Raw genomic sequence first — 72,089 nt, forward strand, 5'->3', positions numbered from 1 at the left:
ATTTCAAACTATTGATATGATGTTTGTGATTCTGTATTGAATCAAACCCTACGTCCGGAAAAGAAATAATTTTCTTTGCCCTAATTTACCAATCCAATGATGGCCGATTCATCTACTGGTAGTGGGAGTACCATTACTCACTCCGGCGACGGCGGTGGGAGTGGTGTTAATAGCCCTTCCAGCCGAAGAAGTTTGCCTTCTCCGTGGGCGCAAGTTGTTCGAGGAATGATCGAGCCGGATTCGGTGCCTTCGTCGTTTCCTTCGCCGGGGGTTTCGGAACAGAATCCTGTTGTTACTGATCCGGTGACGGTGGTGGAGGTTTCGGCGGAGACTCCATCGGAAAGCTCTAATGATATTAATACTTGCAATGCTGGTGGTGTAAAGAAGTCGGCATGGAACAAGCCCTCGGTTAATGGCGTTGTGGAAGGAACTACTACTCCTGTTATGGGCGCCGCTTCTTGGCCGGCTTTATCCGAGTCGACTCGTCCCGGAATGAGATCATTCTCTGCTTCTTCTTCTTCAGAGTCTTCGTCTACACCGACCTCCGATGGATCGCTCGCTGTTTCTCAGGTTAGTTATCACGGCTGCGATCAATATACACGATAATAATAACAAAAAATGTGGCGTCAATATTTTGGCGTATTAGGTTTTCGTTTCTTATTACTAAATTCGTACAATTTTGCCATCTTCTCAGGCACCTGTAGCTTCGCAACCGCGCCCAAATCAAGTTAAACCTAACGCCAACAATGTGCATCCCGTCCGACAGCGACAAATTAGACGTGGCGGCGGTGCATCTACAGGCTACAACGGACGGCAGCCACTTCCACCGCCGTTCCCTCTTTATGACGTGTTTGGTAATTTAGTACCGGCGGTTCCTAACTCCACTCCGGCGAGAGAACAACCTCTTTTCAAGGAGAATAACTGGTCCCCTAGGACAGTTGGTGGTGCTGGTCAGCAGAACCGGAGGAATAATAACTTTGGTCCTAGACCCCGTGGTGGTGGAGGACCTTACGTTAACAATGGCTATGGTGGCAGACGTGATCACCATGATCGTGATTGGCGTGGTCCTCGAAATCATGGACCTAGAGATGTTCGTATGCAACATCAAATCGCTCCTCCGCCGCCTCTCCCCAGGGGATATATCCCACCACCACATCCCGCTCTTTCTCCGTTTATTCCACCTCCATATGGAGCTCCCATGGCTTATGGTAAGTGACATTATGTTTCCTCTTTCTCCCATAAATTCTCTGTGACTGAATACTTCATACTTTCTACAGATATGGCTGCATCATATGTATATCTCCCTACACTACCTTCTGAACCATACAGGGGCCCACCTGTTCTTCCTCCTCAGGCACCTCCTCCAGTTCCCATGTTTGTGCCAGTTATAAACCCTCCTTTGAATGTTAAGATAGTTAAGCAGATTGAATATTATTTCAGGTGAGTTTTTACTTTCTTTTTTTTTATTTTAAAATTATACTATATTTGTGGGTGACACAATTGTTTTTGTGAAATCACAGTGATGATAATTTGGTGAAAGATGACTTTTTGAGGTCAAACATGGATGATGAGGGATGGGTTCCTATCACATTAATAGCTGGTTTTCCTCGAGTAAGTAAACTCTTTCTCCATGTGTCTGTTTCAAATTTCAAGATCTTTATTTGACTTTTTATGGTATCTTTTTTTCAGGTTCAAAGCTTAACAAATGACATCCACATGATTTTGAATTCCTTGAGAGATTCAAGTATTGTTGAAATTCAGGTATATATATATATATATATATATATAAAAAGTTTATAGCTTGTAATGTAGTAATATATTAATTTTTAATTATTGTTTTTATGTAAAAGGGCGAGAAGATAAGGAGTAGGGATTGGAGAAGATGGATGAATGTTCCAAACAGGTTTCAATCAACAATGGAGAATTTGATTGAAGAAGGTATTTCAATACAGAATCTGACAATGGAAGATGACAGGAGTATTAGTGCTTCAAGTTCTTGAAGTCAAACGGTTGACTATGCAGTCAAAGGTCAACATCATCTTTGAGAGTGTAGGAAGATTTTGCAGTGTTGGGAGTAAATAGGTAATGAGGTTACTTGGATGTTTGATTAATGTTACTTTGTATAGTTATGCCATATATACATATATATGCTACTCTGTAACATATATATATGTATGGCTAGTTTTCTGTTGAAGGTGTGAATGATGGGTGAAAGTTGAAACCTGAAAGTGGTTTTGGGAGTTTGTTCTGCTGACTGAGGATTGAGGATTGAGGAAGATGATTAAGATTAACTATTATTTTGGAGGGTATAAATCTTTATGGAATGGATTTTTACTTTTTTATTTTTATTTTAAGGTATTAGGTTTTTAACCATGATCCCATAAAGGGTACATACATTTTATGGTACTTTAACTTGTTTAACTGATCGTATCTACCTTTTTCTTAAGAATGGTTATGCGATAAATTTGGGTTTGTTTTAGTATTTTGTAGATATAACTTAATGGTTTGAGGACACTTTTGGGTGTAGTAACAAATAGGAAAAACTAATGTCCCCTAACAACCTCAAAATTTAGATAGTAGCCATGCCTCCATTTGGTGGGACCATATAAAGAGGCAAGATCACATGGAGAAGAAGCCCACGATCACTACTTGCTACACGATGAAGACGCTAGAAGCTCTCCTTAAATTTCTGCTTGTAAAATTAGGTCCGATTATCATGAAATGTTAAAACGTAACCTATTGTTGGAAGAATACATCTATTAGTTTGAGTGCCTCTGTAGAGGTGACGCCATGAGGAAGACGAACAAGTTATTGAACGTTTGCTCGGTGGCCTTTGAACCTTCAATAGCCTACATTGATGTGTGTCAATTTGCCTTGACAATCGAAAAACAATAAAAAAGAAAAAAAAAACTTAAAGAAAAAGTCTTGGGGCTCGATCTGCAACTAACCTAATCACATAATAATGGGGTGTCTCGACTTTGGTAAAAAATTATGAGGGTGTATAAGGGTTTGTTTGGTGTCATCTTGATCTTCATTGATAACCCTAATAGTCAGTCCTCTCTTCAGCCTCGCATCAGAGACACGGAAATCACTATCTTCTTTTTTATGTGTCTTGGCTATTGAAGGTCTACACGTCACTCTGGTGACCTGGGTGTTTCTCCCTTCTTCTATGTGGATGATGTGTTATTTTTGGCTAATTGGCCCAATGGTGACTTGTTCTCACTTCTTCTACGTGGATGATGTGTTATTCTTGGCTGATTGGCCTCAGAATAATGTCGATAATAGCATGAGTGTGATTTGGTGTTTCTTGTGTGGCTTCGTGTTTAAATATGAAAAAAAATCCATTTTCTATAGGATTGGAGTAAACTAGGGTGAGGTGGAGACTCTAGCCATAGATTCAGGTTGCTCTATCGGAAAGCTTCCTTTCAATATCTTCCATTGCAGCTTCCTTTCAATATCTTCGTCTTCCAATGGATTTGAACATGGCTAGAATTGATAGTTGGAGAAGTATTGTAGACATATTCACGAATAAGAAAAAAAAAAGTTTTGAAATGGAAGGTAAAATGTTGTCTATGAGGGGTGGGGTGTCTTACTTTTTTAAAATCAGTGTGGAAAGCCTTGGTATTTTCATATCGTTTTTTATTGCATCGAGAAAACTATTAAAACTTTTAATCACTTTAGCCGTTTTTTATGCCTTTAATAAGCTCTAATATAGAAAGGGAGATGGAAGTTTGTCAATGATCATACTGCGTTATGGGTTCATCTTGTTAAAGTTATACATAGGAGTATGATGGTGGCCTAAATCATGTCGAATATGGTTGTAAGGTGAAACGGGCGTGATCTAGAATTGCTGGATCAATTAACATTCATGAAAACGATGTTATACATTGTTTTGGTATGATAATTGGATTGGTGATATGGCTTTAAAAGAAAATTTTAATAGGCCATTTCAGTTAGAGATGGAAACAAACTATGTTCTTGTAGATTCATGGCAACTAGGTGCAACATTGGAGGATGGAAATAAGTGGAGGGGAGAATGAGGTGCAACTCACAAATTTGGTCACTCTTGTAGCACATCCGGATAGGTGGTGGTGGTCATCGTTGGATACTTCAAGTGAGTTTTTAAGGTGAGTTTTTATGTTAGTATTATCATAAGTCATATCGATGATGTGTTGGTTTTGAATGAGGATATTGGAACTAGATGTTATTCATCGATCCTAAGGTTGTTTTTAGTACAGAAAAATGAGGTGTTTTCTTGAAATTTTCTAAGAAAATTTGAAATTTTGAAAACTTGTTTATATAATATTTTTTCAAAAAAAAATTACAAGAAAATGATAAATCGTTTTCTAAAATTACAAATAACTTAGAAAACTTTTAAAAACCAATAAATATTGTTTTTCGTAATTTCCAATTATAATTTTTTTTAAAACACATACATACTCATTGTCACCCACTCCTCACATCGACACTACATACTCATATATACCCAACACACACACACATTCTCGCCCACATTTTGTGGTTGGGTGTGGGGTTGTGAGTGGAGGTGGTGCGGATAGGTTCAAGTAAGTGGTCTGAGAGGTGTATTTGAGTTTTGTATTGTATTATTTGAAATAACAAAAAATTAGAAAATGAAAATCAATAGAAACTACACATCCAAACATATTTTTTATTTTTTTTAAATAGTCAAGGAAAAGTCAATCAGTTTTAATTAAATGTCATTTTTTTTGTACTATGAAAACTGAAAATGAAAACCATTTTTGTTTTCTAGAAAATAAAAAATGGTTTTCTGTAACTAAATATATCATAATCTTTTTGTGTGGAGAGCTTTATTAGAATCCCTACTAGATTTAATTTGTTTGAACGGGGAATAGGTTTGATTGCATTGCTTGTCTAGTGAGTGAAATTTTGTTTGGAGAACTTTGTTAGAGTCCTTACTAGATTAAATTTTGTTTGCAGAGCTTTGTTAGAACCTCTATTAGATTTAATTTGTCTAAATGGGGACTCGGGTTTGATTCTATTATTTGTCCAGTGTGTGAAAACCGTGAGTCACAACTTTTTCCTGAGTTCCATGGTTTATGATTTATGGTCAAAGTTTGAAGGTGGTGTCAAATTGGTTTGCTAGTGTCCATATCTATTCAGGAGTGATTGTCTAGGGTTGATTACATGCATGTGTCAGACTACTAGGAAGAAAACATTGGAAGTAGTAATTCTTACGACTCTTTGGTTAATTTAGTGATATAGGGGTGAGCATTTTGACCAGACCGAACCGGCTGTTGGAAAAGAGTCAGACCCTTTTTACAAAAATTGGTGGACCTTGGATCGGACCTGTTGAGTCTTACCAAGATCCAGGTCTGATTCTTGATTCTTGAACGTAAAAGTGAGTATTTGGATTCGACTGGACCGAACCAACCGGACCGGCTCGACTCTTGGAGCAGACTTGTTTTGTAGAAATTAGTGGACCTTGGACCGGACCTATTGAGGTCTTACCAAGTCGAGGTCCGGAGGTTCAGGTCCAAGTCTGGAGGTTCAAATGCTCAACCCCGTAATGATACAGGAACTTGGTGTTTTATTTCAATAAGAAGAGAAACTATATATATAAAAAAATGTATTAGTAATTGGTGTACTTGACTGAAAACCCCTATGAAATTGTTGTTTTCTTTTCCATTGGCTCATTGCTATTGTGTGTTTTAATGAAATGTTCGGTTGTCAAAGAAAAAATAAAAAACATACAACCAAGCCCATGTTTGCGAAGTTTAGGCCTAATTTCCTATCAGGCCCGAATCACAATAACATGATGATTGATCTACCATGTTTTTTTTTTAAATGTCATGACTCGCGATTGGGCTACTATGAACGTGATTACCAAAATCAGGTTATTATAAGTAAACATTTTCGTGTGAAATGTTTTATTGGTAAGAAGTATAATGATGAAGTGTTATTGGAAGTGATAAATTAAAGTATAAAAATAAAAGGTTGTATAAACCTATATCGGCAATACCCCTTTACCAAATTTCCAAACCAAAGGTACGAGGTTTAACGTGCTCTTCATATAGCATGCATAAATAGTAATTTTATTATTTTTCTACATAAAAATCATTATGTCAAATGTTACACATATCTGTTTATGGTTTCTTTTTAAGATTTGATGCTTTGTCACCAATTACGATGGATTAATTGTTTGTCTAGAATAACATTAGGGACTAAAAATGATACAAACAAAAAAAATATGTAATTTACCTAAAAAATGTCATTTTCAACAATGAATGCAACTTACAATTATCCAAGAGAGTCTAAACTATAATCAAAAAGACCAACTAGACTTCATCATCAATGCTGGAAACTTAGTCGAACCATCTACCACAAACACAAGTGACGGCTGCAACAAATATTTCTCTCCTAAATTCATCTTCGAAAACACTTCAACCTCAAACCGCTCAAAAGCGGACCCACCCACCCTCAACCCCCATCCAAAATCATCCTCAGGTAGATCAGATACTGACACGCCCCATCTTGTACCATACGGTACAGTGTCATTGTCAGTATCCGATCTATTCATTTCAACCCACCCTCCCACTCTGGTACTTGAGTCAAGTTCTGACTCAAGTACCAGAGCAACAGATCTTCCCCCCTCCCTACGAATTCCATCACGTCTAAAAACACCAATCGGTAGACACATTGGACCAAGAAAACCATCCTGACCTAAAATTTTGGGCACTTGATTTATACCTAAAAGTAACACCTTTGTACTGCCCGAAAGTTGATATGCAACCTGCCCGAAAGTGCTTAACCAATGGGTAGTCCCTACAAATTGAGCTAAGGTACCAATAACATTAGATTTTGTCATTGTTAAACTTATACCACTACCAATGTCTTGATTTAATAATGGAGGTCCATTAGTAACACCTTGTTTCATCAAATCAATACATCTACCTCCCAACAAAACAGTAGTTAATGAACACCATTCATTGATCTTTGCATCGAAAACCACCTTTCCTAATGAAAGTGGAGTGCTTAAACCATCGAATTGCCCTCTATCAGTTGCTACAAACTCTGCTTTTAGTGTATCCTTTTCTCTAATGGTGGTTTCGAATGTAAACTTGGAGTTTATACCAGTTTTGATTCCGGTTCTACTAATGGCATCTTGATTCTCTTCATGAATTCTATCGATCATCAATAAAAGCCCTAATACTTCTATTTCACCCTTTACACGTGTGCTGGTTTCAGCTAAGGGACTTACTTTAGATGACTTGAAGGAAAGTAATCGCTCCACTTTGTCTTGTCTGTCCCTGAGCTTCATGATATCTGAAAACGCGTCCCTTTGCAACCGCTTCAAGATCTCAATCTGATTAAAAAAAAAAAAAAGAACATGTTACTGAAGAGGTTTAACTCCCAATCGTATAGCATTTTTGGAAATTTGAAGTTATGTTATGAAGCAAGAGTTCAAGCAATCTGGTTACATGATTTACTTTAATTCTGATGTTAAATAAGTTTCAAATCACGAATGAGAAAAGTTAACCTAGTTTCAGAATTAAAGGGGCCGATTCATGGTACTACTCTAGCGGAATATGCGCAATTAAGATATGATGAGATAACACGATGAGAATTGAACATTAACATGAATATCGTGAGATTGATTAAGAAAAAAAAAAAAAGCAAGCAAACTACAATTGAATTGAGTACCGGATGGCGACGCCTGGATAATCCGATGTTGTGAAGAACGCCATTGGCAAAGTCTTGTGTGGATTTTGTGAAACCTTTGAACTTATCAACAACAAAACCTAGAGGTTCGATCTTTTCAGAAACCATTTGATGAGAGTTACGATTGCAATGGAAGCGTTTACAGTGAAGGAAGGAATGATTTGGGATGGGAATTGGAAAGAGTTGAAGAGTGAAGACACAGAATTGGGGAGTCTGGTTGCAGAATAGGGAAATTAGGGTCAAAAGGCATGAGACCTTTTTCTTTTTCTTTTTTCTTTTTTTAAAGAGTCAATTTATACGTTTTTATCCAAAAAATTTGTTTTCATGAACTATAACTTATTTTTTTCAATATATTATAATATAATTTTTTAATGAAACCATTAAAATATTTTATAAATAAGGTAATAACACGTAGAATTTACAGTTAACAAATTAAAATAAGATTGAAACTTCAATAGTACAACCATTAGTTATAGACTTGAAGCTTATAACTTTATAATGGTTAATTTAAATTAATATGTAGAATTGTTTGAAAATACTAACAAGGTTTCTTGTGTCTAAACTAATGATAAAATAAATGGTAAATGTCACTGTAGTCCAACCAACTTATGTGTCTTGGTTTAAAAAGTCATTCATGTTTTTTTTTGGGTCTAGGTATCTAAACTTTCATTTTACCTGTTTAAAAAGGGAACCACCATATTTGTTTCCGGTTTACCGGTTACAATTGGTATATTTGGCTTTTCTATATATATATATATATATATATATATATATATATATATATATATATATATATATATATATATATATATATATATATATATTTTTTAAGTTCAAAAATTAAAACAAATTCATGTGGCTTTTTTCTTAATTTTTGGGGTATGTCGGTACAAAGAAACGAAGGGGAACGCGACCCTCCTCTTCAAAGAACAGATTGCCAGACATCCTTCAACCTATGATATTCCGATTGAATTTGTGATCTGGAAAAAAAAAGAAGGAAACGTTCTCGTCTTCTTCGTCTATAACCAGAACATCATTTCCTTTTGTGGTCACAACCAAATCGGGTGGTGGCATAGAGAAATAGATCTCAGATTTAGCTCCATGAGTTCGTCGGACCCGCCGATCTTTCCATGATATCTTCATTTGCATATATACCAAGTTCATTTAATGAGTATTATACTCTTAAAATCCATGAACAAGGTGAACAAAAATAGATCTCAGATTCAAACTTGGTGGTGGGTTATGATTCTCTCAAATTGATTAGATTTCTTGGTTGTATCTTCATGCCGGTAGGCCCTGCCACCACTCCGAAAGGGATGACACACTTGCTTACTTTGACTTTTGTGTGTGGTCATACGAGCATCATCGATTCCTTTAGGATCGGTGTTCGCCATCTCTGTCGACATTTTGGGTCGCAAAAATGCAAGCTTTGTGTGTGTCTCTGTGTGTTTCTGCAGTTATCGGAATCGATAGGTCTATATGGATTTGGGCGAAATCTAAAGGGGGTTAATTAGGTCTTGGAATCGGAATCACAGAAGTATGTGTGTGATATACGTATGCTTTTGAGTTGCAGGTATTACAGAGAAAGAATACGTGTTGATAGAAGATGATGGATAAAGAAGAAGGAGGATGAGGAGGATGAGGAGGAGGAGAGAGAGAGAGGGGGAGAGAGAGAGAGAGAGAGAGAGAGAAAGAAAGATTAACTGATAATGTGATAGTTACTAGCTTAATTAACCTGCTGATTAGGAAGGGGTTCACCGGGTGACCCCTTTATTTTTCTCAAAGGGACCTTTTGAACCCTAAAAACATAAATTCATACCCTTAAGCGCAAAAAAATAACAAAATGGACGTTTTAAACCAAAACATATAAGTTGTTTGGGCTTCAGTGACATTTACCCTAAAATAAATTATAAAATCTCCAAAGATATCAACACATTTTATATTATTATATATATGATTTCTACTTCTATAACATAATTAATTAATGATATCACATTCAGTTTAGATCCATACATAAACCACTTTTTTATTGATAATTCAGTACCTTTCATCATATTTTAGTAATAACTAGGTTGTTTAGCTTCAAGACGTAACAGGCAACAAAATCATACAATGAGGATGGTCCGAATACAAAACAAAAGTTAAGGACCAAACATGTAAATTTGACGAAACCACTTAGGCGATTTCACTAATTTATTCAAAAAAATTTTAAATTATGTAGGTTATGTTTTTTTTCCTTGTATACTCAACCAAATAACCGAAGTTGTCGTTTTTATTTATTTAAAATAATAATTATGTTAAAGTTTATATTGAATTATATGTTTTAAAATTTTTCATAGTTTTATATCGTTAGCGATTTTAAGTTTGTAGTTATCATTATCATTATTTGACTTTTTTTCATTTCTTACTAAACTGGTTCCCGGTTCTTTGGTTATCAGTCTAATTTGGTCGGATCAGAATTTGAACTATTGAAAAATATAATTAACCGAATCATATAGTATGACTCTTATTATTTCTTTTATTTCATTATTTTAGTCTATTATCAAATTCAAAAATATTATCTTGAATTTGAACTATCGATGTCACATATACAAATAGGATTTTTATGGCAAGTTACATTTTAAAACTTTTAGGTAGTTTTTCCATTTTAATAGTTATAAATCTCAAATATCACACACTGAAACATTAATTCTAAATAAACAAACAGTTTGACTTTTTAATTTTAATTTGCCACAACATAAATACAATAGCCAATAAATGATAAAAAAGTAAAAAAATTAAAAAAAAAAGTTTGAAAGAAATTACAAATATAAATATAACTATTTCATTTACTTTAATCAAAATAAATAAAAATAAAAAACCATAAACTATCAAAATTATTAAAAATAGAAAGAAAAAAAAACCTCAAACACCAAAAAAATTGTAATATACTCTAACATATTCATATATTTTACTCTTTTTGGAAAAGTTAAAAAAAATATAAATTTGATGAAAATAAAAAAAATACAAAAATACAAGACACAAATACAAAAAAAAAAGTAAACAAATAGTATAAAAAATTTAAAATACGAAAAAAAAAACATTACTGGTTCAATTCACAAATAAGAAATAAGAAAAACAGTTCTGACATGGTTTATCGAATTTAAGTTCATTTACTTGAATCTAAATAAATTAAAAAAAACTTAAAAAACTATATAAAAAACTAAAATTATATATATATATATATATATATATATATATATATATATATATATATATATATATATATATATATATATATATATATGGAATTTGTATTTATAATTTGTATATATATAAATTTTCATTTTTTTCAAAATTGACCCTTGAGTTATACATAATTGTCAAATTTGGTCTGAGGGCATTTTGGTTATTTGGAAAAAAAACTAACTAGTCAAAAGTTACAACGCTAGAATGACCATTCATTCAATTTTCAAAACCATAAGGACCAGTGGCGTGATGTTTTTCATAAAAGTTATCAAAGTACAGTATTTTGCAAACCACAACGACCAATTATGAAATTTTGACTTGTTAAAATAACACTTCATCATAACTGATTTTGATAAATTATTTTATTTGTTATTTGTTATTTAAAATTATTTATTGTTTTATCATTATCTTTTTAATTTTAAAATTCAAATAACATTTGAAAGATAACATAGGTTTCATAAATGGTTAAATATGATTATTGGAAGTTCAATCCGTGTACCTAAAAACAATATAGTTAAAAATCTCTTGTTATAGACTCAACCCAATCGAATTTTTTTTTATCGTTATTGAAAGGTTAAACTGTTCAATGCCTGGAAATAACTTCAATTGTGACATCACCATTTATGTGCAGGTAGGAGAACATAATTTTTTATAAAAAAAATGAATGAAACATCTAGAACAAAGCAAATTCTGACTGCAACTTTAATGTCATTATAAGGCCGAAGTTAAAATCAAAGTTCGATTAGCATTTCGAGAAATTACAATTTGATAGCATTTAAATCAAATGTATTATAAGAATGGAAATAACCAAAGTTAAATTTACCATTTCCAAATAGATGTGCATGTGATATACATGCTCATAGGATCATGGAATCCTCTTCTTCCCATGTCTCAAATTCTAGATCTTTCTTCAATAGTTGGGTTCCAAAGATTAGGTTTAGTTTTATTTGCCTCAAACAAGAAAAACAAAAGGGGTACAATGTTATTCTTAGGGTAGAAAGAAATAAAGGTAAGATGATATAATAAGCATGGTAATAACAACATCAATACACACTTCATGTTGAAAGTATGCAACACTAATTAAAGCAAACTTAAGAGCCTCTAATAGTGATTACCAAAATAACAACATAATAGCAAGGGTACCAAAACAACACCATTTCAAGATGCACCAACATAATTCTATGTGTGTCTATATATATATATATATATATATATATATATATATATATATATATATATATATATATATATATATATATATATATGACACATACTTTATGTTGTTAGTGATGATATTCATACAAGAAATAGTAGTGTACTTTACTCCTTTTACCGATAAAGAAAATATACATTTTATTTTTCTAGCCACAGTGGAAATGCACTTCAAAATTTTTACCCATAATAGCAACATATGATGTTATTATATGTAAAAAATAACAAGTATGTCTTAATTACACGTAAAAGATAAAGTACATTGCCCATATTGCTAGCGAGGGTAAAGACTGATGCTATAATCCATGATTTACCCTTTAAAATACCATTTTTCTAACAACTATAATTAGGTATATTTTTCAATATATTATGTGCGTTAAAGAAAACAATTGGAACTACAATGCTATGATTGGCTAAAAAATTAGATCATATGCGGTTTGATATACACTTCAAGAAGTCTACCATACCTTTTATATAATTTCACTTCTTGATGCAAGCATGCTTTGACCACCAATACTATATGTAAATAGAGCACCATACTTGTGACCATTTCAACCTAGTCGAGACGGCAATATCTAAAAAATAAACTAACTAATATCATTAAATTGATGGATAAGCACCATGTTGTGTATTTAACGTCTTCACTGCTAGAAAATAGGCTTTTAATGATACGCATATGTTAATGATACACAAAATTATTGTAACATCCCAATTGTCAAGGCCAAAAATTTTGTTTTTAATTAAGTAACTTATAAAATAGTTTACTGAAAAACATCTTAGATTCATATCATTTCATAAAACATAGACACGTGTCTCAAACCATAACATAAAATAGTAATAATGTCAGAGTACAGTCCCAAGAATCTCATAAGGTGGAAATCGTGTGTGTGTGAGTGACGCACTACTACCATGTCGGCTCCTTCCCCTTCAAAGAAGAGGTACCTGAAACAAAACTGAAAATTGTAAGCACGAAGCTTAGTGGGTTCCCACATCATACCACACACCATATAACAAACATACTGTCGGGAAATTTTGGGGTGCCCGACCTACCCTGTCTGGCAATTCTGGGGTGTCGAACTACCCTATCTGGAAATTATGGGGCGCCGACCTACCCTCCGGTTCATCTCAACCGGCTACGGGGACTATTTCACCCCTACCACTACCACATAATAACATAGCATAAACATATTGTCAGGCATATCTGGGGTGTCCGACCTACCCTTCGGTCCTTACGACCGTAACACTAGGACTATTCCCTTTACAATCTACTACCATAAAACATCATATCATGCTAGCACATAATCATAACAAAGAATAACATACCAGATAGTTGTCATGAAGACAATGATATCTACTATAACTCTTACTAATGGGCCGACCTTGATGCTTTAGACCCACTTCTACTGGAAGGTAACTCACATAAATGTCATGAAGTGTCTGAACTGTCCTCGGTGTTGGGATCAACTCCTCTTAAACTCCTACACATAATAACCTCCCTTACTTACCATTTCATACTCTTAACCCATTCAAGGGTCAACTCAGGTCAAAGTCAAAGTCAAGGTCAACACCCTGGTCAAAGTCAACTTTTGATCAAAGTCAACATCTGGTTGACTCAACTCGCCGAGTTGGTGGTGGTTGTCGAGGCCAACACAAATAATAACCCTAAATATTACACACTAAAATAGTGTATAGTGGTAAAGGGATCGAATCCACGGAGATTGGTTCAATTTATAACTCTATGAAAAATCTCTTTGTAAAAATACTTGTAAAATGACAATAAAAATAAAATGGGGGGTTTTGGTGTTTTGAAATACTTGAAACAAACTAGAATTAACTATGATTTAAATAGATAAATGCAACAAAAATAAGAGTTTGATGTAAAATCAATAAGGGAGAGATGGTTGACTTAAAGTTTCCTCACTTTGACTTTTGATGAACATATCATTAGAATCCAATGGTGCAATACTTTGATTTAAATCCTTAATTTGGCTATAGTAATCCAAGGAGCTTGAGATTACCTAGACTTTTCTTAATTGTTGAAATGGCTAGAGAAGCTCATAACAATTTCCTTAGTCAAAGTCACTAATTCCAAATAGCATGTAATTAGTGAAAGTCAACTAGCATTAAGAACCAAAAAGTCACCAAATCCAAGAGGGGTCAAATGTTTTCACCACCATGTTGGAGGAAATGTTTTTATGATTGTGTGAAGCAAAAACAACACAAAAATCATTTGTTGCTTGCTAATTTGAGGATCTTTTACTTAATCAAGAAATTAGCCAACTAATCACCACAAACACATTTAAACTCATGAACTAAAACATACAAGTAGTGATAAGATGTTAAAACACAAAACATTCCCATAAAGATTTAAGAACATGTTCATGGGTTCTTCAACATTCAACAAAAGTTCAAAGGATTAACCAAAAGTCAACCAAGATTAGTTTAGCCAAGCATGGCTAAACCCAAAGAAACAAAGTTAGAGAAAATTGTACCAAACATTAAGCAAGAATCAAGAGGTAAAAATATGATGTTCTTCAAGTTTTCTTGGCCTTCAAAAGTCTTCAAAACTCCAGAGAGAATCTTCAAAAATCGGATGTCCAAGAGTCTCCAAAAGATGGGCACCAACCTTCCTCAAATAGCCTTCCAAATGGATTTCCGAAATTACCCCTGCAGAGCCTTGCGCGACCCGCGTGCTGCTGCGCGGGTGGGTTGCGTGGGTGGTGCCTGACATGGACTTCTTTGAGATTTTGGGCCTCCAAAGCATATCCCACTAGCCCAGATCGAATCCAATCACCTCCTAGCCCATTTTCTTCAAGTTTTTCTTCATTTTAAGCCCAATTTGACCTCTCCAAATCCTCCAAAGCTCGTGCACTCTCCCGATTAAAAATCTACGTATGCTTGAATAAACTCCCGCATCTTGCAAATTTAAAGTTTATTTCTCTCCAAGCCTTCAAATAACCATCAAGCTCGCTCCATGCATAATCTCCACAATCACCAAGCCTAACATCATTTTTGTCTACCAAATCTCATCGCTTCCCATACGTCCCGAACACTCCCGCTCCGCTAGACCCGAAAACCTGCAATTATGCTCACAAGATTCGAAAGTACCCGAAATAGTCATAAAATAACAAAATGGAAAATATGCATGGAAATTATCTAAATTATGAATGAAATATGCTAAAATAAACTATAAAAAGAAGTAAACAAAACTAACTATCAAATCACCCCAAGCTTAAACCTTACTTGTCCTCAAGTAAGACAAGACTAAAATGAACTTGGGATATGAACTATCCTAGAGAAAATAAAAAGAATGGATAGAGCCGCATAACCTGATCACCGTTAGTCAACATGGTCAAAATTAATCCTGCTATTACCTCACGAATTTTTCATCCGATGACAATGGTACCATAAACCACAGCCAGGATAACTCCTTTAGGTGAGTAAGGAGGGATGAGCAGCCGCAGCCTCAATGGAACATGCATACAATGAAGAATATATGTAGTAGGGAGAAAGCAGCTGGATGGGCTCGGATGGAGCTCTTCTTTAAGTGTACACTCTGATCTCACGTTTGCCGGTTTCTCTCATGTGTAACTAGGTTTAATCGCTCGGGCACCGTTGTAGGAATCGGTTCACTTGGTGTTGGCACAAACCTCCCGTAGTATCTGACTCGACAGTCTCCCTAACATCACCAATTTGCGAAAAACAACTCGATCTATATACAATAAAACATACCTAAATAAATGAATATCAAACGCCGGGTGACCAAAATGTTGGAAGATTTAGTTCAATAATTGAACCGGTCACCCTTCTCAGATTTCTGCAGCTGGGAATTTGCCTGCCCCTTTTTTTTTTACTTGAAGGTAATGTAATAACAACCCTTTGACTCAAAATTTGGTTCCTAAAGTGTGTAAGTGGAACCGAAAGGGTAGTAATATAATCCGAATGGTCTCAACGAGAAAATGACCATGTGTGGAGCATAAAGATATAATGTAAGCTCCTCTTCAAATTTGTGAATTTTTTTTTTTCAAAAATAATGAAAATGTCCACATGCGGACTAAAAGACTTCTCCAAAATCCTAAGAAAATCGCAAAAAGATATGGTGATGTAAAGAGACCGGATATGGATTCTACTCGGGGACAAGCACTAGTGCTTCATCCTAACGGTTCAAACATGATCAAGTGTGATCCTCTCGGCGGTAGTGAGCGCAAGGCTAAGACATCCATTGCTATAGTATATCCTACAGTCATTAGTATTGTATGCATAATTCTTCATGAAAACTACCTGTCCATGATCACTTACCCCTTTAAGCTACCAGCATTTGATCCCAAGTATGAGATCCCAAACTGCAGCTAATGGTCCCGGTTCGATGGGTGAGATAACAACAAGATCCTGAACCAATAATGATACAATAACTGTGAACCTATTCCATGGCATCCAGGGGTGAGAATAAACAGACAACAAAAATGCATGAATGTTAATGCCTAAGCTAAATGTTATGCAAAAATATAAAAGGTGAAAAAGAAAAAATAAAATTTTTTTGGATTTTAAAAAAATTAATGAAAATTAGCTTAAATCTAAAATGTTATGCAACCTATTAAAAATACATGAAAAAAAATATAAAAGGAAAATGAAATGCCCCATCCCAAGCTTAAGAACAAGCATTGTCCTCAATGCTTAAGGTAAGGGCAAAAAATGACCTAAATCGGAGGATTGGATGACGGGAGATGTTTGTGGCGGTGGTTTCGTGAAATTACGACCAGTAGAACTCCGACAATCTTGAATTTTTCGGTGAGGTGGGTGCTGGAAGGTTATATGAGAGGAATGGAGTGGGAGGTCAAGATGATTAAATGAGGAAGAAGGGAAGCTGAACATTTTAATCTATGGGTCAAAAAGGGTCAATTTCGGTCAATGTTGGTCAAGAAAAGTCAAAAGGTCAACTCATTAAAACCTTTGGTCAACACTTGGTCCAATAATAGCCAAAAATAGCCCAAATCTCCCAGCATAGTGCGCGGGTCGCGCAGTGTAGCACGCGGGTCGCGCAGACCTTGCAGTTAAGTCTTGGGCCAATGTCGCTTCATCACACCTGGCCGCGCAACCCACCCGCGCAACAGCACGCGGGTCGCGCAACCCGCTGATGCTGATCTTCATTTTCGCTTCATTTTTCTTCGTTTTTCACCCGTTCTTGCTTCGGACAGCCCCAAACACCTAGAAATTCTTGATTTCTTCAAAAAACAACTCTTTTGAATCCCAAAAACATCTTCAAAACTCATTTTGTTCAAATTAAAAACACGAAAACACAATGCTTTCCAAAAATGCCCTTCTTTAACGTCTTTGGCGAGACGCCTCCAAACTTCACTTTAACACTTTGGGGCGTCCAAATGGACGACATCTTGGACATTTGAATCAAAACCTTCATTGAATGGCTTCAATCGATGTCCATTAACCTTGCAAATTTGCCCCATGTCTACATTTTTTAATTTTCACACCTCCATTGGGACTCTTTTCTTGTATTTGACTTTCTTTTTACGGGAGAACCATACCGGACTTAGACCTTTGATAATAGAAATCATCCAACCATATTCTCTCTCGTACTTGTTCCGTAAGGTGACCAACTCTTCCCTCTTTGACATGGTGGTTGAGTAGGTGACCGGTTGGGCGTCTTCTTTCTCGGGATAGGTAACCTTTGAAGAGTCTGACAAATTTATCGTTTGTGGCTCTTGTGGTTGGTCTACCACTGGAGTTAGTTTCTCAATGGTAGTGGGTGACTCAACCTCTCTTTCGTTAACCCCTATTACTTCCTTTACAGTTTCATTGACAACATTCTTAATTTCTTCTTCCTCTTTAACAACTTCTTCCACTTCTACTTCTTCTTCCTCTTCTTCATATAACACTCTTGGGTCATCAAAAGTTTTCTCATCTTTCAAAGGAATGACCACACACACGCCTCTCTTGAGATCCGAAAGCAGCCACCCACCTGGTGGCGTTCATCGAATGCCAACAACATTACTCTTGACAGACGGCGTCGGACGGTGCGACAATGGGATAGGGTGGCAGTCAGAAAGGCAGCGAATGGAGTAGTCGTGCATCGACATCGTAACAGGTGGCGAAGCAACGAAGAATTCGTTCCCGACTGGAACGGTAGGTGAAGACGGTGGTGGACGGCTGGAGTAGCACCGGTGACGACGTCGCTCGCCTGCAGATGACGACAATGGGCATACGCAGAAGATAATGAAGGAGTGGTGGTGACGTAACTGCTCGGGGGAACGGCAGCGACGGTCTACAGCAGCAACCTCCAACGGCCTTGCTTTCTTTTCGACGTAAAAGGGATGGCTTCGGCGGCTGGAAGGGAGCGGGAGGCATAAGGATGGCTGTTGCTCATATCGTTAGAGTTAGGTTTTAGTGGCCGGTGGTGCTATGGTTATATACCTGGTGCCCTAAAATCTTATTGCCATAATGACATAAATAGTCCCTCCCTTCAGAAATATTTTCGAAACTGACCCAAAATTTACCCTTTCATCCCTCAGCATTAAAATCCATTACAATTTAGGTACAATATTTACCAATTACACCCATGCTTCCATAATTCCTCTAAAATTCTAACTCTAATTTATCAAATAGTCCCTCCCTCTACAAATCCTTTTCAATTTAGGTCTAAATTTACTCTTTAGCCCCTGCCATTATAAATATTTACAAAACCAGTCTGGAACTTACACTTTTAACCCCGAACTTCTAAATTATGCCAGTAAACTCCTCAAGACCAACACCTTGCTATATAATTATATATTTTAGGGCTACTATTTATTCATTAATTTGTTTATTTATTTATTAAATAAACATGGTGTCACATGAAATGTTTAGTCCTTGACTCGCCGAGTTCTTCCTTCAACTCGTCGAGTTCTTCTTCATATAGTTGGGACATTGCCTTGAACTCTCCAAGTTCATCCTTGAACTCGTTGATTTCTTTGAACTTCAAGTCCATATTCACATCCATCTTGTTGAGTCCTCTTCTAGACTCAACCAGTTCGATTAGAAACAGAAAAGGTTGGGGAACCATAGCCCGACTCGCTGAGTCCCCCAAAGTCTAAGTCTACCAAGTCAATTTTAGTCGGGCTCAATGCATCCAGAACATAGATCTGACCTCCTAGGATCGATATAACACATAAAGTTACAAACTTTACGTGCATGCATGGGTTAACTAGCCATGGGGACTCCCATGACCATAAAGTTGGCACCTTTATGCCATGGGGACCCTTAAAGGTTCAAGATCTGAATGTACAACCCTAAAGATGCACACAATCCCGAAAATGGATTCACTATGACTTAGAAAAGGTATAAACTATCCCTAAATAGAGATCTAAGAAATGAATAGTCAAGGTATCAAATTTATACCTCAAATGAGTTGGAAGTGTGCCAAAACCTCTGGATCTACTTGCTTTCTCTTGATCTCCCAAGCCTCTTCTTCCTTCTCAAGCTTCAAAGATACACAAATGGCACACAAAACTCAAGAACACTCAATAATTGATTAGGGTTTCATGAAGAGAGTCTTAGGGTCATGGGGGCTGGAGTGGAGGTCCTATAAGTTGCTTAAATAGGGTGCAAACCCTCAAATTTAGGGTTTCATCCAAACATGTCTACTCGTCGAGTCGGGGCTTCCGACTCGACGAGTAGATTCTTCCACCCGCGTCCAAGTTTTGCCTCCACTCGACGATTTGGGGCCTCCAACTCGTCGAGTCCCATAGTAAAAGTGAAAAAATTCTTATTTAAAATACGTACCAGGAATTGGACGTTACAAGTGTGTGCCCTAAAAATAATGTCATATCTCCCAAATTTTGAAGGATTCAGAACAAACATTTTTGTGTGCCATAAAATTAGTGTCCCAGTGAAAGAAAATAAAACCACGGAGGGAACCTAACAAATATGTGTGTCATAAGGTTACGATACACAAATACATGCTGTCTTCCTTCATGATAAGGGCTTCAATGATACACATTGCATGTCATCTATGCGTTTCATAAATCAGTGTCGTAAATTTACGACACACAAATGTGTCTCGTATTCCTTTATGACAGGGGCTTCCTTGACACATATTTGTGTGTCATCTATACCCTTTTATGACACGCAATGCGTGTCAATAAAGGGTATTTTCTAGTAGTACTTCCAAGTAACCCAAACTTAAAATGGTTAAATGCAAGAAGTAGCAACATACTTTTACTTACTTGCTTCTATTTCCTTGGAAACCAAATCATGCCCAAACAAAACCCTAGTAGTAGTACTTCCAAGTAACCTAAAATGTTTAGAAGGACAACTCACTTGGTCTAGAGTTGCTAATACTAAAATGGACCAAAATATGGGACCAAAATGAACACAAAATCCATGGCTAACAAGATCTAGGAAAAACTTTATCAATGTCAAAGCTTTTTACCTCCAAGTGGTGTCAATTGATGTTGTGTTTCTGGATCCAAGGTGCTTCACTCTTCTAAGATGGTCTCCTCTTCCTTCTTCCTTCAACATCACCAAAATATATACTCAGGGCTCAAAGATGCTCTAGAAATGCATTAGGGTTTGCAAGGTTGAATATGAGGCTGGGGGCTAATGAATGAAGGGAGTTGTGAGAGTTAAGGATGAAAAACTAGTGCGCAAACCCTAAATAGTAGTGTTTTAGGTCCAGGCCATGACGCTCGGCGTACGCTTAGGTACGCCCAACGTACACAAGCAGTTCCCAAAAAAATTACAAAAATGCCATGGGACCAAATTTGTAAGCAATATTCATACGAAGGGTCAAAATGTAAAATGTCACACCCCCGAACCAGGACGGCGGAAACATCCGGGGGCGGATGACTTCATTGTACTGTATCATCACAATTGAATATAATTGAAAACATAGCAACCAACATCATACATTAAAGATACCAACATACATTGATTACATATTGTATTTTTTTCATAAATTTACACAAAAGTGACAATAAATATGATATTCCAAAATATAGTAAATATCTAAAATCCATAGCCCGTGTACCTGCTCACTGAGTCCCTAAGAATACAAGTCGTTTTGAAAAGCGTCAACTAAAAAGTTGGTGAGTTCATAGACATATTTGTATAAAAGCATTGTAACATCCTTGTTTGTAAAAATTTGTAAAACTCCAGAAAATCTGATATTTTCTATGAAACATGGTTTGTAAGTCTCGTTCCAAAACCATGAATAATTGCATGCGTGTCCTTTGTTTTCTTTTGTTTGTAAGTAAAAAGAGTGTGTGTTCCCATAAAATCTCATATTTCCTGTTTTATGAAAAAGTGTAGTCTTAAAACCCTAAGACTGGAGTGGTGATAGTAAAGTACAAAAGCGAAGCATAGTTTTATATTTTATAAAACTAGTAAAGTGTATAATTTTTTAAATCCAAAATAACATTGTTAATCCCCATGTGAGTATTTACAACCATGCTTGATACGACTAAAATGTCTGTCATGACATTTTTCAGGCGTTGGTTTCGGAAAGATAGTTGTCACCCTAAACAGGCCTAGTGTAGCTGTAGCGAACATCTCAGGTGTGGGGGTGTCAACCCCATATAAATCTATACACAATTACCTCACTTGTCATATCATTTACCATACGTATAATCAATTAATAACATTTCACAAACCTATTTATAATGTATATTTTCCATAAAATCTAACTATGACCCAAAACATGTTTATTAACCCAATTTGACACCATTATCATTTACCACATGCATCATAGAGTTGAATAACATGTATTTCAGATAGATAACAGTTTCAACAAACAAATATAGCATAACTCAAATCAATCGAACCGTTTTCAAAAAGTAGTTTCCAACTATATAGTCGGTTTATGAAAACTATTGACTCACATCAAGTCCCGAACAATAGAGCAATGATAAAAAAGAAATCAAGTTCACACCAAAGCTACTAACCACCCTAAACACCAAACGAAGACACGATGAGGAAACAAACACCAAAAAACAAACATGATTTGGACAAGGGAATACACATCACATTCCTAAGTCGGTTGTACAGATCTAGTCGCCATGAGGGGCTTAGAGGGAGGGCAAAGTGGGCAGCTGCACAAGACCCAATTTTTTTCATTATATATTTTTATTTAAAAATACAAAATTATAATAAAGATAAGGGTCTTTTTTTTCTTGTTCGTCCTGGGCCTTTAAGAATATTTCATTTTTCAAGATCGGCCCTGCTAGTCGCCTTTTAGCAACCTAACACGTCGCATTTTTAGGGCATACATGTTAATTCTCAGTGACAACTTGAGGGTTGGGTTTCAAACCTCAATCGATATGGACCTCTTCCATACCCATTTTGCGGTGTTTCTTAGCATCATAGATTGCACAAATTTACGATCTATTCACTTCTATCGAGTCAAGAACAGAGAATGCGGTTTAAGAGGAAATACTAACCTTCTATAAATTCATAAAACACGATGATACCAGATAAAAAGAGTAGGAATTAGATACTTCAAACCACCAATCATAAAAAAATCACAACTAACCCGCTTTTGATCACTCTAAGACTTCAAGAATATAAAATCTAGTTTAAAAAAGAGTTATCGTGACAAGGGAAGCCGGAAAATCAAGTAAATTCCATCCTTAGGTTTAGGGGTTCAATATATAGACTAGTTTTTCATTTTAGACCTTTAGACTTAGCCAAATTGACCTGTTCACCCATTACTAGGTTCAAGGTTCATGATTTCCCACTTTGGCCCCTAAAAGTAACATTTGAAGATCATGAAAGATTGAAACAAAATAAAGTAACATAATGAAAGACTAACCAAGTTAATGGAAGAGAATTTAGATGGTTACAACGCCATACATCCTTACCCGTACCACCCATATCATTCAGGCTCATATCAATTATGGGGCATCTTCAACGTCATTCGTTATCAGGATGCAAACATCATTTTATACAAACTGTCATACGACGAAATGAAAAAAAAAAAATATTCAAAAAAATCTCAAAGATAGAATGTTTTTATTAATTTCAAGGAGTTTCTAACTATTACATTCAACTTCTTTGGTCAAATTTTGACAAATATTGCCAAAATTTTAGAAATTAAAATTGATGAAAATATGATAATTAATCGCGATTAATTATTCTATTTTCAGTTATTCCGTAAAAAATTGCATTAATCGAGTATTTTCCATCCATATGTCATGCTCCCTTTTATCTATATGGTTCTGCAAAATCTTTAATTCACTATGTCAGTGTCGATTTTTGGGTGTTAATCTTCACTAACAAGTATTGTCTTGATTAACAATGTTTTTACAATATTTATAAATTTTAATAATGTCAAAACATGTTTGGCTTTTGAAAAGATGGCAAAGGGAAAATGTGTGATTTTTTATTCAACTTTTCTCAAAATATATTGCGGTTTCTATACGACAGAACTAGAAATTGTTATAATATTTACAGAAACGGACAAAGTATCCTATTGAAGACTAATATTTATATGAAGCTACAAAAAATATATATTTATGATAAAAACAACGTTTTACACTAAACATGCAAAACCATTTTTGTCAATGAGGAGAGCAAAAATGTTTAGAGAATACATAAATATTAATATGACGTTTCTTTTTCATGAATAGATTCTTATGCAAAGTGATATATTTTAGTCATTAACAATTATAATCAAAACGAGATTAGTTGTAATCCGTAAGTTTTTAAAATCTTCTCTTATTAAAAGATATGTGGGATAGTTGATCATAAACTAAGAAAAATATATTAAATACTTGTCAAGTTTATAGTAATCGTTTTAGATACAACATGTATATATTAAGACAGTGTATATTAATAGAATGCATGGAGTTTGGATGCACGTGGCTAGAAAGAAGAGATAATTACGTATTACAGAAACATACATTTAAAAAACTCGAAAATAATCAAAATAGAGAAAAACCAAATTACATATAAATGTTGTTTTTATAGTAAATTGTGACAACAAGAACAAGAAAAGCATAACCATTTTGGACCAAAATACATATAAAAGACAAACGAAACACACATATGGAATACACGTGGTATAAAGTAGAAGATTGTAGCAACGAAAATTTATGCTACATACGCCATCGACCGAAATAATGTTTGAAAAACGAGGATGCATTATTAATGAGAGATGACTATACATGTGTTATTAAACAAAAATAGTAACAAGTTGAAATACGAAATTGGATAAACAAAACAAGTTGAAGGGTCAATCCGTAAGGTGAATGCTTAAATTTGGCACAAAAGACCCCTATAAAGTTTGAAGGGTCGATTGAAGTCGATATTTTAAATCAAATGAGCTATTAATAGTAATAGTAAGATGAAAAAAAAAGGAACATGGGTGACGAAGATAATGGTGAAGTGGAGATTGAAAGAGGGCATATTTACAAATTATAGTGTTACATATATGCAATATGGTTATATAGGGCATTCATAATTTATAGTTTAATAGAAAGTGAGTCTAATTAATATTTTTAATAAATGAAATTCATTTATAATGGATATAGCGGTCAATGACTATTAAACATAGAGGTCAATATTAAACTTGTTGGAAAAAAAAATTAACAAATAATTTTTTTTAATATGTTCAATTTAACTTTTGTAGTGTTCAGATGCAATATAGATAAAACAATATTAAGGTTGCATGAAAAAAAGTTAGAATCATATGAAAATCTATTAAACTATATAAAATTCAATATATATTGTAATGCAATTGAGACCATCTTCAATACTATATTTTTCACTTTATTTATAGTACAAAGTAACAATAATAGTAATTAATCTTCAACTACAAATGAAGCGAGTCTAATTAATATTTGATAAATTAAATTCATTTGTAATGTATCGAACAATTGAACTTGTGGGAAAAATATTAACAAATAAAAACCTATTTGTTTAAATACGTTCAATTTAACTTTTATAGTGTTAAATGCAATATAGAGAAAACTATAATAAGGTTGCATGAAAAAAATTAGGATAATATAAGAATCTATTAAACTATATAAAATTCAATATATTATAATGAAGTATAGACCATCTCCAACACTATATCTTATTTTTAAGTTTTCGTTTTATAGGGAAAAGTAATGACAATAGTGATTAATCCTCAAATATGTTCTATGTTTGTATATTATTTTTACACCAAAATAATATACCAAGTATGTTTGGTTTTCTCAACTTTTTATACATTTTCGTTAATACCCATTTAATTTATAAGGTTTTATAATTCTTCTAAAATCTTTTTATTTTAATAACTTCAATTAGATAAATATAATCAAACATACAACTCCCATGAAATAATTTAAATTAATTGTAATATTAGTAAAACAAGCATTTTATTAAATAAATTATTTCATTCGTCACACAATAAAATAATTATACACACTCATTTATAGAAATATATACATGTGTGTATGTCAAAAAAAATTATAAAAGATGTAACCATATTATAAATTACTAAAAAGTGTTTAAATTTTAAATAAATTTGAAAATTTTATCACATTTAAAATGTAACAATAATAAGTATCCAAAAAACTATATTTAAAATTATAACACGTTATATATATATATATATATATATATATATATATATATATATATATATATATATATATATATATATATATATATATATATATATATATATATATATAACCACAAATAACAAGTAATAGTTCAACTCTAATTACAACATTTTTTAATATTGTAACTCAAATTTAAGTTTGAATATCCATAATTCTATATTTGTTGTAGAAAATGAAGTGAAGTCGGAAAACAACAGTTAATCTATGATTCAAAGTTAAGTGTATCCAACTTAACCGATATGACAAAATTAATCCATTTAAATAGTCTGATATATATATATATATATATATATATATATATATATATATATATATATATATATATATATATATATATATATATATATATATATATATATATATATATATATATATATATATATAATTAACTTTTTATGATAATAAAAATATGTAAATTAACATCATTTTTAAGTTATTTTATGAATTTGAAATATAAAAATAAAACTATAGTCATTTAAGAATATATATATATATATATATATATATATATATATATATATATATATATATATATATATATAGAGAGAGAGAGAGAGAGAGAGAGAGGGGTTCAGGTATTTAAAGTAATTATTATATTGTTTTATAAATAAATATAGGTCAATCATTTCAAAAGGGTAAAATATGTAATCATACATTTAATTAATTATGGTAAATATATAAATCAATTTAAATCCCTTTAATTTAGGAATATCAGTTTTAAAACCCAAATTCTAGTATATATCCTCACGTCCGCATCTTCCCTTTTCTCTTATATTCATCGTCGCCCGCAACTTTTTCCTTCTCATCTCCCTCTCGTACACACTCCACTTCCGGTCGATCAAGCACACACACGACGACATATTCTGGAATGTGCATCCAAACACGAGCAGAAACACTCGTACTCACGTGAAACACAACGCGATAGCCAATATATTTCTTCTTCCAATCGCTCATTGCCACAGTTACAATCGGCGGCCTTCGTCTTCGATGCTCGTTGAAGCGGTGACGTTGGTTAGGCATTGGTAGTTCACAACAGCCATAAAAACATGGTGGTGACTGAGCGGTTCACGGCAGTTAGCCACCACGAAAGGGATGGTGGCGTGACAACCCTAGACTTCTTGCATCTGACTAGCTCGCTCTCTTTTAGACGTAGGAGGGGGTGGCTCCGATGATTTCTGGCTCTAATGGTAGATAGGAGGTGGCAGGTGAAGGATGGGGTATAAGTGACGGTTGTAGCACCCTCCTAGGGTTAGGGTTCTTATTGCGGCAAGTGTAGCACCCTCTCATCCGAAATTGAAAGTTGTTTTGATGCACACCAAGCGCTCGCTAAAATGCTTCAACTGAATGGTATTTCTTCGTTTATAGTATTCTATCATAAAAGAATGTTTTTTTGATAATCATGAACATATTCTGTTATAATTCCCCGAATTAATATAATTATTGGTAAATGAATTCCAATTCTATCAGAATAGAATCACGAATTCCAATTATGTTTGAATGGAATATGGATATTTTCTCACTAATTTATTATTGGATTTGTTTCTACAAAAGTTGATGCTTGAAGAACAGACCGTGAAATTTGTACGACGCCTCTTAGCAACATTATTCTTTTAGAATGTAGTAGTGTCTTTGTTAGATTTTAATGTTTTTTTCCAGATTTGAAAGTTTTTTTTTATTTTTATTGTGTAACAATAAATGTAAATCTTAGCAATTGTTACATGTATTCTATAAGAAGTAATGTAATTTATGTTTTAATTATTCAATTGATGGTTCGAGATTGTTATTCTACAAGAAATTTTTTAAATGATGATCAAGAAACATGTTCAAGAATATTTTTATTATTTTATGGTTCAAATTTTTTTTATTTTTGAACATACTCAAACATATTTTGTCAGAATGTCCGAATTAAAAACCTTATAATTCGTAAAATCGGATTTTTAAAATTAATAGAATATATGATCCTTTAAAATATGCACATTTTCTTTATTAAATATGTTAATTGACTAAAATACCCTTCTAGTTAAATTAGATGGTATTTTTCAATTATATTTAATTTAATAATATGTATTAATCACTTTCTTAAAATAAGTAACATGATTGACCCACATTTATGCATACATTTACACAATAATTACTTTGAATATAACTAGATTATGACCCCGCATATAACGCGGGGAACATATAAAAATATACATGTAAATGTATAAAAAAGTTGGCACTATAAAAAAATAAAGTAACATAAACAGACTTAGCATTACTGCTAACATTTAAATGTTTTAAAAAAAAACAAAGAAACACTTGAATATCTATAAAAGTTGAAGGACCTCTTTGTAAACATAACTTTTTGTTTTATTAGTTGGACAACCTTCCTCGTAATATATGAGACCTTCAATCCCTTTTCACTTGTGACGCGAGAAACAAAAAATATACAACTGAAAATGAGTGAAGACAAGCTTATGCAAGTATAATCCAACATTTGATAATTATTGTCATTGACTTTTGTTAGTGGCCATAACAAAATAAACTACTATAGGGAATTGTCTCCGCTAAAAACAGAATGAGATTCTTTCATTAGACGGAGTTAAATTCATGCAAGGTATATAAATAGTCTCCATAAAGAATCTATCATATATGATTCAGGCTTCAATGACGTTTCTTCCAAGCCTAACAATCTATAATCTAGTACAATTGCATAGTCCTTTGGTTTGGTCGATATTACAAAGTAATATGACTGGAACACCTATTTTTAGTCTAAGTTTATGGTTGAAAATTCTAGATGTCTCAAAATCATTCAACACAACTGAAGAGTAAATTGATTCCTCAAAAAAACTTGGTAACTCTGTATCACGTAAAGAATTTGAACTCATATGTTTTCCCTTCATCTTTCATCAATCCTAGAATGTAGTCATTGGTAGCATCAAATTCTTCATTTGTAGGGACCAAAATAGTTTTATCTTGAAAATATGATTAATCATCAAGATGATTTTCAAAGGATAGGTAAATGATGGATACAGTTTGAACTCATAAGTTATATATATATATATATATATATATATATATATATATATATACACACACACACACAAAATAAAATAATATATTGTTATCATTCTACTTTTTTTTTTGCAAATTTCAATACTAATAACAAATTTTCCCTAGAAAATTGTCATATTAATGACCTACTAATTAACAATTAAATTTATATATTATATAAATGGTTCACATGTGAACAAAAGCACACAAATGGTCCATATTTGAAATGTTTTTCTTACATAAATGGTCTATTACGTGAAAGAAAATGAAAATGTACTTTCCATTAATAAAATGTTTTCAAAAAAATCCTATTAATTAGCTCTAATGTAGAAAAAAATTTGTTCTAGATTAGCCAAAAAGAATGGAAAACTCATTTTTTGAAACTACGATGCTATTAATGAACTTTTTTGCAAAGTTTAATGCTATTAATGATTTTTATTCCAGAAAACAATCGTTTAAATGAGCTTCAATATACAAAAAAATATAGCTTTCCATATCAACTAAAAATAATCCAAAAAAGTCATTTTTTAAGAGTATGATGCTAAATATGAACTTTTTTTTTTCAAAGTTTAATATTAAAAGCAAAAAAAAATTTCCAAAAAGGGTCTTAATATAAGTTTAAAAGAACATATTGTAAAATATTTATCGATCTACATGAGCAAGAATTAAACGTTTCCATCAATACCCAATAAAGTATATAAATCATGCCTCCTTCTGTAATGAATTCCAACGCCCCACAATTTGGAATCCCCTCAGTCGCAACATTCCATAACTCAAACTACATCCGATAATCAATATGAAGAGAAGCTGCAATAAAAAATAATATTTGTCATCATCTTATACAAATATTAGAGATTATTGGGGTATTAGATACTGTAATAACTTGCAATTAAATATAATTTTCAAATAAAACTTAGTATGAGAAACTAACCAATGTGATCAAGGGTCAAAGAAGGCATTATAACTAAAATATAAACAAAGAACTATTAGGGATGAAACATGAAACTTTAAAGAGAAACATACAAATTTAAATCGTGAAGGATAACAAAAATCGACAAGTATATTTTTTAAGTAATTTAAACCGGGCGGCAAGTTTATCCCAATATTGTTCCCTTAAGCATTTCATCGAACAGGTAGTAGACAGGTAGACTAAACAAAATTTCCAAGTATCCAAATCAATGTCTCAAATCCTAACACATCAAAAAAAAAAAAAAACCGAAAAAAAAACAAATTTGTGATTTTAACAACCAAAAGTACAGGATATGACATACATTGTGTATGAGTCTATCATTTATAATTTGATTGCTCAACTTATTGAACAATTCTTCAAAAGTATGAAAAAAATGGGGAATCCCATAGAAAGATCCGATTCAAATTTCTAAATAACACAACTGTGACAATTAATTCTCATACCACAAAATTTGACACCCTCATAACATAAAAATCAAAATATATTTTACTTATGTTCACAAGAACCCAGATGAATTCGACCATTTCTGTTGTTTGTCAACTCCAATTTCGACCTACAAGAAATCTAAAAAAAAAATCAAGCAACTTGGGTAACAATCATTTTAATGTTGTCACAACTTTAGAATAAATATCGATAAATAGTACAAATATTAGTTATCAAAAAATAAGCATATATGAGATGACTAAAAAGTTGTCAAGTGGAATTTGAGTTACTTGTTTTCTTACCTTTATCTGATGTATTTATAATTGCAGTCGTTCGACTACAAATCTAAATCGTTAAGTAAAAATCAAAACAACATGTTTTCCTCCATTTTCTTCTCCACTACAAAACTTAAGTTAGATATATTATGTAAAGAATTGAGGGAGGCAGGGTATTTTTGTATTTTATATTTTATGAGCTTTAATTGTCATTAATAGAATTCCTAATTTAATTCATTTTATTTTTGGTAAGATTTAAGTGTCATTAATGGATTCTAATTTAAAACGTAATATACGTTTTATAAAATCTATTGACAAAAATAAATGAGTTGACAAAGATGATGTCATCAAATAATCCAAAGGTAGAAAATATATGATTGAAATGTAATCAATGGTCCTGATTTCTTCAGTTTAGAATTAAAGGTTATATTTTAATAATATTTAGAGATAACCTAAGCCTATATATATATATATATATATATATATATATATATATATATATATATATATATATATATATATATATATATATATATATATATATATATATAATGTTGTTAGAAGTCTATTTGTTTTTTTTTTAATTTTATTGACAACAATTTTATTTTTTATAACAAATATAGAGTAAGATCTATAAATAGAATGAGGATGAACATGTTCCTATACCACGTAAGCAAATTTAATAGCTTGCGTATTCAACACGGTTGAAAGTCTTTCGGTTTTCATTTTATTTTCTTTATAAGACCGGGTTTTTTTTTTTTTTTTTTTTTTTTTTATATTCACTAAATTACAATAAATTCATGGGTCATAAATCAAAATGCACATTGATGATCAACAACATACATATTGACAACTTTATTTCGGTGTTTACCTAAAATAGAACAAAATAATAAAACATACGTCAGCAATTTTTATATAAATTGAAAAGACCATTTGATATCATGTTTTAAAATGTGTATTTTTAGATATATTTGTCATCCAATTTATGTTTTTAAATGCAATCTAAATATGAATTGATAAAAAAAAAAAACTTTATAAACAAATAAATGAAAGTTTCAATGGTTTTACACAACACTGTTTTGGTAATGCTCAATTGAGTATCATTTTTTGCCTGTTACCAACTATTACTATTACATGTTTTTGGTGATTTTGATTTTTATACACATGTTTCTTCATCTTCATGTTGTTTTCTAATTTGACCAATTATTAAATATTTTTATTAAATTGTGTCATATGTGAGCATTACTTCATTTTCGTTTCATTCTTAAAAAATCCAAGAAATTATCACATTTCATTTCATCTCACTTTTTATTTTTATATTTAAAATACTATATTTTATACAAATATAAAATATTATATTTTTATTAGGGAATTAAAACCCATAAATCTTAATATATTTTTATAATTTTTAATATATATACAATTTAATAAAAACCAAAAAAGTAAAAAATGTTGCTGACCAGATCATAGAAAGAAAAAAAAAATGGTATTTTACACCGTGAAAGATAAATATACCGTACGGCCTCATAGGTTTATACAACCTCACACTTAGATTAAAAAAAATCGTTTTGTTTTATGTCATATGCACGTATACTATTATTATACATAAACAATTGATACTCTTTTTTGTTTCCAATACAAGCCAAGGATAAGTTACAAAAATGGTCCTTGTAAAATTTTAATTGACTGTGTTTAGTCTAATTTTTGAAATATATTCCAATGTTGGTCTTTGTTTCAATGTTTTTATTTGGATTTTAACCTTGAAATAAGACCAAAGTTGATATGAAACCATGACATAAGAACAAAATTAGGTTGCCCCATGAACCAAAGATGATATGGAACTTTGAAATGAGAACTCAAATTGAATTTTTATTTTTTTTATTTTGAAGTATATATGATAAAAAAAAAAAAATAATAAGCATATCAACAATTTTGTAATTTACTCTAAACCTAATAATTCATCTAAAATATTCATAATTTTCCTATATTTTGAATTACTTTATTATACATCCTTTGTTTAAAAATATAATATTAAAGTAAAGATGCATTTCACATGAGTATTGACTAGTCATCTATTAAGCAAATGAATAATTATTTTTTATTATTACTATATTAAATATTTAAATTATGATAGATAATAATAATAATAAATAATAATAATCATAATAACAAGAAAACGTAACATGAATGGATGGTATCTAACTGAATAATACCCGAAAAGTATTCTTCCTTTCCTATAAATTATGTCAAATGTTAACAGATCATATTACTTTTAAAAACATATAATTTTTAAAGAAGGAATGTATATTTTAAGGATGTATATAAATGGATATTGCAACATGAACAATGTGAATTTCAAATAACGTAATGTATATTAAGGATGCATTATAGATGCATTTTGCAAACATGAACAATGTGAATTCTTTTGCAAATAGTCACAGGTTTACCTTTTACAACCTCATACTTCGCACAAAAAACCAAAAACATTTTGTTTTATGTCATATGCACATACTACATAAAACAACAAATATTCTTTCTAGTCTCCTAAATAAAATCTAATATTCCATTTAAAATTTGTTTTATAATTGATTCAATTGAATCATTTCCAATAAAAAAAAAAAACTTATTATATACTAGATGAACAAATTTTTTTCAATTATATTATCAAACAGTCTTGATCTAACCGATTCAGACAGAATTTCTTATAATATCCAATAATAAATGTATCAAACAACCACTAAATCTTTTACAATTTTCCTATATTAATTAATTGAATACTTTTGCAGTTTTGTATATAGTATACTAGATTAAATTCACACTAAAAAATTATTTAACAAGAAACCTAACAAGAATATATGGTGTGTAACTAAATGATACCCGAAAGATCTCTTGAATTGAATAAGAAGTTAAGTTAAGCTATTGATTATGACCACTTCACATTTCCCAAGTTGATTGAATGAAACTAATTTTTCCTTTCTTTCTGTCACAAAATCTGCATGACTTCTCCCCCCTTCCCCTTTCCCCCCTCAGACTTTTTCTCTCCTTGACAATTGAACCATTAACAACAAAAGACTCTCTCTCTTCTCCCCCACCCCCCCTATCCCTACCCTCAACCCCACTATTTTTAGTCCATTTGATTACCTAAGCATAATCCACTCTTCACCAAATCTCCTTTTGACCCCTTTTTATCCATCTATCTATATATATACACACATTATATACATACACATGTCTTGTAACTATACCTTTCACCTTCTCTTTTCTCTCTCATCACACAAAAGATCCTTTCAACTTATTACTCTCGCATTCATCCTCTTTCGGTTTTCAACTTTTAAACCACATCTACCAATGCAAGAAGAAAGAAACTTAATTGCCCATTTAAGAGGGAACTAAACCACTGCCACTTAAAAGCCTTTTTAGAGAGAGACAGAAAAAAGAGGATTCTAGTGAGAGAAAGTCATGCTTCTGTTCTGATGTTACAAACAAACAAACAAAAGAGCATGACCCTTCTACCTTCGTAGCTTTTCTAACCTACCTTTTTTCCTCTCTTCCATTCCCTCAGAAAAATTAAAGAAACACCAGATTCAAACAGTCAAAGATTGGATCTTTTTTGGAGGTTTTTTGTAATTATGGCTGTCCATGCACAGTGCTACTCTGATCTTTATCAGAATAATAACATGGGCTTCGCTAATTTACCCCAGGATTGGGTTCTCATGACTGGTTCCTCTGTTTTTGGAATTGGGGATGAAAACAGAGCTTCCTGTCCATACGAACAACAACAAGATCAAAGGTTTCTTGAGCCTCAAAAGATTATGAATTCCGCTTCTGATTATCATAATCTTGTTCTATCTTCTTCAAATTCGAGAAGAAACGGGATGATTGGGTTTCAAAATTTGTCTTCTGAGCTTGAGAGACAAAGGTTAGAGATGGACTGTTTTCTTCATTTTCAGGTGAAATTCCTTTCTCCCTTTTTTTGTTTTTTGTTATCTCTTCATTTTCGGAGCATTTCGTTTTGTTGTTGGTTTTCTTAAAAGTTTTTAATGTTATTTTTTTCGAAATAAATGGCCTGCGTTTATAATTTTGACTTTTTGGTGATTTCTTCAAGCAGAATGAGAAATTAAAAGCCGTGTTGAATGAGGAAACAAGAAGAAGAGAGGTGATCATGATGCAAGGTTACGAATCAAAGATGAAGGCGATAATGGAGGCAAAAGAACAAATCTTAAACACCGCAACAAACAGAACAATAGAGCTTCAAAACTGTTTACTAATGGCGGAAAAAGAAGCGAAAGATTGGGAGAAAAAAGCCATTGAAAACGAAGCCATGGTTACTGACCTCAACAGAAAGCTATACCAAGCTAGAGAAAGAAACCATGAAGATGCAGAATCAGTCTGTAATGGAGGTGGTGATCATGATCACGATGATGAAGATGATGATGACGATGAGAGAGAAACAAGAGAGAAGAAAATGGTATGCAAGGTCTGTCACGTGAGAAGCTCGTGCATCCTATTGTTACCTTGCAGGCATCTGTGTTGTTGCAGGGGTTGCGAAGGTCTACTGATGTTTTGTCCTGTTTGTGAAACTGTTAAAAATGGAAGATTGGAGGTTTTCTTTGGTCTAAATTGAGGGGGGTAAAATGGTCAGAAAAAAAAGTTAAAAAAATAGGGTTGGATGTGTTTCTTTTTATGGGGTCTTTGTTATGAAAAAGATCTTTTTGGCAGTAGTTTTAGTGGCAAAGATCCAAAAGTGTTGTGGGTACGATGGGAAACGTATAAAAAGATGGCCTTTGTAAAGAATCTTCATTGTTTCAGTTTCACCCCTTTACTTTTATGATATTTACTTTTAAGTCCATTGTGTTTTAACCTATATGTTTTTATGTTTATATCGGTATTAGAACAAAATGTTATGTGATAACAATTATTGTATAATTTAGTATACGGTTTTTGTCAGAAAAAAACTGAAGATAAGCTTTTTTTTTTCTTTGCATGTTTAAAGCATTCACAAAAGGGAAAAAAAGGTTCAAACAAAAAAATTCGTAAAGATTATTTACTTTTATCTAATAATATAAATTAATAAAATGTAATTAATATGACAAGAAATCAAAATTCGTAAAGATTATTTACTTTTATCTAATAATATAAATTAATAAAATGTAATTAATATGACAAGAAATCTCACTAGTAGAGAGCAAAAAGTTTTGAAATGAAAAGCCTTTTAAAATATATTTTTTTTGTATTATTTATTTGAATGAAAAAGCTTTTCTAATTGGGTTACTCTACTTACATCTGATTTCTATACTTACATTGATTTCTATGATAACTTCTATCATAAAAAAACTAAATGTAAGACTTATATGTTATATGAGTTTATTTAAAAATAAAATAAATATGAACTTTTAACAATTTGAAATTTTTTAATTTGTAAGAAAAATGATAAATTTTTTGAATTATTAAAATTAGTAAGGCTTTAATGTATTGAATACATTACATATATACACCATTTTTAATAACTACCTTAAATATATATTATCTTACATATTGAATGTGAAATTTTAATTTAATAAAATAAAAAATACAATAAAATGATAAGTGGAAAATAGAAATTTTAAAAATTATACAAAATGTCATGTGTCCAAATAAATGAGAAAAAAACTCTTCATTTATTAGAGTAGATACTAAGAAAACACCAAAAAAATTTAGCTTTCTAATACATTACAAGATTTAATTATATAAAAAAGGTGTTGATTTCATGATTCCTATAAGGATATTAAATGACAAAAAAAAAAAACATAAATATGTTAAAACTTTGTAAGGCGCAAAAGGAAAGAAATCTCATAATTTTACAAAATAATCTTTTTTAATAACATAATAAGATAACATATATGTAAACCGAAAACCTTAAAATATTGAGAAAAAAAATGTTATATTCGTTTCCTCAAACAGAATTGAGAAGTTATTTGGAATGTATTTTATACAAAAGTGATTTTATAACTTCATATCTAAAACTTGTTATGATTAAATATAATTTTTTGATTAAAAATACCACTATAATATAACGAATCATTTTACTTCATTATGATTATGCTGAATTATAACAGCAAAGTTAAAAGTTAAAACTTAAAAAGGGAGAACTAACCAATTAGATCAAAAAAGGTAATTTGTGTTTCTTTTTTTTTTTAATTATGTGAGAGAAAAAATATAGGGTGTGTGTAAAATGGGGGTAGCGTAGATTGAATAGTTTTTCCTGAAATGGTTTTGATGGTGTTTTTGTAAAGAGAACTTGATATTTGATTTGATGGTTGTGGGTATGGGAAAATGGAGATTTGATTTGTACAGGAAAAAGGCCCCCAAAATACTGGCTTTTAACTGACAATTATAATAATATAAAATTTCTTTTTCATTGTAATGTTCTGCATGAGAAGACAAATACTATACTATATACTTTACTTTCTTTCTTCTGTTGAGATTTTTTTTTCATTACTAGCCCTCTGCTTCTGCCGCACTCATCACTCGTACTCCTTCACTGCACCAAAAAGTTGTACTTATCCTTACACCTTACACTCCCCCAGTCCCCTCTAAACATACTTTCCATGTCTCATTCATGTTATCCAAAAGCATCTTCACACTAACAACACTAAGTTTTTTTTGTCGTATCTTTTAGAGTAAATTACAGGTGGTTGCAACAAATTTGTACATAGTCCAATTTTTAAAAAATGTATGTGATCATATTTAGACATAGTAAAAAAAACCAGTTAAACCGATCCTTAAAATAGATCTACGAACTCAAGGTATGCCCAAATTTTGACTGATTTTAGATACAACTGCAAAAAATGGTTCGTATGGTATATGACTTTTTCGATAACAGATCCTAACCTTTCAAAAATTAGATGAGTGATCATTTTAATTATCTTTCTATGTGAATATGGTCCCCCGAGATAATTTCCATTATTTCGTTGCCGTTAACTCCCTCACCTGCCCTCATGTGAGACAAATCTATCATTTTCTATTTGGGGGACCATTTTTGCAAAGTAAAAATAGTTTCATCCTTTAAATACTTGCCTCCATGGTGATGATCATTCCTAACTTCATTATTCTCCTCTTTCTTCTTCTTGGGCTCTACAATATGCAATGGTGCTTTGTTTTTTGGAAAGTTTGTAGTTATGAAAACATCATGGACATCACTGAATCATGAATGGTTATTTTATGCTTGCCCTCTCAAGGAATATGTTTGTGGGTTGACTCGCCTATGTGTGTTAGGGCTAAAGTCATCATACCTCGACTGCTAAGAAGTATGAATACGTTGGAGGCATAGTACAATCAACTGGTAAGAAGTATCAACACATTGGAGGCATAGTGCAATGCATTGAAGGATGAAGCTTTCAAGATGAAAATGCATTTATTTGCAAGTTGGATCATGTTTGTGATTGTTTTTATATCGTCTGTGTAGGGGTTCTGGTTATAAAATGGGGGTTTTGTTTAACAAGTGTAACGTCCTAAAAATTAAGACCAAAAATTTTGATTTTTATATTAATAAAACCGTTATCCATAATAATATCATAAAATCATAGTGAAATCAGGGTATTAACATCCAAGTACAATCATAGTCATATAAAACGTGGAACAACATGGTGTTTGCACTGCAATCATCATGAGTTCTTCCCCTTCGAACCAAAAGTACCTGAAATATAAACTAAAAACCGTAAGCACAAAGTTTAGTGAGTTCCCCAAGATACCACATACCATACATATCAGACATATAATGGGCTATGCCCGACATTGAGCCCCGGAACATATCTATCAGTCATCAGGCCCTGTTCGGTATACATACAAACACATAAATACATGCAAAAATCACAAAGATAGATAGCATACAATATATGCATCGGGCCCCGCCCAGTACACATATAAACACATAACACCTACAAGAGTTACGCAGACAACTAGCATCCTAATCATAACCAACCATGGGTCGGCATTGGTGTTTTCGACTCGTTAAACACATTGAGTAAAATTCACCTCAAGCTGCTGAATCTCTTAGACAAAATCTCAGTCTGCTGATCCGGAAAATCCCCGCTCTAACATCATCAGATAATATCCAATTAATAATTAGATCTCGACCCATAATCAAGAATCTAAATTACTTGTCCAACATCCAGGGTAAAAGACCATTTTACCTTTTCTTACTTGGCCTAACCCGTTAGCTCAAAAGGCCCAAAATCCTAAATGGCATCTCAAGGCCCAATATGGCCCAACTTCCTAATTGGGCCCAAAAACCATCATGAACCTAACTCCAAGAAAGCCCATAGTTTATCCATGGCTCAAAGTCAAAAGTCCAATGGCCCAACAAGGACCAAACCCTAAGAGCCTAAAGTATGGCCCAAACCCTTGAAGGTCAAACAGCTAAGTATGTTGGACATACTCAAACTTACGCTTGGCGTACTCCTTCCAAGGCCAGTACGCACAACGTACAAGTTGGGTGTGCCCCGCATACTCCGCAGGCAACCAAACCAACTTATTAAGCACTTAATCAGTTAAGCCAACATGTCACACTCTCATATCTTATTCTAGATGGTGACTTAACACGTAAAGTTGGCAACTTTACTCCCATGCATGACTTAATAAGACCCAAAACTCAAAAGGAACCATAACAACTAACCAAACTCATGCATGGACCAAAGTAACTCATAAAGGTTGCATTTTTATGGACAAGGGACCTCAAATGTGCTAAGTGATAGGTTATGAGCATTCTAACACCCCTAAGTGTACATGCAACCCTAAATACCTTGGATCTATGTTTTCTCTGTTATACATGCAAATATGAATATTCCAAGGTATTACCCTGTCTAGCATACAATCTTTTGATACTTAGGTAATTCAACAAGTTAGAATACATACCTCTTGATGTAGCTTGACTCCATGAAGCTAGAAAGCCTAGTGCCCCAAGTGTGACACCTCAAATGGTTCACACAACATCTAATGCACATGGAATAACTTAGAGAGAAATGATACACTTCATGAAATCGGTTGGCCCTCACCGTTCCTTCATAGTCTCTCATGGTTTCCGATTTTGACAAGAATAAGATGCTTATATAGTGTGTCACAATTAGGGTTACACCATATAAACCCTAATTGTCATGGACTTTCATTTCCATGATCCATGGGTACAAAAACACCATGGAGTATCCATGGAGCATCCTATGAGTTTTAGCCCAACTTGATAATCCATGGAGCATTAGCTCACTATACAAGTATGGATGATTTACACAATCAACCCATATATTTAATTAGTCTCCTTTTGATCACTTAATTAATTCCAAATTAATTCTTGATCAGTATTAATTAAATAATCTTATTAATATATTAGAACTTATAATATATTACCAAACCTTAAGTGTTATTTCTCTCATTTTAGTCTATCCAAATGCATGATGCCTTGCAACCCAAATGGACCATGCCGAGTCGAGTCAAGTACATACTAAATATAGTTATGGACTTAGACACTAATCCAACACTAAAATCTAACCCTCATGGCTTCTAGAGTAGACCATAATCTCATATATAGCTTAAAAGACCCAAATGCATAAATAACACCCTAAGTTGGATTTAGCATAAAGAACCATCAAGACGAGAGCTTTTTACCTCAAATGACTTGCTAAGATGAAGATGAATCTAGATCTACAAGCTCAAGTCACTCCCCAAACCACCTCCAAGTGTTCTTCTTCTTCTACTTCACCAAAAACACCACCAAACCTCACTATCAAGCTAAAATCTCACAAATGACTCTAAGGGTTTCAGTATTAGGGTATAAAGTGATGGAGGTTGGACAATAGAAGGTCCAAGGGTGATATAAGTTGCTTAAATAGGGCACAAACCCTAAAAATTACGGTTTTCCCCTGCATCACGTACGTCATGCGTACTCTCACGTACGCCCTGTATACGTGGGTAAACCCGCAATCCTGAAATGAGCTAGTACGCCCTGCATACTTGCTAGGGACTAAATTGATGAAAATACCATTTCATCAGACATCAAATAGAATAAGGACTCCTCGTGGCAAAGAAGGTATCATCGGATAAGAACCCAACAGATCCCCTCATGAAGGGACTGAGTCGGGTTAAGCATCTCCAACATGCTTGGAGCATAGGGCTGAAGGATGATATTAGTTTTAGTAGTTAGATAATTTTGAAATTTTTAAAGTGTAATTGACATTTGATGATGAATAAAAGCTGTGTTTATTTATGAGTAAAGTGTTGCTATCTATTGTCAATCGTTTACTATATTTCTTTTGCATGTTTTGACTTCCAGAATAATTATGTTTGGTATAACATATTATTCGAATTCTCCACAGTCGATCATATGTTGGAAGTAGGTATGAATCAAGACTGTCATGAGGTGGTTGCAGTGGTCTAAGTTGTTGGACATGGCTACAACTCTCATGAGTGCTCATAAGTTCTGAGTATTGGATTCAACCCACCCTCACTTGTATCACTTCATGGAATTTATCTCGAATGGTCGTGAGACGGTAATATCATATAAGTCTTCAAACCTAGAGATATGATTTGTTGCCTATGAGTTGGTTATGCATTGATTCCACGAAAACGCATTGGTAACTCGATGTTATAAACTGTAATGCCCGTGTTTCTGGGCTTGCCATTTTTAGCAATGTAATAGTCTAGGTTAACCTTTGTAACCCCAATTTGAAATAATAAGAACATATTATTTGAGTATTATGTGTTTTGTCCTTAATTGCTTAATTATGTGATGTGATTAATTAAGAATAAAATAAGCGTCAAAATTTAAGTGTAAAATAAACTTGATATCATTGGATAATGTTGTAGTAGTTGAAACGAGGTTTCCGAATATATATATATATAGAACGCCCAAATCTGACTTCGTATGAGGAAGTTATAATTTTCTGAAGTTTCAACTTAGCGGTATTCAGCCCGAATACTCGATTTGAGATCGAGCGGTTTTTAGCCGAAACAATCTAAACAAGAATCGAAGATCTCGTTGTTAGTAGCGAAACGATGAAAAGATAGGCGAGAACGGACGTCGGACGAAGAAGTTATGAATTTATAACGAAGTTTTTCTGTCTCGGCCTCCTAAAAATAATTAATAAAAATAAATCAAAATTAGCCGACGGAGTCTAAACAAAAGTTGTAGAGCGTAGTCTCACCTACGCGTGGATATAAAGAACGTCGAAAACGGAGTTCGTATGAAGGAGATATGAATTTTCAAAGTTTATTAAATATTTAATATTTAAATTTTAATTCAAATTTTCGATATTATCCGAAGAGGAGTCAGCAGACTCATCCGAAGTACGCCCAGCGTACTGGTGTACGCCCAGCGTACCACTCGAGTGCTCCGGAGTCGTAAGGGATGACGTAGAGGGCCGATGACGCAAGGGATGACGGCTTCCGAGGCAGTACGCCCCGTGTAACCCCGAAGTTACGCCCAACGTAACCCCGAGGATCAGCTTATAAAAGGGGATGCGAAGACAGCCGATTTTCTTTTACAAACCCTTCCATTTTCTCTCTAGTTTTTCCTCGTATTGTGTGTCGTTTATACCCCGAAGCCCCGGTAATATTCCCGGGTCAAGATCGGCCAGTGAGACGATGGGGGATGAGCCCCGAAGCAAGATCCGAAGCCCCGAGGATCCCGAAGAGCGTTATTCCCGAGCCAAAGCTCTGCCCACGAGGAGCCCGGTTTTTATGAAGATCTTCCAGATCTACGGAGAGACACTACTTCTGCAAGCCGTAGTGCTGCCCGATCATCTTCTAATCAAGTGAGTGTGTAGACATTTTCATTCCAACGCAATATTATGAAGTATTTTATATAAAATACGTGCTATGTGTATATATTTTGTTGTTATATGTGTGAATGTATATTCACTCTCTTCTATCTCATAGATCTTATTTATTCTCTATAAAATACGTGTTATGTGTGTATGCCTCATCTATTATGTGGAATATGTGTTGATTAAAGCATGTTATACAGGTTTTTAAACAATGTATAAAAATGTATATTGTTATCTACTAATATATTGGGTAGAACATGGGTAGATAATTGGTGTGAAATAAACAGATGAGAGGCCTCGGTGTTATTGGTGTTATTCTAGTCATTCAGCAGAGTATGGATGACGACCACAGACTATTCTAGATTGTCCTGTGGGACACTAGCAGGCTCATTACCTGTAGGTGTTGTGAACGACGTGTTCACCGGTGTACTCTATCCCCCACATGGTTGCCTTTCGGGCACTTATTGTTGAGGAAGCCTCTCTGCACTAATGTACGTCCCGATGAAAATCCTGAATTAGGTTCCTTATAATAGATGTTATTTTAGGGACGTAAAGTGAGGATAACGGGAATGGGTAATCGGGTTTATTGTGGATTGTTGAAATTAAATATAATTATTGCGGGTTGAAAACCCTATATGCTCACCAGGCTCCCAAGCCTGACCCACTCAGTTTATTTGTATTAAAGGAAGTGGCGCAAGAGCTTAAGATGGACGAATCATCAAGTTGTTTTGTTTACAAGTCTGTATATGTATATATGTGTTGAATGACTTGTAATTTTGTCGTTTATGCTTTATAATCTGTATCGGAACATGACATCCCGACTTTTGATTATGAAATGAAATCATATTTCTTTATGAAATGTTTTGATAAATATCTATTTTATCATGTTTTGTTTTTGGGAACAAATTCCGCATCTCTTTTAAAATTAAAAGAATTTACTCTGAAAATGTTTAAAAAGCATAAATGAAATCGGTCTTTTCTGGCCGAGATTTTGGGGATGTCACATAAACTGTGCTTTTGTGTGTAATTCAACAAGTAGTAGAGCAAACATATGAATCGAAGTTTATCTGTTCCTTCTAGGATTAGAAGCGATATTTGGGCCCCTCGATGATTTTGTTTTGACCTATGTACCGGTCCCGATCAGAACTAAGTTGACGTGTTCAATTAAGTTCTTTGTCAGACAAATCGGAAATCGGGAAACAAACTGCTTATAAGTAAGACATTGTTCCATGTATTTGTCCGGCTGATATCTAGAATAGAGGATTATATGATCACTTATCTTAAATGGCGTATCATCATTTTCTCAGTTCCGAGAGACCTTGAAAGAGCTACGATTGTTGATCGGTTCCTGAAGTCATACTTACAATATAGTTATTAGACTTATCCAAGTGGGAGACCGTTGGAAAAGGTGTCTAAGTCCATAACTATATTTGGTATGTACTTGACCCGAATCGGCATGGTCCATTAGGGTTGCATGGCATCATGCATTTGGATAGACCAAATGAGAGAAATAACACTTGTGGTTTATTAATATATTATAAGTTCTAATATATTAACAGTATTATTTAATTAGTATTGATCAAGAAATAATTTGGAATTAATTAAGTGATCAAAAGATGACTAATTAAATATATGGGTTGATTATGTAAATCATCCATAACATGTATAGTGGGCTAAAGGCTCCATGGATTATCAAGTTGGGTTAAACCCATAGGATGCTCCATAGATGCTCCATGGGAGTTACAAACCCAAGGGTCATGGAAATGAAGAGGCATGTCACATTAGGGTTTACATGGTGTAACCCTAGATGTGGCACACTATATAAAGAACATGATGCACACCAAAATCGGTTACACTAAGCACAAGAGAGGGCAAGACGATTTTTACAAGTGTTATACATTCTCTCAAAGTTATTCCAAAGCATTTGGTGTTGTGTGAAACATTTGAGGCATCACACTTGGGGTGCTAGGCTCTCAAGGTTTTCAATGAATCAAATCAACTACAAGGTATGTAATTCTAGCCATATTTTATATTAAAAAGTTCCCCATGTATGCTAGATGTGATTATGAACCTTGGAAATCAAATTTTGCATGTATTTTAGACAAACATAGATCCAAGGTTTTCTAGGGTTGCATGTACACTTAGGGGTGTTAGAATGCTCATAACCCATCAATGTGGTGGTTAGGGTTTCTTAACCCTCATCCCCCATCAAGCCTCAAGCCCTAAAAGAAACCCTAATCATCTTTTCCTCGCATTTTTGAAGTTAGTTTGGTGTTTTTTGAGCCAAAGTGTAACACCCACAAAATTTGAGCCAATTTAAAACCTTTTAAATCATTTGAAGCCATTCGATTATTACAATTTGTTTTCAAAATAGTTTATACATCAGAGTTCCCAGAAATCATAATCGTCAATCGAGGAAGTGTACGGTCACGCCTTCGCCTACCCGCGGCCATCCGCTAAACCTGAAACAATAAAATGAAACTGTAAACCCGAAAGCTTAGTGAGTTACCCCCAAAATATCAAACTCATGTAACAATAATCATACCATATCAAAAAATACAGATCATCCATGCATCTCGAGTCTACTGTGTGACTGGTCCACCCGCACCGGGCCTTCAGTCCACCTGGTCCACTCTCTGAGTATACAGTATTCCTGGACTGCCGCACCAGGCGTTCAGTCTATCTAGCCCACCCTCCGAGCCTCAACATGTCTGGACCGCCCTCTTGGGGCCTTCAGCCTATCTGGACCGCTCGTCGGGCCTTCGACCTGCATTCTATCCGGTCCGCCCTGGGTATGTTGGCCTACAGCACGAAGCAGGACCCGCCTCAACCCAACTCCCAAACAAACAACCATGTGCACATATAACGGATAATTACATAACAGTCCATAGGTAAACAAACCGATCTAGCAAATCATATAGCATAGCAACATCCTAACCAGGATACCGACCTAACCGGTCACTAACATAGCATCAGCCTATATACCAGGATACCGACATAAACCAGGTCACTAACATAGCATCATCATATATACCAGGATATCGACATAAACTAGGCACTAAACATAGTACCATCCTAATTACAAGGACGTCGATCTAACAGATCAATAAGCATATCAAAGAAATATAAGTATACAATCCGAGAAAGGGTCGGCCTTGGTGCCTTAGACCCTGTTGATATAGTGAGGATAACTCACCTTTCAATGCCGGACTGAACCACCAAATCACGCCCCCGAAACACTGCCCCAAACTCCAACACCTATAACCATCAAAGATCCAATTCATAAATACCCGCTTACCAATTATCCTTAAAAGTCAAAAACGGTCAACCCTCGGTCAAAGTCAATGTCAACTATCAAGGTCAACAGTCCATGTTGACCTCAACTCATCGAGTACCCTTAGCTACTCGCCAAGTTCCTTACATAACCTGCCAACTCGCCGAGTCACCATGCCATTCGCCGAGCCCAAGGTAATCTTCATCGGACTCGTCGAGTTGTTCGTCCAACCCGTCGAGTTCATGACCATCTTCACATGACTCGCTGAGTCCCTTCAGTCCTTCATCCATACAGATTATTTTTAAGCCATGCTAAGGCTCCATACTGCAGATCCAACTTCCCAAGTCATGCTTATCACGTAAAGTTGCAAACTTTACGTGCATGCAAGGCTCTAATGACCCAAAATGCCAAAACCAAGCTTGAAATGGGGTTTTACACTTAAGAAGGGGTTCATACTTGCCAATGTTGATAGATTTATGGACTTACAAATAATGGAGAGTTCATATCTGAATTTACAACTTTAGATCTGAGCTCATAGCCAAGAATAACTTCATAACCAAGCCAAGAAGCCCTAATTTCATCCAAAGAGATCTAGAGTGGAATGAGGCCAAGATCATGAATTGATACCTCAAGTGAAGCTAGTTAAGATGGATTTCAGACCCACAAACGTTCTTGCCTCCAACTGCTTGATCTTCAAGCTTCTTGCATCAAGGTCTTCTTTCCAAACTTGAAATTTACACTAATATGGAGCACAAACACGAATTAGGGTTTCTGGACTCTCAAGTGGCTGCAAAGGAGCTAAGGAAGGCTAATGATCCCTTAAATAGGGTGCCAAACCCCGAAAATCAGGGTTTCACCCTCCAGCTCCAACTCGGCGAGTCACTCTTCCGAATCGGCGAGTTGGTCACTTAAACATGTGGCCCAAACCCGCTGTTACTCGATGAGTCGGGCAACCAACTCGTCGAGTAGATCTTGAATTCATGAGAATTTATAACCATAAATTGGTATTCGAGAATCGATGCATTACACAGAGACGGAAGAAGGTGGAAGAAGGAAGCAAAGATCCGACAAGCAAGCCCCCATCCTTCAGTTTGGCACTCTTCTGGACCTTTGTAAGTGTCAAAGACTCGATTTTTATCATTTGAAGTTGTTAGATCTTGGGTTTTGTCCCTTTTTCTTCTTGTTATTGAATGTTGGAATGGTTAGATCTCATAAAGTTTGCAGCTTTATGAATCTCGAGGTCAAGGTGACCTGGTAGTGTCTTAGATGTGGTCTTTAATCAAGTTTTGATGTCATGCATAGAGATTGGGTCATAAATCCTCATTTTAACCTAATATTGGTTCAATACATACATTGGAAATGTATGTCTAAAAAGCACCAACCTTTGGGATGGTTTTGGTGTTGGAATCACTTCTGGAAATGATCGATTTCAAACTTTAAGGACAAAGTGCTTATTAGTTAATCCCTTGCATTTTAAGCTCTATGGATTGGGTGTTGGACCTTTTTGGGTAGTTCGAATGGATAAAGTTTGAAACTTTATCCTTATGGATCACATTTCGAAATATTGGAGCTCTTGAAAACAAGGAAAACAACTTAACGTATTAAGTTGTTGGATCTTCGGCAAACACGTGTTTCTAAGCCAAACGACGTATTGGTCGGGATTTTCCTGGCTGTTTTGGTGCGGACAGAACACGGCGTGTTTCTAAGTCAACACGATATGTTAGGTCAACATGGACTATTGACCTTGACCGTTGACTTTGACCAAGTTGGACCTTGAGGGTATTTTGTTATCGGTTAAAGATATGAGATTCAGATTCGGTCCTCATCAGCTATGGATCAGATCAAGAGGTGAGTTTTCCTCACTATACTTTTGGGTCGAAGGCACCAAGGTCGGCCCTTTGGATTGTTGTTCAGGTTTATCGTATGATTGAGTATTGTAGTGAGGCTAGGGTTTGGGGAAACTCACTAAGAATTGTGCTTACAGTTTCAGTTTATGGTTTCAGGTATCTCGAAGGACCATCGCAAGGCGATGGAGTGACCGTACACGTCCTTGGTTTTACGGCTGAATGGATCTTGGAAGACTCTGATTTTACATAATGTTTTGGAAATACTAATTTTGTAAATACTTTTTATTAGTAAAAGGGTTGTTTTGAAAAGTTAAAATTTTGTTGAAATTTTTGGGATGTTACACTCCAACTCTAATTTCCCTCTATTCTCAATCTTGTCAAAAGACAAGCTCGCCGGTCCCAACTACATGGACTGGATGACGAACTTAAAGATGACTATTCGATGTGATGGAAATAAATATGTCCTCGAAAAGCCTCTTGTTGAGATCACTCATTCCACCACCGCTATTGAGGAAATTACCTCATACAACAAACATTCTGATAATGCCACAAAGGTTGCTTGCATCGTGGTGGCCACTATGGCACCAAAACTGTCCAAGTTCTATGAAGAATATTGGACATACGAGATGGCACTCTACCTTGCTGGGAAGTTCCACAAGAAGGCAAAACAAGAACATTTCGAGGTGGTCAAAGCTTTCATGGCCTCTAAGCTAAAAGAATGAGAGTTTGTCTGCCTTCACGTACAAAAGATGCAAAGGTACGTGCATCTGATTCATATGCTCAATGTGCGTTTGATGATGAGTTGGCCATTGACATGGTCCTTAGCTCATTATCTCCTAGTTATGATCAATTCGTTCTGACCTATCATTTGAACAACACAGAATCGGCATTGACTGGGCTCCCTAATTTGTTGAAAACTGGTCAATCGGGGATGAAGAAAAATCATGCCTCTGCTACAACAAATGCTTATGTTCTGGCCATTCGATCTGGCAAAGGGAAAAAGAGGAACGCTCCTTCCCAATCCGACAGGAAAGGGACAACCCATGATGGAGGGTCTAGTAGTGGGTCAAATTCGAAGCGCAACTTTGATGTCCCTACGGTCAGTGATCCAAAGGAGGTCACTTGCTTCCATTGTGGTGAAAAGGACCATTGCAGAAGAAGTTGCCCTAAGTACCGGTAGGACTTGAAATATGGCAAGATCAAGGCGTTATTTTCAGGTATTTACAATATTCAAGTTCATAACACACAACCTTTTCATTTTTGGGTCCTTGACACATGATGTGATTCCCACATTTGTTTTGATTTGTAGGGACTGCGAGAAAGTGAGGAGGTGGAGCATGGGAAGCTAAATCTAATCATGAGGAATAGACGATCTTCACCTGTTACCAAGATTGGAACATATGGGCTTATGCTTAGTAGTGGTGTTAGGGTTAATTTGATTAAGAATAAATTACAAAGATGGTCCATGTGTGTAACATTCGTTAAATTCTTGAAAATTTTAAACTTTTTAAATAACCACAACCCATCATTCATTACAAATTGTTTTCAAAATAAGTGTCACGTAAGAGTTTTCCTAGAAATCATAACACAAAACACAAGGAGGTGTACGATCAAGCCTTCGCCTTCTCATAATCATTTGAAGTACCTAAAACATAATAAAAAACTATAAGCCCAAAGCTTAGTGAGTCTTCCCCAAAATACCACCATAATACATAATCATAGCTATCACACAACAACACGCATACAAAACCTTCATCATGTCTGGACCGCCATACCGGGCCTTCAGCCTATCTAGACCGTTCTACGGGACTTCAGCCTGACTGGTCCACCTCGTAGGCCTTCAGTCTATCCAGGCCACCCTAGGTGTTTTGGCCTTCAACACAAAGCAGGACCGCCTCAACCCAACCACACACATGTTGACATATACATAACCAATCAACAGACAAGCACAAATCATACAAATCAATAAGCATAACATTATCCGATCTACCAAGATTCAGATCTAACAGATCACCACAATACTCATTCATACGATAATCAGGATAACTATCCAAAGGATCGCCTTGGTTCCTTTAACCCGTAAGTACAATGAGGAAAACTCACCTCACAAGTAGTGTAGAACTGATAAGGTCTGAATCCGAATATCAGCTCCCAACTCAAAGCCTACAACAATCATGACTCGCCCATCAAAATCTCAAAATACCTAAAATGCCCTCAAAAGTCCAACTTGGTCAACCATGATCAAAGTCACAGTCAACGGTCAAGGTCAACAGTCCATGTTGACCCAACTCGTCGAGTGCACCTCTTAAACTCGTCGAGTTCTACAGTACTCAAAAAGTCGGGGAAAACTCTAGCCAACTCGCCGACTTGTCTGGACAAGTCGTCGAGTTTTCCCCAACTTAACACATATAGCTGATTCTTCGATTCCAGGGACTCTAAGGCTCAAATCTAAACTCCAAATGTGGCTTAAGGGATAAAGTTTCCAACTTTATCCTTTGGGGCTATTCCAAAAGTTCAAAAACCCTTCCACGAGGCTTGAAAAATCAAAGGCTTAACCATTAAGCTCAAAATCCTAGCAATATGGAACCCAACTTTTCTAGAAGATATTCTAGCCTCAAAAATGACCCAACGTTGGTGCTTTATAGACATGCATGTCCAATGCGTGTCTTGAACCCAGAATGGGTCAACAAGGGAAAACATGACCTAAAATCCATGCATGGCATCAAAGCTTGTCAAAGGACCAGATCTAGCCCACTATAAGACCATCTTGACCTGGAGATTCATAAAGTTGCAAACTTTATGAAGTCCATCCATTGCAACATCAAAAACAAAGGGAAAAAGGGACCAAAATTAAGATCAAGCTACATAGATAGATAAAAATTAGATCTTGAATACTTACAATGGTCCAAACGAATGCCAAACTGAAGATGTGAGCTTATCTTGCTAGATCTTTGCCTCCTTCTCTCAATCTTCTCCCTCTTTTGCTCCAAAATGGCACACTAACTCACAATATGAGATGAAATAAAGATTAGGGTTCACAAAGCCGATAATAGGGTTTGGAGGCTAATAAAAGATCAACCTCAAAGACTTAAGGAGGATATATAGGGTGCAAACCCTTAAATTTAGGGTTTCTCTGTTGAATTAGGTGTCTAACCCCATAATTATAATTAGTATGTACTTGACCCGAGAGTAGTATGGTCTATTCGGGTTGCATATCACCAGGACAATTTGATAGGATGGATACTTGAATAAGAGGTTACTTATGATTTATTAATATATTATAAGTTCTAATATATTAATATGAAATCATATTATTTAATTAGTATTGATCAACAATTAATTTGGAATTAATTATGTGATGAAAAGAGACTAATTAAATATATGGGGATTGATTTGGTAAATCAATGATTTTTATAGTGTGGGCCAATTATTATTTAGGATGGGCTAAACCAATATGGTAGTCCATGGATAGTTCATGGAGGTTTAACCCATGGAGCCTAAGTAATATGAAAGTTCATGGGCATTAGGGTTTGCATGAATGTAACCCTAGACTTTTCCACACTATAAAAGGACTCCCTTAGCACCCTAAATCGGACACTAGAGTTCTTGGAGTTCATTAGAGCCGATTTTGGAACTAGCAACACCTCTCTCAAGTTCTCCTTTGTCCTAGGTGTGTTGTGAACCGTTTGAGGCATCACGCTTGGGGGGCTAAGTTCTTAAAGGCCAAATACAACAAGTTCTACGAGCTACATAAAGAGGTAAACTCCTAACTAGTATTTCATGTTGTTTATGTCAATTGCATGCTAGTTGTAGGCTTAATGCTTTGGAAACAATATTGCATGTATATTAGAGAAAACATAGATCCAAAGCATTTAAGGTTGTATGTGCACCATAGGATGTTGTAGTGTACAAAACCCTTTAGTGGTTTCAGAGCTAGGTTTGTCTTCTATTATATTTGATGCATGACTAAATTTTCAAAGTTAAAAAAATCATTTTTCTGCATTCTGAATGGTGAACTCGCCGAGTCCACTGGCCGACTCGACGAGTCCACTCAGAAACTGACCAACTCGACGAGTCCAGTTCATGTACTCGCCGAGTGGACTCGTCGATTTGGTGCTCATGTGTGCAGAATTTTGAGTTTTTGGCCAGAATTGGATTAGGATCATTACCCCAAACTATTTTCTGAACCATGAAATTTGTTTTTTGATATGGTAATGATCATGCTTGTCCAAATAAAAGATAATTGTCATAATTTCGAGATTTGTATTAGTTTATATGATTAGGATAATTTCTTGAAGATTGTTGATATGAATTATCTTGTTCTTATGAGTTTAACTAGATCATAGAAAATTTTGATAATTTTTATTAGATAGAATATTTGATCTGAATGCCTTTTATGAACTCCATAACTTGTCCTCAAGTTATGGAAAATGAAAAGTCTATCTTTTAAATAGTTTTAAAGTTTTCCATAACTTGTCCTCAAGTTATGGAACATGAAAAGTTTTTCCATTAAAAAATGCATTAAACTCATAAGTTATAGAAACCAAAAGTTTTTGAATAGTTCAAAACTTGCCCTCAAGTTTTGGAATTTGTAAAGTAACCCTTATGAGTACTTTAGTTCCAAATCCTAGTATTTTAAAAGTTTAAAATACACCCTTATACTATTATAACATTAAAAGTTTAATAATTATATATATATATATATATATATATATATGTATAAGACAACTCAGTCTTACAGTTAGTAGGCCTCATTCACGAAGCCGGTCTATAAGAGGGGTATAAGGTTACTACCTATAAAATGGCAGTTTAATGGGTGTCCACTCTCACCCACCGCTTCCTTGACTGGTGGAGGGTCGTTACATGAAGTAGAGTCAAACTTATTGACTTTAACATCCTTAGGTAAATTTGGCAGCTTCGCAACCAATGCCCCTTTCTTTGGCAACGGGCCCTTGATAATGGGACTGTCTCAGACTTAGCCTTTCTCTTTACCATTTGGTCAACCGAGTTTACTATGGCCGATCCCTTTCCATTGGGAAGAGAGAGCTTTACTGGATATGCAATGTCATTGTTGTCAATGTCCATAAAGTTTTAGGAAGTTGATCTTAGCAAATAGATAAGATCATTAAGGATCTTGTCATGGTCTGTTTCTTAGGAGTCCCAAAGGAACTCACTATGTGACTTAGAAAGTTATTGATCATCAGCTTCCTCTAGACTTTGACACCCAACTCTCCCGGGTTGTCAATATGTGACTACATATCCAAGATGTGATCACACATAGACCTTTGCTTGCCAATAGGACTTGAGTGACCTTAAACTTTTCAGGAACTTGTGGGTTAGAGAGAATAATTGGAGGAGGTGAAAGAAGTATGATTTCCATGGGACATCATCTTCATTCAGGAAAGCTTGTTTCAAGAGATTTGGGAATATCATAAATGTCTAAACCAAACATATTTTGGGAGATATTCAAGATAGTTGATTTAAAGTCCGTAATATAACACCCAATATGAAATATTAAGGCTAGGACCCAACACAATACTTTTTATAACTTGGAAGAGGGATGTCGTAATCCAAGCTATAAAATATTTGAAGGTATGTGAATGACGATTCACCAATTTCCACCAAGATAAAAGAAATGTATTATTAGGTTTTAATTGGTTTTGAAACTCCTAAATTCTTTTGAGATTCATTGAAATGTTCAATGGCATGTTTTAATCTCGAGTGTGCCCTTCAGGTTTTGTGACCGGGATGCCGAGGATCACAAAAAAAGGTGTGAATAACCATGCAAATATACTTGGTACCCTTAATATTTACCCCTCAATCGATGTGCCGGTTAACCACACACGCTCCATCGATACTATGATAAACACTAAGTTACCCTTTGCCTACCTTGTTAAATACGAGTTAGTGTGCCGGTTAACCACACACGCTCCACTAACCGACTTAAACAAAGTGCAAAGTGTAATTTCATGGATTAGCACCTTATTCACATTTTCCTAAGTAACTAAGATTGGGTATTTATAAAAGGTTTAGTTACTTAGTATTTATCATTAATACTTTTACTGAAAGGAGAATTATAGTCTTTGTCCTACCCGTTTGGCTAACGACCCTCCACCAGTCAAGGAAGCAGTGGGTGAGAGTGGACACCCATTAAACTGTCATTTTATAGGCAGTAACCTATTACCCCCTTATAGACCGGTTTCGTGAATGAGGCCTACTAATGGTAAGACTGACTTTACTCTTATACATATATATAAATATTATTAAATTATAATATTATAAAGTATAAGGGTTGAATTTTAACTTTTAAAATTCTAATGGCTAACTTGGAATTAAAGTATTCATAAGTGAAAACTTTTCAAATTCCAAAACTTGAGGGCAAGTTTTGAAACTCTTCAAAACTAATTAATTTCATAACTTATATGTTTAAAGTAGTTTTAATTAAAAGACTCTTCAAGTTCCATAACTTGAGGACAAGTTATGGAAGACTTTAAACTAATAAAAGAATTTAACTTTTCTTTATTTTTTAACTTATGAAATTAATTAAGGTTACACATTTTATTACTTAATGAAGTGACTCTTGAACCTCTATAACTTGAGGACAAGACTCTTTAATTTTTGTAACCATTGCCAACTTTTATGAGTTTTAAGAAACTTAAATGTGACCTTTCATATAACTTGAGGAAAAGTTACAAAAACATATTTTAGAATCAACTCTTAGATTAAAATGGATTAAAAACACACAATCAATTAACTTATCTATTAATCTAAGCAACTCATATGAACAAGATAATTCAAATCAAACTTTTTCATCTAATTAGTCTAAACCTTAAACTAATACAAAACATGAATCTATTGACAATTATCTTTTAAATTGGATTAACATGAACATTACCACATCAAAAACAAGTTTATAAGTCCAAAAACATCTTAGGATAATGTTCCTAGTCCAATTCCAGCCAACACAATCGAATATATGTTGTCTGGGGGGTCCAACTCGTCGAGTACATGAACAAACTCGACGAGTTGGATGCTTTTTGCCTTGGACTCGGCGAGTCCATCAGTGGACTCGGCGAGTCCATCAGTGGACTCGGCGAGTCTGTTGTGCAGACAGCACCAAAATTCGATTTTTCAGCTAATTTTGCAAGTATAACAAGAAAAAAACCAGGCTATGATACCACTGTTGGGTTTTGAGCATTCTAACACTCCTAAGTGTACATGCAACCTTAAATACCTTGGATCTATGTTTTCTCTATTATACATGCAAAAATGAACTTTCCAAGGTATTCATCCTAACTAGCATAATAACATTGATTCATATGAATATATCAAGTTAGAATTACATACCTCTTTGATGTAGAATGTCTTCATGAAGCTTGGGTGCCTAGTGCCCCAAGTGTGACACCTCAAATGGTTCACACAACATCAAATACACATGGAATGACTCGAGAGAAAATCACACTTCATGAAAATCGGCTAGCCCTTTCTGTCACACATAGTGACCGATTTTCTCCAAGAATAAGATCTTTATATAGTGTCACAATTAGGGTAAACCCTAATTGTCATGGCTTTCCATTTCCTTTGATCCATGGGTTCAAATACACCATGAAGCATCCTATGGGTTTTAGTCCAACTTGATAATCCATGGAGCATTAGCCCACTATACAAGTATGGATGATTTACACAATCAACCCATATATTTAATTACACTTTTTTTGATCACTTAATTAATCCTAGATTAATTCTTGATCAATACTAATTAAATAATCTTATTAATATATTAGAACTTATAGTATATTAACAAACCTTAAGTGTTATTTCTCTCATTATAGTCTATCCAAATGCATAATGCCATGCAACCCAAATGGACCATGCCGGGTCGGGTCAAGTCTTACCAATTATAGTTATGGACTTATACATTAGTCCAACATATATAACCATGATGCATACATTAAGCAACTACATTAATGATGTCAATTCCATAAAAGAAATGTCCTAGGCTATCAGGCATCATATAATCAGGCAATTCTATCATGAAATTCCTAAAGATCCCTAACCTATCACTAGCATGTTGTTCTAACATAACACAATATCAAATAATAGTATGGTATTTTGGGGTCTGCTTATTGGCTCCGACCAATCATACACATCGCATCCTCCTTGAGTATTTTGAAAACCATTTGGAAATGTTTTTTTTTAATGTTTTGCTTAGTTTGAGACTTGATTCACACTAGTGTTCCTCCAATTCACTCATACCAAGGCTCTGATACCAACTTGTAACAGTCGTAAAATTGTTGAAAATTTTAAACTTTTTAAATAACCACAAACCATCATTCATTACAATTCATTTTCAAAATAAGTTTCACATAAGCGTTTTCCCAAAAACCATAACACAAAACACAAGGAGGTACGTGATTAAGCCTTCGCCTTCCCATGATCATTTGAGGTACCTAAAACATAATCAAAAACTGTAAGCCCAAAGCTTAGTGAGTCTTCCCCAAAATGCCACCACAATACCTAATCATAACTATCACACAACATCACGCATAAAAAACCTTCAGCATGTCTGGACCGCCACACCGGGCCTTCAGCTTGTCTGGTCTATTCTCCGGGCCTTTGGCCTAACTGGTTTGCCTCGCAGACCTTCCGTCTATCTGGGCCACCTCAGATCTGTTGGCCTTCAATACAGAGAAGGATTGCCTCAACCCAACCACACACATGTCGACATATACATAACTCACATAATCAATCAACAGACAAGCACATATCATATATATATATCAATAAGTATAGCATTATCCTATATACCAGGATTCAGATCTAACAGGTCACCATAGTACTCAATCATAAGATAATCATGATAACAATCAAAAGGGTCGGCCTTGGTGCCTTCGACCAGTAAGTACATTGAGGAAAAATCACCTCACAAATAGTGCAGATGTAATAACGTGAAAATTTAAAACAATTTTTCATTTTTAAAACATAACATATCTCATATAATCATCACAAAACTCAAGTGTATCAAATGTTATCACGGTAAAACATATCCCAGAATCTCAAATACAAAATCCTCTGTCAGTGTGGACAAATCATGTTGGTGCCTTCCCGCGATCCTCGCTAGTACCTGAAACACATATCACATAACACGGTAAGCATAAATGCTTAGTGAGTTCCCAAAAATACCACATACATCACATAAGACACCCGAGACTATAACTCGGTATGACCCTACGGTCAATGTGTCTTAGCGGGACCCTCCAGTCTCGTAGCTCATTGGACCCTCCGGTCCGGTCTAGCTTGTTGGACCCTCCGGTCCGGTCTAAATCGTTGGACCCTCCAGTCCGGTCTGATCGTGGACCCTTTGGACTCATGAGTCGTTGGACCCTCTGGACTCATGAGTCGTTGGACCCTCTGGTCCGGTCTGTACAACACACAACATACATATAACACAATGCACATAAATCTCAAACATACACATACACATAAGACCCTTTGGTCTGCACATAGATACCACTCTAGGTAACGTATAGAGAGAAGACTCACCTCGGGTAATCTTGGAAAGTATCGAACTCAAAATACTGATCTAGCCTCTGCCTAATCACATAAAGTAATTTACCTCTAATTAACAACGATTCTCAAAGGCTAGACTAATCCCTTCCTATAATCTCTCAGAAGGGGAAAATACCATTTTACCCCTCCAATGGTCCAAATGTCCAATTGTTGATCAAACCCTAAAAGTCAACGAAAGTCAACAGAGGGCAGTATGCGGGGCGTACCCCGGCTATCCAGAATCGGGGATCTCAACCCCTACGCGGCGCATTCCGAGATTTACGCCCAACGTAAGTCTCAGTTTCATGCTCTTAATGTCTTTGGTCTGAATCGATTAAGATACAAGCTCATATTCCAGATATAGTCCTTCTAATGCCTCTTAACCTGTAAATTCGAAGCCTTTAAGCCTTTGCATGGCTGTAAAGTTCACCAATCACTCCAAACTCTTATCCTCCCTCCTCATTAAGTCCTTATCTTATGCATGACTCAATATTAACGATCAAGATTGGATTTTTATATATCTACAACACATTTTATACTGAAATGGGGCAGATCAAGGCTTATGGAGACCATTTACTCATAAAGTCTCCATCTTTGGGACAAAAACCCTAAAAATGGTCCTTAATGCTCAAATCCAAAAAGGTTAAGAAATATTTGAGCTTTTTACCTCCAAATGATGCTCCAACCTCTGTAAAGCTCAAATCCAAGGCTTGCACTCCAACTCTAGCTTGTACAATGGCCCTTCTTCTCTTCACAGTCTCACAATAACACTTTATCAAGCTCAAACACACACACACAAGCTCTAAAATAAGGTTTGGCTCTTTTAGGGTTTCAATCTCTGAAAATGGTGGTTGGGATGGAGGCCATAATGTTCCTTTTATAGTGCTCATGCTTCATTTAGGGTTTTGAATCTGGGCCCATTACACCCAACGTAAGCTAAGGTACGCCCAACATACCTGGGTAGAGTTCGCGTCAAAGTCACGTCCATGGGTACGCGCAACGTACTCTTTAGTACGCTCAGCGTACCCACTTGTCACCATTTTCTATTTTGGGCTAATTTTGACAACTTGGAAAAGAAGAAGGATTAAAGAGATATACCTAAATTTCAGGATGTTACAACAGAACTGATAAGGTCTGACTCCGAATCTCAGCGCCCAACTCAAATCCAACAACCATCATGACTCACCCATTAAAATCTCAAAATACCCTCAAAAAGTCCAACTCGGTCAACCATGGTCAAAGTCACAGTCAATGGTTGTCACACCCCCAAACCGGAATGACGGAAACGTTCAAAGGTGGAGGACGTCATGTACATTACCACAACAACTGAATAATAGGAATCAAAGTAACAATAACCATTGCATTGATAATATAGTGCTTACGTTGTTTTTGCAACATTGTTTGTATTATATCAAAAAGTATAGCTGTAACGCCCCGTTTATTTAAATAATTAGTAAATGTAAGTCCCAGACTAATTTGTGAAGAATTTTAGAAGTCGGGGGGTTAAAAGAGTAAGTTTCGGATGTAATTTGAAAAGGGTTTTAGAATTGGGGGCTGCTTGGTAATTTTTAGGATCTAAATTGAAAGGAATTAGGAGTGTTGGGGGCTGAAGTTTAAATTACGGATCTGTTTTGAAGAGTTATGAGAAGGAGGGACTGGAAGTGTCAACTTTGCTTGAAGTTTGAATGAACACGGGATTGAACCCGGTGGTTTATCATTCCCGTCATAAGGTCATCACTCCCAAAACCCTAACCCAAGCTCTCCTCCAGCTGCCATCACCGGCTTTCCCCATTGTGCTTCGACCAGATGGAATTCCGACGACCGCCACCTACTGTCGTTCCAATCGTCGAATTGCCGCCTCCATTCCCGTTGACGACGACAAGCCCGACCGCCGCTGCTACCGTCGTGGTCTGAGGAAAACAATCCCCACCTCCTATGAGCATCCCAGTCGCAGTCACCATTGTTGCGTTTTCCGATTGGTCGAGCCACCGAGCTTGACAGCCTCTATCTCCGTCACAGTGCAGTCAATGGCGTGACTGTCGGGTTTGTGTGAGTCGCCATTTTTCTGACCACCCTTCGCCATCTACCCTGTAGGCATTGTGGTTGCCGCCACTCCAGCAATTGAGGTGCGACGCTGCTGCGCTCCGACTACCTTGTGACACCGCAAGGGTGGTGGTGTTTAGACGTATCCGGCGATATCTAGTGTATATTGACGTTTTTGCGGGCAGCAAACCAAAAGAAAGAATCGCCACCACTGTGAGGTCGTGGCTGACACCGCAACCTGCCGCGGTCGCCTCTCCGGGGTTCTGCCGCCACCAAGCGCCACCAGGTGGGTGGTTGTGCTACTGTTCCGAGTATAGATTGCGGGTGGGTGTTATTTGTTTGGTGTCGTGTGGCTAGTAAAATCAAGAATAGCCACCACCACCACCATGAGGTGGTGGTTGCCGCCAAGCACCGCTGCCGGCCACCATGGTGTGGCTATGTGTGTGTGTGTGATTAGTTAGTGTGTGTGTGTGTATGGTTAATTGAGATTAGCCTTGTAAAATGTAACTTGAATTTTGGATTAATGAAAAGAATCAAAACCACCACCGTAAGGTGGTGGCCACCCCGTGAGCCGCCATCGACCACCACTACCCGAGGTGGTAGTGGGTGGTGCCCCGCTAGCAAACCCTAATGGGCTTAGAGATTGGTTTTGGGCCTATTGGGCCATGTTTGGGTGGAAAACCCTAATTATGAGTATTGGGCCTTAGACTTATTGGACCCACTTTTGGGCCATTGAGATGGGATTATGTATTAAGCCCAATCACTCCATCTCATTTATCTAGTAGAGTAAAGAACTTAATGGACTAAGTCCTTAATGAGCTAATTGAGAAAATACTAATATTTGAGAGATTATCAGCACACACACGAGAATTATTTAATAAGTGAATATTAAATAATAATCATTGGCATGAATTAATGTAAGCAATAATGGACTTAATGGATTCAGTCCTTAATGGATTAAGTCCCTAGTGTGTTAAGTCCTTAGTGGGTTAAGTAAGAAACACTTAACCCTAGTTATCATTTGATGTGAAACCCTAATTTCACTTGGGCTTTGTGTTGGGCCATCCGAGAATAATCAAATGGGCTAGAGTAATTAGTTGGGCTTTAGGGTAAGGCCTATATGAAGGATTGGGCCCAATTTGGAAAATTGAGCCATAGATGGGCCATAGTTGGGGCCTAGATGGTTGTATGATATTGGGCCCTAGAATGATACATGTTGGACTCGATTGATCAATTGGGCCTTAAGGGATGTCCATGTAGAGGTTTGGGCCTAATTTGGAAAATTGGGCCATATGTTGGGCTTTGATCCCTAGTTGACTTTGGGCCTATGGATTGAGCCTTAGGCTTGGGTAAGCCAAGATAGGGGTACTGTAGTAATTACCCAAAGTATGTATTTATAGTTATGTGTTAGAACCCAATTATTAATTGGGTGTTATTTTGGTGTTGACAGTTCGGGAATCTGTCATCTAGCAGCTGGGGTTGAGTCTGCGGGACTTCAGCAACGTGGGATTGTATCTACGGGACTTCAGCAGTGTGAGGTGAGTTTCCCTCCAGTAGGAACGGGTCTATGACCATAATGCCGACCCGTTTAGTTAGCAGTAGTTCCGGACTTCAGTCCGATGCAGTAGTTCAGTATGCTGGGTATCTTTGTGATACACACATGGTATGAGTTATGTGTTCCGGACTATGGTCCGATGCAGTATGCAGTATATGTGTTTATATTATATGCTATGATTATGTTATGCTATGTTCAGTTAGTTCCGGACCTCGGTCCGATGCAGTAGTTAGAGTGCTTGATGTCTTTGTGATTCAAGCATGTTTTGTGTTATGTGTTTCGGACTCTGTTCCGATGCAGTATGCAGTATATGTATTCATGCTAGCTGATATGTTTATGCTATGTTATGTTCATTCAGTTCCGGACTTCGGTCCGATGCAGGGGACAAGGTCCCAATCAGTTCCGGCCTTCGGTTCGATGCAGTTAGTTCCGGACTTCGGTCCCTGGTTAGTTTCGGACTTCGGTCCGATGCAGAGGACAAGGCCCTGGTTAGTTCCGGACTCCGGTCCGATGCAGTTTCCGGACTTCGGTCCGATGCAGAGGGCAAGGCCCTGGTTAGTTCCGGACTCTGGTCCGATGCAGTTTCCGGACTTCGGTCCGATGCAGTGGGCAAGGCCCAATATGTGCTTTATATGTGCTAGTTTGGGGGAGCTCACTAAGCTTCGTGCTTATGGTTTTCAGTTTTGGTTTCAGGTACTCAGTTTTCAAAAAAGGAGCTCGGAGAGGTTGCAGTGCACACACCATTTGTTCAGCCAGGGATGTTTACACTCTGATATATTTGACAGTTATTATGATATTTTGAGATATATTGTTTATGATTCTTATATGACGTCGATGAATATGGTTTTATTACTGATTTAAAACGAAATTTCCATACTGTATTTTTGGGATGTTACAATAGCAAAAACTGTAGACGTGACACCATGAATACTCCATCTTCTCACAAACCTATAATATACCTTTTGACCGGTTTCCTGAGAATACAAGTGATTTTGAAAGTGTATCAACATTTAAGTTGGTGAGTTCATAAGCATTTTTGTTTTAGTGATATGTCTCTGTTCTTTGAATATGATAGTGTGTTCCTCCAGAAAATCCAATATTTTCGATTATAACTGAAAATGTTGTCTTAGACCTTAGGACCAAAATGTACGTTTGTTAATGAACTTTGAAATAGCATAGTGTAGTCTTATTATTAAATAAAACCATATCAATGAATGTTTCCCAAAACTGTATGATATACTGTATTAAGGAAATAGTGTATTGTATTGAGAAAATAGTGTATTGTATTGTTTTTGTATGTAAACTCTTTGTATGTATGTGCCTGGAATCCACCAGTTGAACTGGAAAGTAGTGTATTGTAATGTAGTTCTATTATAAAAATAAAACATTTGAAGTAGTGTTAATCCCGTAAACAACGTTTTAGTTGATACTATTGTGAGTTTCTTATAACCAGGCTAAAATGACTAGTGGCCTCCACGATGTTCTTCAGGCGTCAGAATGTTATGACATTTGTCACCCCAGGCCTGCCGGCCTAACTGTAGCTAGCAGTTCAGGTGCGAGATTATCAGTCTCGTATAGATCTACACACAAATTCACGCTCTCCCTCAAGGATACTCTGGTTATAATTTATAGGACTTTAACCTATACTCTAGTGGGTACAATGAAATAGTGCCTCACAATCTTGTATTAACTAGTTTACGTAAAATGTTATAGTGTTCCCTTGTACTTGAAAATGTATGTATTACCTTGTAGTAGTGTACTCGTAATGTAAAATAATTATACTTAAATAGTTATTTTAGTAGACTATCCTTGAAATAGTGAAATAGTATGTATGTTCCATAAACTATACATGTTATAGTTTATATATATTTATTCCTATATAGTGTTCTTGAACTTAGAAGAATAGTGTAGTGTTTCCCAAACTATACCTATTATAGTTTGTATGTAAGTTTCGTGTGTACTGAAATAATTATGAAAATACCCTTCTTGCTCAGCATGTTACAAAAAGGTTAAAATTTTATACTCACATATATAAAACATATATAATTGTAATAAAAAAAAGACAGTCGGACAAGTGAATTTACCCTAATCCCACAACCTAACAAGGAACAAGAGTTAAGTCGAAAACACCAGTCCTAAGTCTGTTGAACCACATATATATATATATATATATATATATATATATATATATATATATATATATATATATATATATATATATGTTTGAATGAAACAATAGTTGAAACAATTGAAATAGTTCAAGTTAGCTCGTAATAGTTTAAAATAGCTTGAAATGGTTTGAAATCGTTTGAATGTTAGCACGAGATTTATTGTGTTTTACTTGTATTCTCCCCCCTAAAAACATTGAAAAATAGTGAAGAAGTAGGGGTATGAACTCACCTCGAATGTAAGTTCGTGTTTGGATGCGAAGTGGTAGCGATGATACTTGGGTTAGAACACGCGTGCGTAGTTGTGTCCTAATAATAATTATACACGGTATCATATTTAAATTAATAAGATATTAATTTAAATAAAATAAATTATAAATTAAGTGATAAACAACACTTACCTATGTAAGAAATGCTTACAGAAAGTGTTAGGAATTAATTGAGGGGGTTTCTTGGCGTTTTCGGTGTTCGAAGGGGTTTTCGGTGTGCTAGGTGTTTTCGATTGCTTGAAGATTGTTCTTGGTGTTCTTAGTGAATTTATGAAGATTTGAAGGTGGGATGATGATTTTGGTTGAAGATTTGAAGGTCTTCGGATGATACTAGCAACTAAATGGGAGTGTTTACGGTTTGGAAAGTTGAGAAATGAATTGTGTTCACGGTTGAACATGTATATATAGAAGAGGTTTTCGGTCTAAGATCCATCGGAATCAAGGTGATTTCGGTCTAAATCCCACCGGCAACAAGGCTGTTTTCGGTCCTTAAGGTTCAACCGAGGATGAGATTTCAGTGAGGGTTTGTAGTCAAAAGGTGGGACCTTGCGAGGGTTTTCGGTGGGGATAATTCGGTTTGCATGAATTCATTTTTGGTGATTTCGACCAAGGTGTTTTAAATCTCAAATACTTAACACATTTATAAAATAATTTCTAGATACTAAATTATATTTAAAGCTTGTAAATTTAACTAATTGACAAAATGACTTTTATTTAGCAAGATTGACTTTTGTTGGATTTTATTGACTTGAAAATAACGGGTTGTTACGATGGTCAAGGTCAACATTCCATGTTGACCCGACTCGTCGAGTTCTATAGTACTTAGAAAGTTAGGGAAACCCTAGCCAACTCGTCGAGTTTTCCCTAGCTTAACACATACAACAGATTCTTCGATTCCAGGGACTCTATGTCACACCCCAAAACCGGAACGGCGGAAACGTTCTGGGGTGGATGACGTCATGTCAAGTATCACAACACATGCATTATAGTAATCAAAGTACAACAAAACATTGCATTAATAGTAATAGTTTTACATGGTTTACCTATCAATACATCAAAGTAATACAAGTAATAATATAAGCACAACTTGGTACTAAGCTATCTTCATCAACGGCTCCAGAAATGTACCTGTCTAAAGCTGATATGAGAATACAAGTTATTTGAAAAGCGAGTATCAACATTTTTACAAATGTTGGTGAGTTCATAAGCATTTAGTGGCATTTTACTCAAATAACTTTAATAAAAGTAGTAGTTTTAGGGTATCCATTACATTAGTATCTTTTCCAGAAAATCCTATATTTTCTTTAATAAAAGCAGTCTTCTACCAAGACTGGACGGTGTTATGTGGTAAAAAGGTAGCTTTCCCTTAATCGCTATCATTATCAAAATACCGAATTTGATTATTAAAGAAAGCAAGAGGAAATCGGGGAAATAAGATATGCCTCAGCAGTGAAGACTGCTGACTAAGGAAAAGGAATCATAGACTCTAGGACAGTATCGAACCAACGACACGCCTGGCTCAGTCTAACAAAGGGAGACACAGACCCCAGACGGTACCAAATGAAAGGTACGGCTAGTAAGGTCTAAAACAGAGGATATAGACCGCAGACAGTATCAAATGAAAGATACAGCTAGCAAGGTCTAAAAACAGTGTGACTATGAGAGTGGGTTTCTAGCATACAGTGTAAATTGCTGGTGAAATACCATTACCTTAAGGCCATGAATTATAAGGTAACCTGGGATACTCGTAACCATACTAACCGACACTAGAGTACCCGACGCCCTACAAGCTTCTATAATTTGTGACATTTGTCACCCCTTGGCTTGGTAGGCCATGGACTGTAGCTAGCTGTCAGGGTGCAGGGGTGTCAATCCCGTATAGATCTATACACACAATGTCCGCTCTCCCTACAGGGGACTCTGGTTACCAACTAGACGACGGAGAAGGCCGTGTCCCGAAGATGCATCCCAAATAGTGAGTAGTGTGTTTCCAATGTAAGTGTTGGACTAGAGGTAGAGACTCGTAAATGAACTGACTAGAGTAAACCTATATGTCTATGCTTGTGTACATAATATATAACTAATGATCAAATGACCTTCGAACGGACATCCGATCCCACCAGACCACATCTCAACGAAGAAAAGGAAATAAAGCGGACAAGCCTTCCTAAGTCTTTCAACCATTATTTATATGCATCTATACAAGCACATGCATACATCTAACTACGTTTGAGTGTGTAACAAGTGGAAGCATATCGTGAAGTATAACCAAATCATGTGGAATAACCGAATCGTGAAGTATAAGTGTACAATGTGGAATAACCGAATCGTGAAGTATAAGCGTACAGTGTGGAATAACCAAATCGTGAAGTATAAGCGTACAGTGTGGAATAACAGAATCGTGAAGTACAAGTGTACAGTGTGGAATAACCGACTTGTGAAGTATAAGCATACAGTGTGGAATATCCGAGTCGTGAAGTATAAGCGTACAGTGTGGAATAATCGAATCGTGAAGTATAAGCGTTACCAAATAAAAGTGTATCACGAAGTGGAAGCGTTATCGAGTAGGAGTTTAAACTAGGTAAAAGCAAAGCAGCGGTATCTAACAAGTAAAAGTAAAAGTATACGACATGAAAGAGAACTTTAATGAAAACCTTGGAAAAACCTCTATACTTAAGAAAATCACAATCTGGTATTCTTCGGTAAAATAAGTTTGTGAACCTTTAGAATTTCTTTGGAAACCTTTCATAAACCAATTTAAAAATGAACTTTGATAAAACAGTTTAAGTAAGAGCTTGAACAAGTGAAAACATTTTAGAAACCATTTATAATATCCTACTCGGTAAAACAGTTTATAGTGTGGTAAATCCTTGTGCATGCGGGTTATAAATCACGTGTGATTGATATGATAATTGGCATGTTTAACTTGTATTCCCCCTATAAAGCATGTAAAAACATTTAAAAGGTTCATTCGGGGGTATGAACTCACCTGGTGTAAGTGGATCCGACGCAGGTGCCGGTTGGGTGCTCGGTGTCAAGTAAATACTTGGACACACTTAGTGACCTATTTAACATATGTTCACATACAATTAGTACATTTAATACTAACTAAACAAGTATACGCACTCTAAGGAGCGGAAAACACTTTGGTTAAGTGTTTGGGGTGTCCCGGGTAACATTTAAGGGCTTGAATGACTTAGGAATGGAGTTTACTCTCCAAGAGTAAACTCTATTCTTAGTGTTTACGGCCCTGGGACAACTCCCATGAGTTTACGGCCGTAAACTCATGGTGAGAGTGTTCTAGGGTGTTTAAAGGCTCTATCTTGATCGTGGAATTATGCTAGGTCCAAATCCAAAAGGTATGAATGGGTTTAAGGCATTTAAAGGGACCAAATGGGAGTTTATGGCCCCAACCATGGGAGTTTACGGCCGTAAGCTCCCAAAAACCTCTTCCTTGGATGTTTTAAGTCTTAAATGGTAGAGGATAAAATCCTAAGCATTTTTCCAAGTCAAATGGGGAGTTTAGGGCACCATTTAATCCCTTTATAGGAGTTTATGGCCCAGGTACCCTTTCATGAGGGGTTTACGGCCGTGAACTCCTTATGAAGTTGTTTTAATTGAGTTTAAGGTCCCTAGCTTGTTTGTGGTTGATTCTAGAATTTAATCCAAGGCCATTGGTGTGTTTAAGGGCATTTTTAACACACAAATATGAGTTTACTCCCCATGAAGAGGAGTTTACTCTTCAAAAACTCGTTTCAAGGTGTTCTAAGTCCGAATATGTAAGCCTAAAAGTCATATCTAAGCCTTAAGGGCAATTTGGCGGGGTTTTAGGGCTTAAAAACCCCATTAAATGGTGTTTACGATCCAAGAGTGTCCTTGGGCCGTAAACACATGATTTTGTCCCTATTTTATGTTTTAAACTCGAATTTGCAGGCTAGATAAGTTATACAACGAGTTAGGATAGTTTACCTACTCGTTTGGGGCTCGAAACGGACGATTTTTGGCTCGAATTTAAGTTGTAGAGAGAGAGAGAGAGAGAGAGAGCGGGGAGAGTGTAAAAAGTCTCTAATGGACTCCACTCACCCTTATATAGGGGTTGGAGTTGGGGCTCAGTGGGAATCTACCCGATACTGCCGTTAAACGCGACTTTTGGTCGCACCCGATTTAGTGGTCGCAATAAAAGTTAACTTTTTCCAACTTAAAATGGAAATTTAATTTACATGCTTGTACTTATCTTATTACGACGAATAACGACATAAGATATAAATAAATAAAACATTTATTTATTTTATGACCTCAAATTAACGGAACTTTTATACAGTGGAATATTCCGTTAACGGCAACGGGGTAATGTAACGGAATAACTTTGGGTTGTCACACTCTAAGGCTCAAATCTAAACTCCAAAATGTGTCTTAAAGGATAAAGTTTCCAACTTTATCCTTTGGGGCTATTCCAAAAGCTCAAAAACCCTTCCACGAGGCTTAAAAACTCAAAGGCTTAATCATTAATCACAAAATCTTAGCGATCTGGAAAGTGGAACCCAACTTTTCCATAAGAGATTCTAGCCTCAAAAACGACCCAAAGGTTGGTGCTTTATAGACATGCATGTCTAATGCATGTCTTGAACCCAAAATGAGTCAAAAAGGGAAAACATGACCTAAACTCCATGCATTGCATCAAAGCTTGTCAAAGGACCAGGTCTAACCCACTATAAGACCATATTGACCTGGAGATTCATAAAGTTGCAAACTTTATGAAGTCCATCCATTGCAACATCCAAGAATAAAGGGAAAAAGGGACCAAACTCAAGATCAAGCTACATAGATAGATAAAAATTGGATCTTGAATACTTACAATGGTCCAAAATAATGCCAAACTGAAGATGTGAGATTAGCTTTCTAGATCTTTGCCTCCTTCTCTCGATCTTCTCCCTCTTTTGCTCTAAAATGCCACACTAACTCACAATATGAGATGAAATAAAGATTAGGGTTCACAAAGCCGATAATAGTGTTTGGAGGCTGATAAAAGATCAACCTCAAAGACTTAAGGAGGTTATATAGGGTACAAACCCTAAAATTTAGGGTTTCTCATCTAGCCGCCAACTCGTCGAGTTGGTCCAAAAAAGATGTGCAACCCAAAACCTTCTAACACATCGATTTGAGGCCATCAACTCGACGAGTTCCAAGGGAAACTTTCCTTTTAAAGAATAAATCGTGTACCTAGAAATCTTGATGTTACAATGTGGTTTGGGGTAACTTGCATGAGTCCCTAACTCTATATTTAGACTCAGACAATCCTCAGTTTGGAAACTTGTTACACGCTTAGTCCCTCCATCTAACATATGTTAAAAGCCTCTGTCAAAACACATCACATGCAAGGTACACATGGGTAATATTGTCTTTTTCATTTTTGAGAGACGGTATGCACCATTTTAGAAGAAAAATCATTTAATAAAGAAGGCATCAACGATCATTTTCAAACAAAATCCCCCCCCCCAACACTCAATTCTACATATCTGACGAAAACCCTAACATCATCGCCTTCAATTGGACATCGTCGACATAGTTTCTTGGCGTATATGTACGACAATGGCAGAAATCGACGTTGGACGTCGATATAATAAGCATTAAAAAGATTTCATGATAATTTTGACTGTATTGAATGATTCTTGAAAAGCAATTTCAATTTTTTTTTCCTTTTACAGTCGGACATCCAACGATTCTCTCTATTTTGTTGAACCATGGTGGTGAGTTTACGAAGTTCCAGGAAGAAAGTACATCAAAGGAAAACAATATTATGTGGACTTCTTAGACATTGATACATTTTCAGTTCATGACCTAGACGGCATGATGAAGGTATTCCTCTGTATTATCACTTCAAAAAAAACCCCCTTTCTGATATGGATTTTGGGTTATTCTCTTTAGGGATTGATCAAGATGTGTGTCACTTGGGATCGTATGTTTATAAACATAAATTGTTTGAAGTTTACATAGAACATGGTAGTACTTAGTTACATACCTATGCAATGTCCCCAAGTCAACCTTAAATTTGTATAGTTATAATTGTTGAGCCACCATCCTGTACACGAAGGGTATTTTTAGGTTGGAATGATATCAATATAGAGTCTGGGTCATCTTCAAGTACAAGAACCAATTGTAACACCAATTGTTTACTTGGAAAGCTCCATACCACCTGTTGACTTAGATTAACAAGGCCATATTATGGGGGATAAGGACAATAACGAGGATAATAGTGGTGAGGATAATTTGGAAAATGTTAGGGAGGGTATTTAGGATAATGTTGATGATGTAAATTGGGATAATGGTAAGGAGGGTAATTGGGACAGTTTTGGTCAAGGTAATTGGGTCAATGGTGAGGAGGGTAATGCTAGTGATGAAGTAAGTGAACATAACGACAATGACTTTATTGTAGTTGAATATAATGTATTAGATGATGTGTATGTAGACATGAAAGATTTTAAGAAGAATGTAGACCATGATGTGGAGTGGGGAGGGGGTCATAGGAATACAACAGTTGAGCAAGAGCTCCAACAAGGATATGATGAAATGTTGGATAATGACATTTTGTTGTCAGGTTCATATTCAAATGAAGGACCTAATCATCAACGAAAGAAGATTATCAAATCTATTAGAAATACTTATACTTGTTTATCGACAAAAAGGATCAGATGGTAATAATGGAACATATCCTTTGGCATATGTTATTGTTGAATCTGAGAGCACCAACTCATGGTCGTGGTTTCTAACCAATCTGAGAGAATATTTGGGTTTGCAAAGTTACTCCAACTTTACCTTTATAATAGATCGACAAAAGGTAATATTTTTGTAGACTACCTTGATTATTTTACGCAATTGACAAAAAGGTTATAATTTCAAAACAATTTTGTGATTGTAGGGTGTATTACCAACTATAGCAAGGTTATTTCCATGTGCAGAACATTGATATTGTCTTCGTCACATTCATGAAAACATGAAATTGTCTTGGAGGGCTAAGAAATCCAGAGACATCTTATGGCAGTGCGCCAGATGCTACACAGTCCAAGGGTTTGATAGATCCATGGAAGAATTAAGGAAACTTAACAATGATGCATTTGAATGGGTTAAAAAAATCAATCCCATCATTGGTTTAGATCCCATTTTACAGGTTCCTAATTGCTTAAGTTTTTTTATTACTTTTTTAAAGATTTTTATTTCTTAGTATGTGTTTTCATTTTAAACCGGTGGAGCACATTTTGAAGCATTACTCAACAATATGTATGAATCATTTAAGAACAAGATTATACATGGCCTTGATAAGCCAATAATCACATGATTAGAGTTCATTAGGGAGTACCCAATGAAAAAAACCATGAATGTGTAAAAGAATATTGATAGAGCTCATGGTCCTTTGACTCCCACTGCTACCATTTGGATGAAAAAGTTGAAGACTGAGGCAACACAACGGAGGGTTGTATTTTGTGGAAATAGAAAGTATTAGGTAACTAGGAATGTCATGGTTGATATGGGCCAACAAAGTTGTTCATGTAGGAAGTGGGAAGTCACAGGGTTGCCACGTAAACATGCCATAGTTGCTATATGGGAGATGCGAAAGAACAATGAACACGAAAGGATACTAGATCATGGGTTCACCATACATATTGGTTGGAAACATGGAAGGAGATATACTCCAAAAACTTTACTTCCTCCAAAACTTCATGTTCAAGTAGGACGACCAAAGAAGAAAAGAAAGAAACCAACTTTGGAAGTAGAAGATATTGTGAAAGGTAACATGGTGTCAAGAGCATATAAATCAGTAACATGTTCTAAGTGTAGCAAGATTGGACATAATTCTTGGGGTTGCAAAGGTCAGACTGATGGTGGTCCCCAAAGTTCAGATGTCTAGAACAAGGGAAAAAGCTAAAATAATTTATCTTTGATGCTTTTGGATGTTGTTTTAATTACATTTGTATGTTGTTCCTAGAAATTATAGATGATTTTGTTATGTTTTAGATGTTGTTTTTAGCAACTATGGATGCTTTTATTATGTTTTGAATGTTGTTTTAAATACATTTGGATGCTTTTGGATACACTTTTAAATGCTTTATTTGGTTTGTTTATAAACTGCAATGCTTATATGATGATGACTATAACACTTTTGAATAGTAATATTTCATTTGTGTTGCTCAACTACACCCATTAAGCCAATAACTTGCACCAATTTTTGACTGCTTATATTTAGTTTGTGTTGACATAAAACTGCACCCATTAAGCCAACAACTTGCACCAAATTAATAATTATTAGAAAAACATGACATTTCATTACAAAATAAACATTATCATTCTTAAATAAACATTACATTTCATTAACAAAACAACCATTACAATTGATCTTCAACAAGTGCTCATGTTACAATACCATCACAAACTAAACCTAACATTGGAACTAAGATAATAAACCATAACTCCATAGGTAAACCCCCCAACTGATTACCCTAATCCTTATAACTTATAAACCATTATCACAAAGAACAACACCCTACTACAAATTAAGCATATTATTAAGATTTGGATTTGGGTTTGAAGCTTCTTCTTCGACAATAAGCAACTGAGAAATTATGAATGATGTGTGAGGCTGATTTTCATCGTCTACCCATGCAATAAACCCTAGTTGTTGTCCTTGTCAAAAATTCGAGAAGAAATTAAGGTTAATAATTGACAAATTAGAGTTAACAACACCAAAACACATGTAAGAATAATCAAGATGAAAAATCCGATAATACCATTTATGACAGGCGTAAAAGCGTCTTCCGGGGTTAGTAGTTATTCGTGATGTCCTTATAATCACAGGACTACCACGACATTCTCTTATCACCTTCATTTATCCAAGAATGTAGTCGATCGATTTTTTAGTTTAGAGAGATGAAGAGGAAAGGCGATGAAGAAGAAAGAAACAAAAATGGGAATTGCATATACGGTAATCGTTTGAATGAGAAATTACTTAATTACTCTATATGCCTTGCACGTGATGTGTTTTAACAGAGGCTTTTAGCATTTGTTAGACGGAGGGACTAAGCGTGTAACAAGTTTCCAAACTGAGGACTGTTTGAGAGTGAAAATATAGTTAGGGACTAGGCGTGCAAGTTACCCTAAACCAT

General features: G+C 35.2%; 3 protein-coding genes across 3 annotated transcripts in view; 2 read left to right on the forward strand and 1 right to left on the reverse strand.

Annotated features, from left to right (window-relative positions):
* Window positions 1-2,342, forward strand: part of LOC111914288 (la-related protein 1C) — a 2,573-nt gene extending 231 nt beyond the window's left edge. Inside the window, exons 1-6 of the mRNA XM_023910061.3 lie at window positions 1-570; window positions 695-1,208; window positions 1,278-1,440; window positions 1,521-1,611; window positions 1,690-1,761; window positions 1,851-2,342. The exon at window positions 1-570 is cut by the window's left edge and continues 231 nt beyond it. Coding sequence (XP_023765829.2) covers window positions 97-570; window positions 695-1,208; window positions 1,278-1,440; window positions 1,521-1,611; window positions 1,690-1,761; window positions 1,851-2,000 — 1,464 coding nt within the window. The 5' untranslated portion in view covers window positions 1-96 and the 3' untranslated portion in view covers window positions 2,001-2,342. The remainder of the gene's footprint in view (window positions 571-694; window positions 1,209-1,277; window positions 1,441-1,520; window positions 1,612-1,689; window positions 1,762-1,850) is intronic.
* A 3,821-nt stretch (window positions 2,343-6,163) lies between these two features.
* On the reverse strand, window positions 6,164-7,951 carry LOC111914287 (uncharacterized). The gene is made up of 2 exons (XM_023910060.3): window positions 7,684-7,951; window positions 6,164-7,345 (listed from the first exon to the last, which is right to left on the reverse strand). Exons 1-2 carry the CDS (start codon window positions 7,807-7,809, stop codon window positions 6,305-6,307), a joined length of 1,167 nt encoding a protein of 388 aa, XP_023765828.1. The 5' UTR covers window positions 7,810-7,951; the 3' UTR covers window positions 6,164-6,304.
* Window positions 7,952-33,684: 25,733 nt separating this feature from the next.
* Window positions 33,685-35,286, forward strand: LOC111914286 (probable BOI-related E3 ubiquitin-protein ligase 2). The gene is made up of 2 exons (XM_023910059.2): window positions 33,685-34,387; window positions 34,546-35,286. Exons 1-2 carry the CDS (start codon window positions 34,067-34,069, stop codon window positions 35,059-35,061), a joined length of 837 nt encoding a protein of 278 aa, XP_023765827.1. The 5' UTR covers window positions 33,685-34,066; the 3' UTR covers window positions 35,062-35,286.
* Window positions 35,287-72,089: the final 36,803 nt, after the last annotated feature.

The sequence above is a fragment of the Lactuca sativa genome, chromosome 8 (genome assembly GCF_002870075.4).
Source record: "Lactuca sativa cultivar Salinas chromosome 8, Lsat_Salinas_v11, whole genome shotgun sequence".
Taxonomy (NCBI): Eukaryota; Viridiplantae; Streptophyta; class Magnoliopsida; order Asterales; family Asteraceae; genus Lactuca; species Lactuca sativa.

Coding starts and splice junctions, on each gene's coding strand:
- LOC111914287 (XM_023910060.3), bottom strand. CDS start 7,809: ATGGTTTCTGAAAAGATCGAACCTCTAGGTTTTGTTGTTGATAAGTTC. Junction 7,346..7,683: donor TATCCAGGCGTCGCCATCCG/GTACTCAATTCA, acceptor TTTTTTAATCAG/ATTGAGATCTTGAAGCGGTT.
- LOC111914286 (XM_023910059.2), top strand. CDS start 34,067: ATGGCTGTCCATGCACAGTGCTACTCTGATCTTTATCAGAATAATAAC. Junction 34,388..34,545: donor ACTGTTTTCTTCATTTTCAG/GTGAAATTCCTT, acceptor TTCTTCAAGCAG/AATGAGAAATTAAAAGCCGT.